At 40.2% G+C, this 69,967-nt stretch overlaps 4 protein-coding genes across 5 annotated transcripts in view; 2 read left to right on the plus strand and 2 right to left on the minus strand.

Annotated features, from left to right (window-relative positions):
- The window catches only part of ttc33 (tetratricopeptide repeat domain 33), a 10,444-nt gene extending 9,740 nt beyond the window's left edge, over window positions 1-704 (plus strand). For both annotated transcript variants that reach the window (XM_029444135.1, XM_029444134.1), the window contains exon 5: window positions 1-704. This exon is cut by the window's left edge and continues 278 nt beyond it. In XM_029444135.1, coding sequence (XP_029299995.1) covers window positions 1-88 — 88 coding nt within the window. In that variant the 3' untranslated portion in view covers window positions 89-704.
- A 2,869-nt stretch (window positions 705-3,573) lies between these two features.
- Window positions 3,574-7,655, minus strand: LOC115016415 (prostaglandin E2 receptor EP4 subtype-like). The gene is given in 3 exon segments (XM_029444133.1): window positions 3,574-4,983; window positions 4,985-5,089; window positions 6,547-7,655. Coding segments are annotated over 3 exon segments (1,350 nt in total). The 5' UTR covers window positions 7,327-7,655; the 3' UTR covers window positions 3,574-4,518.
- A 35,101-nt stretch (window positions 7,656-42,756) lies between these two features.
- On the plus strand, window positions 42,757-60,520 carry map1b (microtubule-associated protein 1B). The gene is made up of 7 exons (XM_029444306.1): window positions 42,757-43,086; window positions 45,057-45,158; window positions 51,023-51,105; window positions 51,926-52,066; window positions 52,308-57,438; window positions 57,551-57,789; window positions 58,213-60,520. The coding sequence occupies exons 1-7, from the start codon at window positions 42,903-42,905 to the stop codon at window positions 58,366-58,368; spliced, it is 6,036 nt and encodes a 2,011-aa protein (XP_029300166.1). The 5' UTR covers window positions 42,757-42,902; the 3' UTR covers window positions 58,369-60,520.
- A 6,105-nt stretch (window positions 60,521-66,625) lies between these two features.
- Window positions 66,626-69,967, minus strand: part of LOC115016722 (protein NLRC3-like) — an 11,127-nt gene continuing 7,785 nt past the window's right edge. The window contains 4 exon segments of the mRNA XM_029444721.1: window positions 66,626-67,306; window positions 68,994-69,167; window positions 69,687-69,787; window positions 69,789-69,861. Of these exon segments, the coding sequence (XP_029300581.1) occupies window positions 67,018-67,306; window positions 68,994-69,167; window positions 69,687-69,787; window positions 69,789-69,861 (637 nt within the window). The 3' untranslated portion in view covers window positions 66,626-67,017.

The raw sequence follows: 69,967 nt of genomic DNA on the forward strand, positions 1-69,967 counted from the left end.
TGAGGGAAACATAAAGAACGTCCTCACTGGAGAAGGGGGGTCAGAGGAACCGTTAAAGGACCAGTTTGTCAAAGCAAGAGGACTTTGATTTGCTTTCATCTTGATTTGATTGAAGAAATATATTATTTCTGAGCTGAGAGTGAAGCTGTAGCATAAAAATAACCTGTTGGGAAGCAAACGTGAGAACAACGTGTGGTGAAGGTTTATATACAGCAGAATAAAAGACGGTTTCAATCCCTTTTAATGTTAATTGTGATAAATGTGCATGTAAAGTCTGTCAAGTTTAGCATCTCTGTGTGTTTCCTCCGTTTCAGCTAATGTACTCTGGGGTTACATTACAATCTGACTCTGAAACGAGAGACTTCCCCTCGGTGCCCGGTTGCACAATTTCCAAGAAAAAGTACAAATAAAGAAGGAAAACAAAAAAGCTCCAATCACACGAAGTTTCCTGCAGGTGACGCAGTGAACAGCTGCTCACACATTAACCCAGAAACACAACCTTCTTCTTCAAAATCCTGAAAGAGTCGCTTTAACAGAATAAAATAATCTTTTGACACATTTACTGTCGACTCTGCGTCGACTCTGGATGTTGCTTCCTGTGAGGTTTTGTTGTTTCTGTGTGTGTTTGTTTCTGAAGAAGAGCGTGCATGCTCAGCAGTTTGTCACTGAGAGAATACACATGAATTAAAAAAGCTATAATAGTTTCTGCGTTTCCTGCGTCTTCTTTCTTTTGGGGGCTTTTTTGAGTCCACTTGTTATCTCGTACTTTTATCTGGAGATGAGTTGCAAAGATTTAAAAATAAAATGTAAACATGCAGAACAATGTTGGAGCACAAAAAGCCAAATGAAATCATTAAAACATTCTGCATTTAGCGTCTACACGGTGCACCCTCGAGGAGTATTCGTGTATTTTCTGAAAGTTCAGAGAACAAATCGGCTTCGAGCTTTCTATATAATATAAACCACAAGACTCGTCGTGTCGTCGCAGAGGAAAACACATACATGAGACACAACACAAGCAAACCACACGCTGCAGAGTGCTCTCTGTAATACTGCAGGATAACCACAACATCAGAACCCCTCACTTTACTGTAAGATGTGGAGTTTAATTAGGACCTCTTACCGGAAAAAGTAAGTAGATCGAGTAACTTGAATAATTATGATTCAGATTTTCTGTTGGGGAAAGAAACCCTTTGACATGCATCGATGTTAATTATGAATATTACACTTCCTGCCCTACAAAATACGACTTTATTACTGGAGGTTAAGGAAAGATTCTCCCTCAGTTTGCTTTGATATCTTTTAAATAAATAGTTTAAACAAATGTGACATTTTCCTTTAATGAAAATAAAGACATTAAGTATTTTAATTCTTTTTTTTTGTTACGGTTTCATTTGTATTTCATCATCGCAGAAACCGAAATCATTGATTTAAAGGTAAACTGCAGTAGCACCGGGACGTGTGTGGCTCTTTAAGACAAGTGTTCAAACATGCACTTCTCGTGCACTTGACTCCTCAGCTTTATAGGACAGCGTAAATATAGAAATAATTGAGTTTCTATAAAAGGGACTGCTGGGAGTCCCAAGATAATGCAGGTTTTGTGTGAATGGCATGCTTTTTAAAATGTATTCATAGTCAGAGTATTCTTGTCAGGCGAGCAGAAGACTTGTGATGTTCTGCACACAGACGAGGCTTCTGCTCACTCTTTACAACACAAAGTGTTCGGCTTTGATTTCTGTCTCTTTACAAATTGATCTAAATGAAATACAACCATAAAACAAAGAAATATAATTACGTAATTAGTCACGCCCTTACCTGTGGCACACCCAGATCATAGCTGATGCAGCAGATGTTTGTAGAAGTTGTATAATAAGATGGTGTGTGTACTCGGGACCTGCCAAGTGATTTCTGCTTAAATAAACATGTGTCTGAGTCAGTTGTAACATGAGGAAGACAAACATATATGACACGTTCAAGGACATCTGGAGGGACTTATTTAACTGAGATAATAATTGAGTTACTGAATGTTTGAATGTTATTGCTCAACCAGACCTCTTCCACGTACGAGTCGAAGACTGAGACAAAGAATCATGCAAAAGCTCCACTTTAAATCTCGTGTTTAGCAGAAATGTGCTCATTCAGCATGAATAAAGTGTTCGACTAAGGCCTAAACAACACAGTCTCCAGTCTCTGGTAATGCTAACCATCCATAATCGCCGAAACATAACCCTAAACATGCCTCAACCCTAAAATGACCCTCAGCTGATCTAATAGTACAAATTCTGTTAACATTTTTATATATATATATATATAATTTCCTGGAATTTCTTTCTTTCCAATTGTTTTCGCAGGCGGCGGGGCTTTAGCTGTCACATGGTTTATTAGTTGATGAGGTGGAGAAGCTGTTGCACAAAGTTTTCCGAGAAGAATCAGTTTCCCTGCTGTTAGAATCCTGTCACAACTGTTTGGTCAATCACTATTTCCTGCCTCCCGAGAGACTCCACAGCTCGAGCAGATTTCTCAGTCTGAGGTCACAGCTCTGTTTTACAGGATATTGTTCTCAGAGGGAGGTTTAACTGCTCTCATGAGGATCTGGACATCGGCCACGTTGGACCTGGAAATCTTCTGCGGGCGAAGAAGCCATCTGTCCGCAGGTGAGCTGTGCCATCTGAACTGCATTGGTTAGAAACGTGTGTTAGACATCAGCGCTGTAGATTAAACAGATGAAAGCTGACTTTTATTGTGTCAGACTGTGACATGCTGGCAGACCAACATGTTATTGTAGAGCAGGAGTGTCCCGCGGGATGACTTTGCAAAGTGTAAAGATGAGTTGTTTTGATCATAAAGTAAAATACTGTTCCAGATACCTGTGATGAAATGTGTTGTGCCTTTGTAGATACACTGTGATCTGTGAGTTGTAACACACATGTGTAAATGATAAACTGATAATATTGTTGAAATTGCTCCTTTTATTCTTAAGAAATGTCAGGTTGTTCATAATGTTTAGTAAAAAGATTAAGGAGGGAACATGTGGAGTTGTGGTTATTTACAGGTTATGATGCTGTGATGTTACTGCTCCGGTCCACTTGAGATCACATTGTGCTGCATGTGGCCCCTGAACTATCATGAGTTAGACTCCCCTGACGTAGAGCATTGATTTGAAGACATGCTTAAAGTTATGATCTGCATCTGCTTTTAGAAATAAGTTAGTGGTGTTTTCATGACAGGCTTCATGACCTCGTTCAGGTCAGATAGATTTAGTTTCTGTACAGATAGGGCTCACACTTCTTTTCATTTTAGATTCAAATGCAGATTTTAATTCTTAATTAATAAATATCAGAAAATAGTTAAATATGTCCAGCACATTGTTTTGTCGGACCAACAGTCTAAAACCACCCAAAAGTTCTATTTACAATATCAAAAAACAGCAAATCTTCACATTTAAGAAGCTGAAACTTCCTAAGAAATGTCTTAAATTGTTAATTAATTGTTCCGCCTTTACAGCACACGACATATTTACCATCCACACACTTCACCGTCGCACTGAATCAAACCAAAAGAGCGACACATTTATATGTGAGTGTAAACCAACTTTAATTTTCGGTACAACAAAGTCTTTTCACACGAGAGTCGACATTTAACACCGGCTGTTCCAACAACGACAACTTTAACATTGAGACATTTAGATCAATCGTTATAGCAACATTATAATTAATGCCACCAGGAAATCCATTGTAAGACCTTTAAAGTAATCGGACAGGAAACTTAATAATGTCTTCCATTTTCATTCCCCTTCTTAATTCCCTTGTAAAGTGAGATTAGATGAGAGGAGTTGCACATTACATTAAGGTTAAAACAGGATGAAGTTGGATTAATCCATTAAGTAATGGGCTGGAAACAGTAAATGAACACATTACTTGAGGTCTGCGAACATCCTGCAGTGTGTGTGTAGTGTGGAAAAGCCACAGTGTAGCTGCCTGTTGTTCTGAAATGTAGAGCACGGTGTGGTTCTGTCTGTGATGTCCGAGCCGCTCTGTCGAACTGTTCCCCCCCCAAATCGTTTGCAAATGTTCCTACGTACCCTCAAAACCGATACAAAAGGCTCAAAACCATCTGGACCTTCTCACAGAGAAGACGACAACGTACGATTTCATACTTAAAAATAAATTAACATCATGGAACACTTTTCACATTTGTAACATGCATTCTTTACAGTCGTCGTGCAGGTTGTCACCGCAGCCTAGCAGCGGGTTTACAATTCAAAAAGTGCAACAGAAGAGCTCCTCCACAGCGTTGTATTGTCTGGTTTCGTTGTGAATGTTCTGTTTTAGGTGTATTTTGGGATTGTTGTTATGACTGAAGAGTAATACATTGATAGTGTGAGTATTTAGGTCAGTAATACATCAGCTGTCCACGAGATAAAAGTAGTTCAGTCTCCATTATTATCATGTCTTTGCAGAGCTCTTAGTTCCCATCTTCTGTCCCCGAGACATTTCTACGACAGCAAGGCGCTAACTGTTATATGCATTTCTCCTGTATGTCCGCAGTCTCGTCTGTGAAGGTCACATGTAGAACCGGGTCCTTTGGGCGCATCGGGAGCTCTTTCAGTGGCCTGCCTGGCGCTGTGTTCTCTAAATCACTGTGTGGAAGCGGCCTCTGAGGCCCCTCGTCCTCCTGGGGCCCCTGTAACGTCTGTGCAGCTGGTGGACCGGAGCCAGACTGTGACCCGGCTTGAAAAGGCCTCCTGGTGTTTTCCTCGGACGGGTACAGGAAGGTCTGCGATGTGCTCACCATTTCCCGCAGCTCACGTGACACCATCGAGGGAGAATCTCGTGAGACGATGGAGGAGGAGAGGGGGTCGTCGGCACAGCGGAACTGCCCGTTCCCTCGTCTCTGCCGGCCCATTTTGCAGAACAGACACTTGATTTTCTCCATCAGCTTGAGGACCACAGTCTTCCTGAGCAGGATGTAGATCCAAGGGTCCTAAGATGGGGTTGACAGACGCCATGCGGATGGCCAGCAGGTCTTTATTCAACCCAAACGTCTCTTCTGTGTCGTTTCTGAACAGCTGATTCACAAAGATCCTCAACTAGGAGAGAAAAGAGGAACTTAATGTTTGTCACATAAAGGATTGTTGAATAATCTGCAAATACTTTCTCGATTACTTGTTTTGTCTAAAAAAAAGTCAGAAAATTGTGAAAAATGTCCCTCAAAGTCCAAAACCTCAGCTCATTATCATATACAGACAGAGAAGAGCAGGAAGTCTCCGTGTTTAAGAGGCAAAAAAAAAGCATTTTCTGCGATTAAACAATTATCAAAACAGTTGGCGATTACGTTTCTGTGGCTGGACTCATCGATTGCAGATGGAGAACAACAGAATCAACTGGAGCTTGTGTTTTTCACGAGCTCAAACTTGTCTACACTTAATTTACGAGAGTGAAGCCAATGTTTATTTTACATATTCCTCCATGGTCGGCACGGAGCAGGCAAATCTAAATACACACTTGAATGTAACTTCAACGGAACATCAGTGCAGAGACGGCAAGAGGCCAATAAAAACAGAGTTCTCATCATCTTTCATCATGAGAGAACATTTAGCCATTGGGCTTCCCCCGGGTCAAATCAACAGAGATCTTTTCACAAATACAGAATCACAAAATGTTCAACTTTTCCTCCTTAAAGGACATTTCTTTCCAAGTCTAAAATAAAACCCACATTAGAGCAGATTGTGCTGGCTGTAATCATTCCTGTTGTTCATACGGGGTCTTTAATCTATGCCTTTATAACTTCATCTCTATCTGAGGGGAAAACAGCAGGAGAAGTGGAAGATACTCAGGTTGCTAATATTAAAGCACTCTGAGCTGCATCTCTTATACGAAATGTTTATTATCTATTATAATGCAGACTGTGTATTCCCCCCCCCCCCCCTCCCCAGTAATGTTTACAGCAAGCAAAAACTGTCCATTACAACTGTGGGTCTGTCCTTTCTGACTTCACAGATGCAGAAATGTCTGCACGTCATTCTGCACGAGCAAACACCTGCACTGATCCTGTGCTCTCCTTCAGGCTGAACATTGACAAGAGAAAACTAATACTGAACCTTCGCAAGTTAACTTTAGTACTCAAGAAGTACAATTTAGACGCACTTGTACCTTACTTGAGTATTTCCATTTGATATGTGTATATTGTACTCTTACTCCACTGTATGCGTTTGAAATAATACACATATTTCTACCCAACCTCACCTTTTAAATGATGATGCATTTGTTCTCCTTGTGTTCAGGACTGTCTGCTTTATAATTAAGAGTATAATGGACGACTGAAACTTTGTAAATGCTGTGGGGGAGTGAACGATAGTCTTTCACCTGTGCCTCAGAGAGATGTGTCATCTAACCACTCATATCAAACTGGAAAGTTCAGGTAGCATATTGTTCAGTTTGTTTTTAATCATTTAATTCATTACTTGTGTTCTTATAAAGGAGCAGTTCTTTTTATTTTTATTTTATACACAGGGTGCAGGTCTGGTTGCACTTCACAGATACTCACCACTAAAGGTATGGAGCAGGTGAGAACCACAGCGGAGGTGGCTATAAGCAGGATCACCATCTGGATCTCTGCTCCGGCTAATCTTCCGAAGCTCCGTCTGCGCCTGAGCTCCGCGATGCGCCTCTGACCCGTGCCCAAAGACGTGCGGCGGATGAAGCGCTTGTGCATCAGGATCAGAGCCCCGCACACCATCACATTGAATATGACAGTGGCCAACACGATGACTGAATTCACACCTGCGTACATCAAGTTAAAAGTCGCCACGGTTGTTTGGTTGTTCTGCCAGTCGATGAAACACCAAGTGTCCGGCTTCTGGCGCTTCACCTGCCCGAACCCCAAGCTGGGCAGCGCGCAAAACACTATGTTGGAAATGTAAATGGCCAACAGAGTCAGCGCAGCGAGTTTTTGGTTGACGTATTCGTTGTAGAAATATGCATGGTTTATTGCCAAGAATCTCTCCACTGACATCGCAAACACAATGCAGAGCTGGGCCAAGAAGAAGAAGAGCAGGATGAAGCCGGAGTACTGGCACAGCGGCTCTCCGCCCGGCCATGCGCCCTTCATGTAGGTGGCGATGGTGACAGGACTGGCCAGCAAGGTGCCCAGGAGGTCTGTCACTGCCAGGCCACACACAAGTGTGTAAAAAGTTGTCTCCTTTTGTTCCTTCCGTGATATCCGCAGAACCACGATGGCGATGACATTCCCCACCACCCCGAAAATGAACATAATCGCCGGGATGGTGGGCGGTGGAAATCTCCGCTCTGCTACCGTGGAGTTCATACCTGCAGGGACTAATTTCACTGTTTCGCACTAAGCAAAGGTTTTCCTCTCACTTTTGAAGTAGTGATAGTGTCCATGAATGCGCATTCTCCAGATGTTCCAACTAGAAGCAAATCCATTGTGTCCAAATGTCCGTTTTACGCACAGCAGTATAACTCCATACTCCGCTAAGGTCGTGATGAAAACACGAGCAATCCAGAGCAGAAAGAAGTCTGCACTTCACCTTGTTGTCACTCTCAAAACTGACAGGGAAGTTTCCTCTTGGGGCACTGAAGGCAGCTCCTCCTCTGCGTTTCATTTAACCAGTGAGCTGTTTGAGACACAGCCCAGTCAAGCACCACGTGAACGTTTGTGGACGAGGTCACATTTCTAGTTTCACTTCTTCATTATAACTGAATTTAAACGATCACCACCCTCCTCGTGTGTCAGTTGACGTTAGCAAAGTCATAACAAGGGTTATGCATTGATTGTAAAATGTACTCCAGTAGTGGAATACCTCAAGTTTTGCACTTAAGTACAATTTAGAGGTGTTTGTACCTTACTTGAGTATTTCCAGTCGATGCTTTATAAAGAGTGAAATGTCGTACTTTTTACTTCACTTTACTAATTAAGATATTTCATACAACAACGTCACCTTTTGAATTATGACGCATTTGTTCCCTGCTATATTGTCCTCAGTTTGGTCTATAATTTATCCTTTAATGGACTCCTAGCGCCTCAGCTTCACTGTTCTCTAAAAGATGACATCCAGTTTCTTTCATTCATCTTAATTCTAGTGCAAAAACACGACTATTAGGATCAGAAACAGGTTGAAACCAACATGTCTGTGCAGAAAAACTCCCTTGTTTTAAGAACAATACCTACTGTGTGTACATTATTCATTTATTTTGTTTCCCACACTCGGTTCACAAAGTTCATCAACATGTGAACAGACACCTGCGTCATCAAAATGTTCTTTTTGACTTTCACCTCTTAACCAAACTTTCCAACCTTGGAAACTCTCCACTGACTCAGCTCGAGACTTTGCAAAGTTACTAAGCGAAAACCTAAATGAGTTTTAATCCACTTTAAAATCTTTCTGAAAAGGAAGTTTTCTGAAAAAGGTTTTCCTTTTAAGTAGCGCACAAACACAACTTTAAGACATGAGCATTGCACCAATGCTTTAGTTCACTGGAGCCAAAACTATTGGAGGCAATCGGATTGTGATCAACAAAAACAGCTGCAGCAGATAAATATCCAAAAGTTTGTTAGGACACTAGTCAGGAAGTTGATAGTGTAGTCACATCAAACCAAGTAACTAACAAACTAAGTCTGTTATTTGTGGCCTGTAAACAAAATGTTTTCGAGCAGGATGTTAGCGTTGTTACATTGTGGTGGAGTGATGTGTGGTGCGTGCTGAAACTATGTCACATACTCCACCACCGACTGAAACCGACTCTGAGGTGTCTCTTCGTCTGACCTCAGAGTGAATGTTTCAATCGATATAAAGAGGAAGGAAACAAATGTCTTTCATATCACTGAAAGCACAGAAACGTTCCCATCATCAATATGTACATTTGAGCATATTGCTACTTTTTCTCTTTTCTCTTGTCAATTGTCCACGTCAGTGCCTGTGTGTGCAGAAACAGCTGGTGGTGTGCACTTCAAGAGACATTTGGTTTAAATCAGGTGGCACTGAGCAATTTCTGAGTCTAATTATAGTTGTCATCCACTCAAACCATGTCTGTGCTACTACGTATGGTTTTCATAGACCTCTTTAAAGTGATACCTCTACTTTGTGTGTTGTGTTTCCATACCTGACTGTGACGTAAATCCTTCAACAAGCACTAACATCTAAAATGCATTAGCGGATGTAAGCACAGTTGTTTTGTGCTGCTTTCCACATTGCACAATGCTAATGTTACTGCTATTAGCGGAGATGTAGACGCACAGACGCAGCTCTGGTGCGAGGGTCTGGATACGCTTCAGTCATGTTACTGTGCATATATAAAGATAATACTGTCTGTTCAATGCAAAATGCAGAAAGTGAAATGTCATAATAAACACTTCTTGATGCACTTAAGTTATAACTGTGTCGGAGCCAAAATGTGTTTTAAAAGCATGTTGATTATTATTATTTGTTTAGATAGAAATAACATTTATTTTTACAATCAACACGTGAAATGACAAGGAAGTGCAAAACTGTGTTTTTAGTATCGAATTTCCTCTTTCTGTGTCCTCGGGTTGTGTTTCTGTGTAGAGCTGCAGAAAAGACATTTTAATAGAGTCCAACTGTTAACTTCAGCTGAATCTCAATCTGATTCTGTCCCCAATCACTTGACAGAAAGGGAACAATAAGGTCGGATCAAAGTTAGGGAAATCATCATTCAAATGATATGCACGTTAACAGAATGGATAGTGAAAGCTAAGTTGAAAAGCGTTCGCCTCATTCCCATGGAAGGTTTGGAATCATGCCTGTGTATGCCGGTTGTATTTGTTTCCCCTTTTCAGAGCAGCAGCTGCCTAACCCACAACATGGCTAACCAGGTATTCCAGTCTGGTTTACACATGATGTGGCTTTGGTCCAATGTTAGAGTGGGAACACAACATTTACCTGTGAGGCACAATGACTGGCAGCAGGTAGCAACAATCTGCAAACACCCAAGGGTGCAAAACGTTTACTGTATAAATCAACAGCAATGATCTAAGCTCAGGGACATGGTGCTGTGGCTCTTTCACAAATGAGTCAACTATTTAAGGTGGGGTAATCTTTGCATGCTGGAGGCAAACTTACAATGATGGATGATTGAAATAAGCCTTCAAATCTTTTCTTGTGCAACCACAAAACAATGCAGATGTGTTTACAGAACACCGCTCTGCACCTGCAGACTCAGAATCCCAACAACAGATTTCATCTATTCAAGTGACCTCTGAATAATGCAGAAATATTAACTAGAGAACTAATTATAGATCATTTATTTTCCCCTATGGGTCATTTGAAAATCTGTTCACTTTCCCCGCCTTTTCCAAACAAAATGGCCTCATTAAAACAAGGAGGGAGGTCAAGGTCACATGACCAGGTGTGCTTATATATTACTTTAGGGGTCGGGAACCTTTTTCCTATCAAGGGCCATTTCATGTTTTACAACATCCTTCGAGGGCCACACTAATTATTGAACTCATAACCTCTGCAAATGTTTTTAAGACGCAGCCCATTCATTTCACCTTTCTTTTATGCTGTGCAAAAAAACAGCTTTTGTATCCTGTATCTTTCTGTTTTATCAGAAATCCTTTATTAGTCCCACAACGGGGACATTTATCTCATCATATGAAGTAAAAAGGCAGTACACAATAATTAAATAGAATGAAACATAATATAAGTACCAAGTGGTTGATAGAAAATAAAGTAAGTATTGTACATGGCAGTGATAACTGCACAGCAGTGGTGCAACAGTCTGTTCTTGGTGTGGGGGTCTACCTCTCTATCTGTCCATGTGTGTATGTTCCCCTCTCCAGAGAGCTGCTTGTTGGGCCGAACTCCACCGAAGAGCGTTAACTTTATCCAAACACTCGTCCTCTCAGCTCGTGCAGTTTGACTTGTCTCATGGTTTAATGACGCTCAAGATTATTTTTCATCACCGCAAGCGCGTCCGCACAAACTCGGCACACTGGCCTTTTACTTCCACAAAGAAGTCATCGTTCGTCCATTTCTCCTGTAAAGTGCGACATTCCACATCTAGCTTTCTCTGTTTTACTCTCGCCACGCTGCGTTCACTGACGTCAACAGTCTCGTTTAATATTGAAGTTTGACATGACGTGACCACATGATGACACGTTCCGCTCGTGTTGTGTTCAAGGACCCTGACTTTGGCCAGGAAAAACAGTCAGTCAACAGTTTTATTCTATTGAGGTCTAGATTTTTTACATTTTCTTTATAGTGAATTTTTTTGCATGCATTTATGAATTACCTCGAGGGCCGGATCAAATGGTCTCGCGGGCCATATATGGCCCGGAGGCCGGAGGTTCCCCACCCCTGCTTTAGATCTTGGGCTTAGGGACGTTTTGGAAGCCCTTCCCTCCCTTCACAATAGAGGCTATGCCCTCACGTCACTTTCAAACCGGAACACGGCCCTCTCAGTCGGACTGAGTGACAAAAGGGCAAAACAACATCCTGCAACATGGCTGCCGATAGTAGAGGAAACTGCAATAAAACGAACAATATCTTGTTAAAATGAAGGCAGATGGACTAAAATTTCCCCAAAACCATTGACATGTGGCTACAAATCATAACCGTGTTGTTGCTCTCGCTACAGCAGTTTTATCTGCTTTGTTTCAACACAGTTCAGGCTCTACAAACATAAATGAAGGCTAAAAGTCAGCCATGCTCTGAAACCATCCTGCAGTGAGTAAGAGATCGTGTAAATAATCATTTGTTAAGCTACGAGTAGAGGATATGTCTGCTAGCCACGAGGCTTATTTATGCAAAATGCACAAGGCTTATGCTAATAACGTTAGCATGTTGTGGTGAAACCTTGACTAGCAAACAATGATTTTGTTTTTGAACCTTGTGAGTTATAAGGGGGTCGAATTGTTTTACTTCTGTTAAAGGTTGTTCAGCCATGTGTGTTAGTTGAATCAATTTAGGTAAACATAACTGTACTTAACGAGTAGATTTTTTTTCTGTAAATTGTTTTCCTGAACTGTCTTCCAATTTGTATTTTAAAAATAATATATATATATTTTGTCGTTTGATATGTAGTGCTGTCCGTGGTGCTGATCGTGCAAAACCACACAAACACATTTGATTCATAAGACAATATATATTTAAAAATGTTTAAAGCTAATGTCCCAGGAGGCCCCTGGATGTCGGTCAGAGGCCCGGGCTCGGGGCCCCAGTGAGTTAAGGTGAGTCAGTGCGTTAGGGCTCCATTGCACATGACTCACCTCTCTGGTCCGTTTCCAGTAACTGGACATCACCAGGATGCAGAGGGATTCCCAGTACAACACTGCTGATGCATTCCTATTTCATGATCCATTGAAACATAAACGAGGAGCCATATTTAATCCTGACAGCTGTCTTTAAATGATGTCGAGGTCTGAAGATAATTTGTTTTAATATTCCTATATTTTGTACTTGAAGCCGACATATTGTTATTGCTGAACTTAAACTTCCTTGTTTTTGTAGAGAAGAAATACTGATTCTACAAGAGGGATTCGGAAACTGAAAACTGTCCCAGCCTGGGAAAACAGAGACATTTTTTGAGATCCCCAGGGAGGTGTAAGCACCAAGTCTACCACTCCTCTTCACCACCCTCAACCCCCCCCCCCCCCCTCCCCATTTTAACTTAAGTTCACTTAGTGGAGTAGGGTCATGTGCGGGTCAGGTCCTCTGATAAAACCTCAGATTTTCTAGTGGTTCATTCTTCCCTGGGGAGCTAATGAAAACACCACAAAGAAATGTATTGCCTCCTGAAGTGCAATTATACCTCAACCCTGTGAGAGCACACTTCCCGACTAACATTTATTAACATGTTTTGGAATTAAGGAGAAATATCAATAATAACTTTAATAATAGTGAGAATGTGCCAGCGAGTGTCACATTCTCCTTTTCGCTCCCGACATGTGCAGATCTGTTTTTTGTCGTTTATCTTACTGTTGCGGTTTTTGAGTATGCATGTTCTGCTGTCACACGGTGTCGAGCGCCAACCGTTTGCGAGCCTTGTTAAGGCGTAAAGTTCCTCTTTGTTCTAAATAAGGGAAAAGATCACTGCAAGGCAAGTCCCGATGTGTCTGTGCTCTTATGTCAATTCTTGCATTCCTTCAGTCAAATTCAGTAATATTAATGATTCTAAAAAAAAACAAGAGTGCCATGAAGATAGAAGGATATAAATGGTTGTGTCTATGTTTGTGTGTTTGCTGCAGAAAAAGTCCTGCTAATCAAACATCTCATTAAACGTCCCATGTTGTTAGGGAGTCAGGTTACTCCCCCTTCTGTAAAACGGCAAGGATTAAAGGTGCAACTCTTGGAATGAGGATGTGCTCTTTAACCCCAATAAACGTTCCCAAAATGATATCAGCAGTGGGAACAGATGCTGTTAAAGAGATTAAAAGAGAATAATAGGATAATGTGGATAATGGCCAATTCGGTCAAAGACACTCATGTCAAGTAACTCATTTTTTACAGCAAAGAATACTTTTTAGATTTACATGTTTGCTGTGCTTCATTATGTGTAATTGAGGCCATCATTTTGCTAAATATTAGTTTTAATATTAGACACATTTCTGTCTCTGACACAAAGCTTTACTGTATATCATCCCTCTAACCTTCAAAATGCTTATTGATACCACAGTTGGGAAGTTTGATAATAACGTTTAATCATTTTGAAACAGAAGAATGTTATTTTACTCATAATTTACGAAAGGAGTTTTAGGCCACTAATGTAAAAAACAACATTTATTTAAAAAACAGTGATCACAAATGTACTAAATGTAAAATTGACAAGGTTTTTTTGAGAATTTTTAGCAATTGCAAGAATGAAATATTGCAAAACAAAGAGCACAAAGTAAAGCCGGATGACTTCTCTTTACTGTTTTCTGTAGGTTTTAGTCTCTGATGTGTAACAGGCAGCTGACAAACATATACTATAAAGCTACTCAATTACAGAAACAGGAATAAATGTAATTAGTTACTCCCGCCCCTGAACAGATGTAACGGTGTGACTCATCGCATAACAGCACCGACTCTGTTGATGGAACATACAGAATGTTCTGTACTATCTTGACAACACATGCTTAAAATGGAGACCAACGAGTTTTATCTTTGCCTGCTGCAGTATGGTTGTGTGGGTGTGTGTGGGTGTGTGTGTGTTCAAAGATAAGACCAGGCAGTCCTGCAAGAGGCAAGCCAAGATGTCACACATCTGCCTCGTCTCTTACTTTTCTGCAGCGAGGGAATCCTTCTTGACTTCCTGGATAAAAGGGAAATATGTGACAAGCTACAACCTTTTTTGTGCATGCACTTTTCAACTTCTGCATGCTTTGAGACATTGTTTTTCAATCTTCCCAAAAGTTTTCCCCTCTCAATCAGTGCATTCATAAAGAACCTCAGACACTTATGGCTATAATTATGCTCATCAACATCGACACTCAGGTGCGGTTTTAACATAAGCTTTAGAGGAACAAGTCTCAACAGTCGCAAACTATTTCCCTCCGGCGGCCAGAAGAGCAAACATCAAGTATTTCATGTCCCACAGCTTTCACAGTGATTCTGTCTGTGTGAGACTCAATGAGAGACAGAGACAGGGCGATGCATTATATAATTACCAAATTAAAATGCATGCCAAAACCTTTCATGCCCCTTTCATCCTACACAAACACAGTTAAGAGTTATACTCTGTACTTCACCTTAGTTGACCTGGAATTCAACAGGTTTCTGCAGACTCTAAATGTGTGAGCAGTTGACCTTGTCTGACCCGGCTGTTTACACTGCTGAAGCGTGGGTATCATTTTACATGCTTCTTATCTTAAAAGGGTTTTTCCCCCGAAACCACCAAACCAAAGATCCATGGGTGCGATTGCATTTTAAAAGTTATTTAAAAATATTGTTAAATACAACATTTTTAAACCTTTCTTTTGATTGAGTATGGTGTGACAGTGATTGGAACATCGAAATGATAAGTAATTAGTAAGAACATTACTTTACTAATAACTCAACAGCAATTACTTTCTTGTATTTCTTTTGCCCTACTGCATTTAAAAAGAAAATAAGACACTATAGTGTAACGAGCAGCCACCAGCAGCTAGCTAGCAGCAACTGTTAGCTTAGCCCTGCTGAACGCACGAAGCACTTCAGAGTCCCATCCTCAATTGTAAAAGCGAGCCAAGCTACTTGAGGATAGTTAGTAGACACAATAATAAATAAGGAAACTTTCCCTTTACCAGCAAGCGCATTTAAAAATGTTTGGTAGAGGCTAACCACCTCCCAACACCTTCAGCCCCTGAGTCAAGCTAACGCTAACGCGCCCCAAATGCATGATCGGGATACCTAACTGTCATATAATAACTGAATTTCAAGTTGTCTTGCCTAACACAACTGTAATGTGTCATGTCCAACACGGCTACTGGTTGTTCTTGTTGTCTTTGTTTACATGTTGTCATTGTGTGGCTAACGTGGCAGCCACACTTGGTTACATCCTGTACCCTCCTGGAGCTGAATGGTGCAGCACACCATGACAAAACAACATGACTCTGGTATGGAGACATATCTGGAAGCCCTACATTCAAATAGAAAATCTGGAGTATGTCAAAAAGTATTTTCAATCCCTCATTCCCTGTTGGCTGTATGCTTGGCCCTGTTCAGACCTGGCACATGAACAGCTCTCTGTACAGGCGTGAACTGACGTACTTAGAGCTTTACACTTAGGGTCAGATCACCCAAGTTAAAGCCAGATCTGAACACGGCCTTTGTTATTAGATATTGGGCATAATCATTACAACAGCAGACTGTAATGTATACTTTGGGGTTTATTCCTCCTCTAAACTGAGCAGAACTCTCTCTCTCTCTCTCTCTCTCTCTCTCTCTCTCTCTCTCTCTCTCTCTCTCTCTCTGTCTGTCTGTCTGTCTCTGTCTCTCTCTCTCTCTCTGTCTCTCTCTCTCTCTCTCTCTGTCTCTCTCTGTCTCTCACTCTCTCTCTCTCTCTCTCTCTCTCTCTCTCTCTCTCTGTCTGTCTGTCTGTCTCTGTCTCTCTCTCTCTCTCTGTTTCTCTCTCTCTCTCTCTCTGTCTCTCTCTGTCTCTCTCTCTCTCTCTCTCTCTCTCTCTCTCTCTCTCTCTCTCTCTCTCTCTCTCTCTCTCTCTGTCAATCAGTCACAAACTGCTGTGGTAAGGTTTCGTTATTGGCACCCTACAGGTTTCCAAACAAAATAAAATAGCTGCTGCTACCTACGAGCACACAAAGAGACCTTTGTCTAAATCACCTGGAAACACACCAACCAGAAAATGTTATCGGCAAACATCAATCAAGCCAGTCCAATGTATTTGGCTGTGTTTTGTTTCGAGGATTTTTGTCCACGCAATGCATCCTGGAACATGTAGGCTTTCTCAGTCAATATGGCACCCACTGAAGAATGTATTGTTTCAATCGACTACATTTACCATCAACACTATGTTCCCTTTAATCCCTTTAAATTCTTGTTTTGAAATATTGAAGTTAATTATTAATTGAATCAATTTACAAAAAAAAAAAAAAAGACAATAATTCAACATCATTACCATCTTCCTTTACAAACATTTACTATTTAACGCCAATATTGGTGTGTGTACATGTGTGTGTGGACAGGATATGTCTGCATACTGAGTTTTGCCCTGTCTGGTCATATAAAGTTGTGTTTATTGGTACAAAGAGGAAAGTTCTGGCACTTTCTACAACTTTCTGACCTTACATCCTGACATGCAGGTATGATTCCTGTCCATCTGGGACAAACTATGATGCTCTGGGAGAACATTCATCTTTGACACCCCATGAAATAAAAGGAAAAGGACATGTAAAAAGTAAAAACAGTATGTTATGCAGGCCGTGTGTGGGGGACCCTACCCTGTTATTGTCCTGCTGCATTGAATTACAGTTTGAAATCCACTAACTACCAGATCCCAAAGGAATAAATAACTATAACAATATTGCCTTAAATATTACAGCTTTAGCATTCTTTCAGTCGTGCAGCTAACCGGGGATAATCCATGTTGCGTTATACAGTTTTATTGCCCAGTCCATCAAACCTGAAGAAGTGCCAGGAAGGAGGAGATGGATCGAGAAGTTGCAGTGAAAATGCGGGAAGGCAAAAGACAAATCGCTCTCTGCTTGGATTTGTTTGAATTTAACTGAGCTTTGCAGGAAAAGACGGCAAAATAATTTACTTTGTGCCAAAAAACATTGCTCAAGCTGCGATTTATTTTGATAAGTCACGCACTCAAAGAACTGAAGCCAGTTTCCCTAAAAGGACTTAATCCTGTTCTGGTGCTTCATATTGGTTATGACATCCAGAATGTGCACAGGAAGATCTTTTAATAATGCTATGATTTAAATATCATACAGTTGTAAGAATCTCTTGTGTGTGAGGTGGGAAGTCATATATATTTTAATTAACCTCTCTTCTCATTCAAAGTTTGGGATTGTTGATTTAACATATTGATATTGCTGATATTTCCTGAGCTGTAACTTATATTTTGTGTTGGAAACAGGGAGGAGAAAAAAGGTTGCGAGCCACAAACTAGGTCAAAATCTTTAAACTCGCAGTGCTTTGCAAAATACCTTCATGCATATCTGTCAGTAATGTATGTTTCCATGCAGAAAACCAGCAAACATGATAGTGTCAGAACAAAACTGGTGATGCAAATCATATTGACCGACAAAGAGTGTTTTACAGAACGAATGGTGAGGGAAATATATGTTGCATATTAATCATAGATGCGTGTGTGTTTATTTTCATGTGTCCTTTTCAGAATGGGGGCCGTTGGGGCCTGCAGGCAGAGTGATGAAATATTTGCAGAGAAAAACAAAGCACTTCCTGTTTGAGGCGGGCAGCTCGCGCAGGCGGTTTCCTGAGTGTCAGAGCGGCTCGGCCACGTTAAGCTCGCAACAAAAAAAATGAACAGTTGACGGAGGGAGAGGCCGTGAGGCCGCGAGGCCGCTGCTAACAAAAACAAACGGTGGATTTGTGAAAAGAAAAGGAGAGTTTAGTTCTGCCTCAGTGAAAGTGTTGGGGTGTGACTGGCATCCATGTGTGTCCGGAGGCTGGCGTCCGGGCAGTGTGCCTTCATGCTCCATCAAGAAGCATCAAAACACAGCGCGCCCTTTTCTTGCTTATGGTTGCAACATTATCGTAGGCTACTCTTTGAATGACGACTAATTGATTCGTCCCACATGCTGATGTTGACTTGGCTTCCAAAAGAAGGAAATAATAAAGCATAACATATTTGCTATTTCAGCCCTTTGTGAAGTTAAATGTGTCACCAATCATGCTGTTTCTTTCTCTTGTGCACCTTTGCAACGCATACATTTCTACATAAAGGTACATTGACATTTGTAAATGTCAAACACAAGTGTAACTTATTACCTGCATTGTGCATCCTGTCAACTGGGAAAGCTATAGGTACGTCAGATGCATCGTTAATGGCTTTTCCTGCTATGACAAGTCACAATGTTCACAGTGAGAAAGTTCTGCGTTGGCTGGGAGAAAAAAAAGAAAAGGTCAAAAGTAATGACATTTCTGTCATGTTCACACAAGTGGGATTTAAGGAAGCAGGCAGATATGGATGTGAGCGATTAAAAAAAAAACTGATGTGGGTGGAATTTGGTTTTCAAGTATTTTGCAAAAGTTTCACATCCGTGTTTCATGAACTGTTCACCTTCTTTTTATTTTTTATATGCAAAGCCAAAAGGCATAATGCAAACAGTTGTTCGTTATCTGTAAATGTTTGGTTGCTTTTAGCTTTTTTTAAGATCACATCATGTCCTCATTTCCTTTCCTACAACTCCTTAATCAGAGCTGATGAGAAGCAGCCTTTAAATCCCTGTTAAGGCAGTAAGTATTATATACTTGCATGATTAAAAGGTCCTATGTGGGTGAAATTATCATATCCATCTCTTTTTTAAATATTTAACCCTAAAACTCAAAAGCATAAAAGCAACGTGCTTCATTTACTTTGGAATAATAAGTGTGGATTTAAGTGTTTTTATAGATTCTATCCTTTTTAAATCATAACTTCATCTCCCACGACTCGTCAATCCGCAGGTGAATCTAATCATCTGGCAACAATCCCGTTAAAACACGTTCTTTGTTCGGCCGCCTGCTGCTGTTTGTGTTTCCTGCTCTTGTCAGTTAACTTCCACTTCATTCAGTGTTGTGACTCCAAACTGAACATAGATTGATGATGATGATAAAGTTGATAACGAACTGGATGAACAACACAAGTGAAAGAAAATAGAGGAGCGTGAAGATCTGAAAAGCATGTTTGGTTCCAGTCCGTTCACAGCACCTGGTTAAGATTTAGATCTTATAATCTATAACGTAAGATAAAAAGAAAGATAACACGGTTTTAAGATATGCATACACTAATTATAACGTATTTTCAGACGGTTTTGTGTGTGAGTGAACTGTGTGTGTGTATTTTATTTACTTTAAAAAAAGGTTGAAACAAAGCTTTGTATTTGTACTTGCAGCCGTCAGATGTTACTTCGAGTGAGGGAATAAAAGAGACTCCAGAGAGCAGGCATAGCACTCAATGTAATCCTACATGTATCAGTATTTCTACATTCCTTTCACCAGCTCATCAATCGTGTGTCTGCACGCGTCAACGTGCACTGTTGTGACCTCAAAACACTCATTGTTAGATTCACATTACACTTTCTATATTGTTTCACTTGTGAGTGGAGTCATTACGTTTCAGGTAAAAAAAAGCTCCTCTGACAAAGAAGCTCTTGAAAGTATTATGCTCGACGATTTCCCTTTTTATAAATTCTTACCACAGTTCAAACTTTTCCCACGCCCCGAGTCCTACGAGAGACACTGATTTGTATTTCTGTTTGGAAATGAGGTACATTCCAGAGCACTGTGGCATATTTGTGTTGTGCTTGGGAATAACTCTTCACCACATTTCTTATAATAATTGATAGTAGAGTATAATGACATTAATTGTCCTAGAAATTCATGCACGTCACTAAGTTTGTGCAAAGATATTCCTACTTTTTTGCAGTATGTGACCACAAATTCCTTTCCGATTACTTAAAATTGTCGACCTCTGTGCCACGAGCTCAACTACTACTCCATGTTTCCGTTTCCTCATGAATCCGACTGCTTTTCTTGGCAGGACCCGCCCGACGTAGCTGGTTGAGGTTAGGCAGTGATTGAAGAGGACGTTGGTCACAGCACAGGAGCTGAACGCTTTGTTTCCTTCTTCAGCCGGACATACGCTGCCTTCAAATGGGCTCGTGTTCACGAGAGGAGTCCATAAAAAACGACACCCTAGTGTTATAGTCGTTGGTGGACGCCATTAATGTTCATTTTCTGGACATAATAAGTAAATAATATTGTGATTGTTTTCTTTGTAATTACATAATATGTAAGTCATTATGTCTTTGCATTTCCTGCATTACGTTACTGCTCGCTAACTTGCTACATTGTTAGCATCGTTGGCTTCTAGACGCCGACAGTAACGTTAATACGGCCTCTAGAACTAGAAAGAGGAACCGTATCCGTCTGAAGTCATTCTGTCTTTGTTACACTCGTGCACATAAAGCATATTGAATTTAATTAAGTCAACACTGATGTGCCAAAGTAAAGTAAAAATAAACTACAATGTTGGACGATATTGAGAAGACATAGAAATAGTTTCAGCACGTTACGTCCTGTAGAAAACAGAACTTTTGTTTTTAAATTATGTTTGTTGTGCAGCTTAAAGAAAAAAGATCTAATCTGTTAATTAGAGAAGTTTCGATTTGTGCTGTTACACACGAACACACGACCACACACTCCTGTCCCTTCAGTGTTTCCAGGAATGTTTGTTACCAAGAGTGCAACGGAAAGAATTTCTCCCAAAAAGGCTTTAAACAGATTAATTGATAAGTCTGACTTTATAAATGCTACAAACATGATAATACGATGATAGTTTGCTTATTATTTGTCTAAAAACAATGATATGATTTATGCCTTGGGCAGTGATGGACGCAGGCCTGAACATTTCAGTGTTTCAAAGTCATCACAGTGTTGGATCTTTTACACTTTAAGGCCACAGTGTGTTTTATTGACTATAACCCAACATATGTGGAATCTTTTTTATTTTCTAAGTGTTACTTTTATCCTTTGAAAACATGAAATAATGCAGTTTTAAAAGTCTTGTTAAAAGCACATTTTCTACATTGATAAAATGAAAATATAAAAATATTTAAATGAGTATTTACCATTTCATGTATTTTTGTGAAAAATTGTCACTTTTGAAATACATGACAACAAATATGGATCCAATCTGCTCTAATATGGACAATATATAAAGTGTTTCATACTCAAAAGAGAGATTTTGGATTAAATATCACTATAAACTGCAAACAGTCACATGAGCTAAATGCTAACGTCAACATGCTAACATACTCACAATGCTAGCATGCTAGCATGGTAGCATTGCTAATTACCACAAAGAAACAAAGTATAGCTGATGGGAATATCCTTCAATTTTGATTGCATTTGGTCATAAACTAAATATTAATTTAATGTAATTAGTGCAAGTTAGATGAAAACTGTCATGGCCATTCATAGTCACCCTTACAGATATCATCTTTATTATGGTGCAAGAGGAAAAGACGGGGAATCACCAAAGTGAGTAGGATTCATCCTATATGGACCATGAATGTCTGTTCACACATTTAAATGCAATCCATCCAATAGTTGTTCAGATATTTCCCAAGTAGTGCCATTGTCATTGCCATCCCTAGAGCTAGGTCAAAAAATAACGATCTTATTTAAAATGAAGTATTCAGTCGTCTGTAGATCACATGGTGGCCACAGCTGCTGAATATCACAATCCAACACAAGTAGTTACTAAGAGTGATATGATCACCAAGAGCCTTTTCATACTTCAGCCATATCAATGCAAAAAGTGTTGAAACGTCTGATATGAAGAAAAAAACAAAAACATTTCAACAGCTGCAACTTGTATTATCAAGTAGAATGAAACTACAGGGGAAAGATAGAGTTTGAGTTCAGGAAGAGGTAGAGAGAGATGGAGAGGATATGACGATACGTACAAGATGAAGAAATGTATGCATGAATCATTAGCTTGAGGTTCGACCAGAGTATTTAGCAGAAAACAACCTTTGGAAAGTACCCACTGTCTATCAGCAATCACGTTTCATCTGGAAACATTCTCATTTTCAGCAGCATACCTTTTCCAATACTGCCTTCCTGTAGAACTAATGAATACAAGTATGCTGATTGGAGGAGACTCTGGTTGTCTGGCAGGTTCTCAGCAGGGAAAAAAGTCAACGTTTTATTAGTTATGTCTTCTTTTATATATTGACGCGCCACAAATCCTTGAATGGTCTTTGGCGTGTTAACCAGTCGAGACACGAGAGGGAATGTGTGCCTTAGATTTATGTGACATAAACATGATGTGTAAGTAAGAAGTTCTTGAGATAAGTAATGGAATGTAGTGCAGAGATGAAATCACTTCTCGCAAAAGAAAAGCGCACAATTATTAACTAATTCACATGTGTTAAAACACTTCTTTCCCGTTTACGTTTATACGAACCACATCTTAGAGAAATTAAACGATATCATCTGTTGTTGCTGTTGTGGGCTCATCGGGTATCTGCTGATTGAAAATGCAGATTGTTTGTGAAATGGCGCACAAGTTGAAACACTTTTCAATTGCAACAATGTGGGTAAAATAGGAAGTGAACAAACTACGAGATCAATGCAGACGATCAAACCAGATATTTATGATCACATTCCCCTCAGGGAGATATTTTTGTGATTACTGATCCTAATAAAGAGAAGAATACAAAGTGGTATAACAAGTTAAAAGGTCAATTTTTAAGCTCCTTTGACAACATTTATAGAGACGCTGTGCTAAAATATTGTTATTTGGTTTGGAAGGATCCTAACTGACTAACTCTTAACCAGAAGTATTTAAGTGTTAGCGATGACAAGTGCGAAGGAAATCTGCTTTAATGCTTCCTTTCTTATCTCCTTTAGAACACAGGATCATCCTTTAAAGGAAAGGAGATAATGCCGACCCACAATTCCTTGCAGCAGCAACATTAACAGCATTATTCAGACATCAATAACTTCTGTCCTTGCTGTTTAATTGCTGATCAATTAAAAACATCCCGTTTCTTTTTAAGCATCCGTAGCGTAGTGTAAGTGTAAGTGCGGTCCGATGAATTTGTGAGTTCTATCTTTTCTTGCCCTCGTGGTGTTTTCCATCGAGGTCGAGGAAAAGTGGTGAGGAAAGACGTCATTATTTTTATTATTCCATCAAAGCCCAAATATCCACTAACTCTAGAGGCTCTGACCTTTGACTCCTTGTGGAGGGAAACACATGAGAACAAAGTTCTTTTGACAGAGTTGTGGGTGTGTATTTGAAATAGCATGAAGTGTGTCGTATGCGATTCCTCCGCACCGGCAGACTGCGACAACAAACAGCGGTTGATGTCTGGCTTTATATCTTGGTCTTCTTGCACGTGACTCCACAAATTTTTGTTTTCGAGATGCTGGTAGGCTAGCTGTTTCCACCCGTTTCCAGTCTTTATGCTAAGCTAAGCTCTCAGCTAACTCTCAGCAAGAACTCAAATAACACCAGATGCCATTTTATACCTTGTTAGTGATAGATTTTCATTATCTTAATAAAGTGTGACCAGCAGCACATGAAACAGACACTCTCAAATGATGATGAAAAGGGTCATCGTTGCAAAATCTCGCAGAAGATAGCGTCCGTCGTCTGAGCTACTTCTCCTTGTTTCCGTGGGAAAGGAGTCGGAGCTGCGCAGCACTTTGAATGACCCTGGCTGGACTCTGTCTGTGATGCAAGCTGTAGTGTCCCCTCCTGACCGGGCGACTCCAGGTCAAATAATTAGTGTGTGATCTGTTGAAAGTAATGTTTTCCCAGAGAAAGCCGGGACATGAAATGCTCAATCAAATTGCACGGATGTGAGCACGTTTTTTGAGGCATGTGTGACTTCTCTGCGTCCTAATTTGTGTTTTCATCGCTTCGTTTGCACCCCTGCCCAACCTTGTCTCAGAGGAGAAAGAACCTGTGTGGGATTGCTTCTTGGGACTGTTGAGTGAGCATTTTGTTCCATCTCTGTAGCTGTTAAGAGCTGTGAAAGGATCTCTGCCATGTGTAATGCCCCTGGAATGATGAGACAGCTGTATTATCGCACCGGCACGTCTTTTAAAAAACAACTCTTTAATTCCGTGCACCGCATGTTATGTCAATGCCAAGAAGTATTTTTTTAACATCATATCAGAATGTGTCTTATTTACTTAAAGCCTCAAGCTATTCTGTTTAATAAAGAAACACATGCAGCTTATTCCAGACAGCAGGGTTTCAAAATCTCAAAGGCATCAATGCACCATCATCAATGTGTTCGTCTCTGGATACTAAACAGCACATGTTGCTTTGATAGATTTACAAAACACACATGGGGAGGTAGTGTTTTTTAATAAAATAAAATATGCAGCAGCTCAGACAACATTGTTGTTGAAAGGAATGATAGACAAAGTAATGCCAAGGTCATTGTTCATTATGATACCCTTAGAAATGACTGATAATTATCTTTGTGCTCTAGGACACAGGGAGACAAGATGTGGCGTGAGATGAGATGTCCGTTGGGGTCAACTTGACCAACTGTGCGCAGAAGACACTTGCTCCCATGTGACGTAATATTTCAGTTTGATTTTCAAAAACATTCCCATGGATGCTTGTCCCTTTGACCGTATTAAACGCTGGCTTTACTTGCTTTTGTAAACAGTCTGCACACAAAAAAAGAAATGCTGCGGGCTTTGAAAGGAGATCAGTACAGTGACAAGCTGGCAAACCCCATTGGCAGGAGACAGTAACACTGACCAGGCCGGACCACTGCTGCCACTGCAGACCAGAGCACACACACACACACACACACACACACACACACACACACACAACAGGTCTGGTTCAGGTTGTGCAAAGACCGAAGGAAAGACGCGAGAGAATGCACAGACATACAGAGACCTTTTAACACAATGAGATCAAACATTCCTCTTCAAATTGTGGAGTATTGATTAAAAAAAGCTGTACGTGCATAACGCACTGTGAGTACAGTAGCTACCATTGCAACGTATCCTCTTCCTCTTCGCTTGATTTTCAATGTGGGAATAAGGAAGTGAAAACACAGATTGGCAGTAATGAAACCAACCTGCAATGCACAGCGTTGTGGACGAGTTGCTGGAGAGGATGAGGGGAACAAGTAGCAAACTATACACATTCTTTACATCCAATATTAATAATCTTTTAGGAAGAGGTAAAAATAAAAACCCTAAAGTACATTTTTGATTTAGAAGAACCTTTGAAACTAGAAAACATTTTGGGTATTCATTTATTAGGAAATACAAAAACGGCAGACTCTTTCATATATTGTGTGTGACGACCGGGAAGCAGTCAAATATACCAACACTAAATCTGTCAGCAACAGAACACAAACTTTACAATCAGAGATCTGCAATGGCTGCGACTGTGTACGCACATGCATCCACGCATTCATGCAGTCACACAACCTCACAAACACTCGACCTCCACGCCAAGTTCTCTTTCGGCGCAAAGGGTGGTGATAGCCTAGTGGTCTGGTGGTACGCCTTCCGTCGTGTGTTCAATGCCAGGGCTCCACCATTGTACTCCTGAGCAAGGTACTTAACCTTGAGTTTCTGCAGGGAGACTGTCCCTGTAGTCCCTGTAGTCGCTGTAATGTAAAAACTGTGGCGGCCAAAAGGGTGGGGACATTTTTGGGGACGGAGAAAACAATAGAGCTGCTGAAAAATGTAATAAGATTTTCCATTAAGATACACTCTGTAAAATAACACATTAGTTATTGAAGTTAACTTCAGTAACTGTATACAAAGTATACAACTGTGCAATGGACTGAAGAGAATCATTTTCTAAAAGATGATGAAAGAAACAAAACAATAAAGTATTTTTAAAAAGTAGTGCACATGACAGACTAGAGATGTGAACCTCGTGGACTTAAGTCTCCAGATTTGGGGGATTATTTATTTTTAAAGGATTGTGTTACTTTAAATACTTGTTTTTCCGTCCTGTTACTGTGATGTATGTGCAGTCATGTTCCTCGATGAACCTTTCAAGGGCAACGTTTCCAGTAAAGGCCATTTCCACAGAAACTCTGCAGCTATCATCAGCATCACGTCATTGCCGCGATGTGACGTTAGATCTGAGCCTCTGTGTGGTCACTGCACAAACAGCTAATCAAACAGACCTTTCTGCTCATGTCCGCATTAATCAGTGAGAGAAATAAGTTCTCAGTAACAATCAGCAACTGCACACGGAGAGTTGAGAATCTGTCTGTTACTGATCCACCTGTGGACTCGTGTGTACTCCAGTCTGTTTATGTTTTTCATGTGTAATTATGTGGCCTTGAAAACCAGGAATGAGATTAATGTAGTTCCACTTTAAACAGACTTCACATTTGCAAATTGCAAAGTGCATCCACAGGTCTGAGTACGCTTCTGTAAATACTGTTTGTCCTGACTCACAGCTGTGCACAAACATAATGCTGCTGTAACCCTGAGCTGTCAGGAAAACCCCAGGGAAGTTTCATGAAATTAATGAATGTGTGTCAATATTGTGGAGTAAAATGTATTAATTTTAGCATGTTAGCTTTGCATGAGAGTACACTCACATTCTCTAATGCTCTGCGCATTGAGACAACTCTTGAACATTCAATATATTAGCTTTTCTGATGAAGAAAAGGAGTTTGAAAGCATATTTAAGACTAGCCATATATAGTGCTATATTGGTCACTTTGGGCAGCAGAACTTTGAAATATTATCACCTTATAAAGTTGATATGTGGATGTGTGGAGAGGTGTTTCTAATATATAGTCAATCATTACTCACATGGACAAAATATTAAAAACTCCCCAACCTCTACAGTCCTCAGTCCTAAACACGCAGGGCAGCGCAAAGTGAAGGAGTGTGTGTGTGTGTGTGTGTGTGTGTGTGTGTGTGTGTGTGTGTGTGTGTGTGTGTGTGTGTGTGTGCGTGTGTGTGTGTGTGTAGTTTGGAGCTTTGGATGAACATCAGTCAACCTGTTGGTGGATATGGTACAGTTAAGGAGTCAGATAAGAAGTGACGGATGAAGAGAACAGCACAGTTCGGACATGTGCAGGTTTCCTGTGTACTGCACAGAACAACATGTTTTAACATTTCATTCTGAGGTTGAAACTCTGCAGCGCTGACAGGAAGCGCTGATAAAAAGGGAAGCCTTTGCTCTTCACTGAGAAAGGGAGGTCTGTATTCCTACATGTTTACTTAATGGGACATGTCTTTGTCTTTCCCCACAGTTTACTTACCACTGAGCAGAGTTGGCTCTATTAGCCTCTCCACCGCACTGTGAGATGTCGGGAAGGGTGCTGCCTGCCATGTGTGACATTGTGCTGCAGGTGCCAAGTATTACCACTCAAAGGTGTTGGTGGAGTTACTCTAACCCACCGTGAACTTAATGCCCCTGTTGAAATGGAAAACAGTTTTTGCACATGTGTATGTTGACGCACATAAATGCATTAATTCCCGAATACTTCTAACCAAGAACTTAAACATGAGAACTAAATGCATGACATGATTCTCTATGTTAAAGGAGAACTGATACCACTCTGTGTCTGTAGGGCCAGCTAGCTTAGCTTAGCATAAAGACTGGAAGCGGGTAAACAGTTAGCCTGGCGCTAACCAAGGCTAGAAACAATAAATCTGCATAAAAGCATCTTTAAAGTTCACTAATTAGCATGTTATATGAAAAGTCAAAGAGTAAAAACAACTTTTTCAGAAGGTTGTGTGCAACCAGTGGTGGAAGTATTCACATATTTTACTTAAATAAAAGTAGCAACACCATGTAAGTAAAGTAAAAGTACAACAGTGTTTGCAAAACGGCCTTTTCCAGAATAATGTTTATAATTGTATTATAATCATGTTGCACCAATAATACATCATAATGTATTAGTTGATTATATTTTGTATAAATAATCTCAATCTGCAAAGTAACTAATGTTGCAAAATAACTGTAGTGTAGTGCAGTGTAAAAAAATACAATATTTGCCTCTAAAATGTAGTGGAGAATAGTTTAATGTAGCATAAAATACTCAAATCAAGTGCAAGTACCTCAGAATTGCACTTAATCCCAGTACTTGAGGACATGCACATTACAGCTCTTATGTGTCTGCACATAACCTCTCCATACAACCTGTTGTTTTTACACTTACAGTATGTAGGGATTAAACAAATGAGGTATAATGTATTAATTAGCTTGAGCGGTGCTGCAGGCTGTTGCCTTATATTTAAAAGAAAGATATAAAGGTGGTATTGCTCTTATCATCTAACTCTACGGGCAAGAAAGTGAAACAAGCGTATGTACGCAAACTATTCCTTTAACTCTCAGACCCTTAACCTTAAAATCAAATCCCAGAATGTGCTAAATTGTGCTCTCTGTAAGTGTCAAACCAGATTCTCAGAAAGACAGATGTAGGTGTTCTTGCTGCACGTTACAGCACCACAGCTCCACTCACTGGTCGTATTTTAATTACAAATAATGGCCCAAACAGAAATTCACATAATAAGCAGGCCGACGTCCCTCAAATTGCTTCTGTGAACAAAGAGCTCACGATAAAAGCCTGGTGCCAAAAAAACAAGACCTCACAGATTGTACTCCTCGGTGCTTTCTGTGATTCATGGAGAGTTGATTTGCCAAAACCTTTACACTGTGTGTGAACTTCAGGTAATGACAAGTTTGAGCATTGAGCATCAGAGAGGAAGTGCATGTAACAGCGATGAGATCACAGATCAAACGGACAGATAGTGAGCTGATCTCTCGTGGGCGGTCAGGAAATATGTCTCATAAGGTTATTTAACAACGTTAATCAGAGTCTGAGCTCACAGGAAAGAGGTTGTAGTGGACATTCAGAGGTCACGATGTACCGATATGGACGTGTTTCATGTTTCATGTTCATGATACACATATGATAATATCATGTAAATAATCCAAGTTTAAAGAGACAAAAAGCACAATAAACAAAGTTAAAGATTAATTTGATTTATACCATTATTATTATTATTATTACAATATTGTTATCGTCGTGAATTCTTTTGGCCACGTTAATCGTGCATACTTGGTGATTACATACTTGGTCATTTATTCAAGTGTCAGTTCAGAATAAAAGTTGATTCAAGCGAATATTTTTAAGACATTTCAACAATAGCTGGAAATAAATAAATAAAAACACTCAAATAAAATGTGTACAAAATGTCATAAAATGTCATTTGCTGCCTCATTTTCCAAAAACCATGAAAACTACTCTCCAGTGGTAGAAAGTAACGAAGTACATTTACTCAAATACACATCTTAAATACAAATTTGAGGTACTTATATATAAAATATGACACATAGACAAACAGGAAAACATGTAGTTAAAACGGGCAGTGCAACATACACATGCATTTATTAGCAATAATAATCTAATAGTATAAAATATATTTTTTTTAATTCAATGCAGGATAAATAACTTGAAATAGAGTAAATGTTTAACTTACTTCCTCCACAACTGCTTGTTTTAAATCTACTACAAGAATGAACACCAAATATCCAAAATGCAAGATGTTAGATTGTTTATTGTCATTATTTTGTGTTAAAGACAACAATATATAATTTACTCAGGGACTAAAGTGCCAGCAAAATTATAATTTCTATAATATCGTACAATATCAAGGCAGCATTACAGTAAAGCAAATGCTTAACAATAACTGAGGCCAATGAGTTCATAAGAACATTTAAATTGATGACTGTCATTCTTGCCCCGTCACTGTGTCACCACGAGGGGGAGCTGTCAGTCTAATTATGGCAAAGCGTGTCCTGCACTCTCATCTGCAAGAAACTGAGCAGCTGCATCAACTAAAAACTCTCCTGCACATTGAAAACAGAGGACATTATGAAACATTACTCCCTATGTTTCTGCTGTGTCATCCTAGAATTTCACAGGAATGTTCCACCACTCTGCACCACAATGCATTTTCTGTTGACATCTGGCTCTGTTCCTTAAATCAGAGCTAATGCCTCTTGGGATCATTACCAAAAAGCCTTTTCACTTAGCTATAGCTAATAATACTTTTCCTTTCCCTGTAGATCACTTAGTAAAGTGAAGTTAGAGTGTCATGGAGGAAGTGACCCATGTCTCTCCTCCCGTGTGTGCAAGCCGAAAGAATATATCAAGCGTTATCCAGAACTAACAAAGAAAACAGAGAAGATGCTCGTATCAGAATGACAATGCAGTGAATCTTAATCAGGCTGACAGAGAGATGTCTGTAGAGTGGGAACAATCTGTTCTTTTCACAACCTCCGTGTCTGAGAAGTGAAGGCAACGCGGAAGAGCCTTAAACCTGCATTCTTTGTAATTGCCAGCAGGGGGCGACTCCACTGGTTACAAAAATAAATTAGATTGTATAATAATAATAATAATAATAATAATAATAATAATAATAATAATAATAATAATAATAATAATAATAATAATAATAAATTGAATTGATATAATAATAATAATAATAATAATAATAATAATAATAATAATAATAATAATAAGCTTTATGTGTATAGCACCTTTCATACAAGAATTGCAGCCCAAAGTGCTTCACAGCAAAAACATAACAATTAGTACAAGGACAGGATAAGAGCATTTACAGTACAATAATCACAGTGTAGATGTAAATGAGTCTGAAGTACCAAAAATAGCTGAATTAAAATAGCAGATAAAATAGCAGCCTTTACACATTTTTTGACATTTTCATAATCCCTTTGTCTGTACTTTAATCTATATTTGTCTTTGCAAATAATCCACATACTTTCTTCCTGTCCCTGTTCTCTGCTTTCTTCTCCCATAACATAAACTGTCTTTTATGTTCTTCAATTGTTTTCAACGCTTCAGATTTAATCTTTCTCTTTGACATTACTTTTTCCTCTTGCTCTCTCAACCTTACTTTTAACTTTCTTACTTCCTCAACACTAAATGATCCTCCTTCAGGAAACCCAAGCTTTAAAATGTATGAAATCATTTAAATTAGTTTAAAGTGGCTAAGATAAAAAAATATAAAATATCACTATTAAAAGGCTAAAGTAAAGAGATATAAAATATCACCATAAAAAGGCTAATGTAAAGAGATATGTTTTTAGTTTACTTTTGAGGATATTGAGCGAGCTTGCCTCCCTAATGTCTGCAGGTAAAGTGTTCCATAGCTTTGGTGCATAATTGCAAAAGGCTGCATCCCCAATGTTCTTTTGGATGTTTCTGGGAACATTTAATAAACCAGTAGTGGATGATCGTAATGTTCTTGGGGGCACATAGTTTATTAGAGAGTTGGCAGTGTAACTTGGTGCGGTTCCGTTTAGGGCTTTGTATACAAGAAGGAGGACCTTAATATCAATTCTAAAAGTTACTGGAAGCCAGTGTAGAGCGGCTAACACTGGACTGATGTGGTCTCTCCTCTTGGTTCTAGTCAGCAGCCTCGCTGCAGCGTTTTGGATGAGCTGAAGTCTCTCCGTTGGTTTTTTTGGAAGGCCGGTAAAGAGTGCGTTACAGTAATCGAGTCGGCTTGAGATAAAAGCATGGATTAGTTTTTCAGCATCCTTTTGATTTATAAATTGTCTGATTTTTAGCTATATTTCTAAGGTGGAAGAATTATGTTTTTGTCACCTTGTTTATGTGGGATTTAAAGCTTAGATCTGAGTCTATGATAACACCAAGACTTGCGACTTCAGGTTTAATCAAAGGAGTAAGTTTCCCCATGTTATTCAGCATCATCTCTCTTTTTGTTACAGGACCTACTAGTAGGATTTCAGTTTTGCTCTCATTTAATTTTAAGAAATGATTGCTCATCCATTTATTTATTGCTGACAGACAGGTGGTGATGGAGTTAATAGCTGTAGCATCATTTGGTTCAGCAAAGATGCACAGTTGTGTGTCATCCGCGTAGCTATGGAAGCACATATTGTGTTCTCTGATGATGTCCCCCAGTGGTAGCATGTATAGGGAGAACAGTAATGGACCGAGGCAGCTCCCTTGTGGAACTCCAAAGTGGGCATCATGCTTCTCTGACACATGATCTCCAAGCCTGACAAAATACTTTTTCCCTTTGATATATGTTCTGAACCAGTTTAATACAGTCAGAGGGATCAACCAGTTTTTCTAGACGATTAATTAGGATGTCATGGTCAATCGTGTCAAATGCTGCACTCAGGTCTAGCAGGATAAGAATTGAGACCTTGTTTGTATCAGAGTTTAGTCTGAGGTCACTAATTATTTTAGTCAGAGCAGTTTCGGTGCTGTGGCATGCTCTGAAGCCTGATTGAAATTCCTCCAGTTTTCTTTAAGAAAGGAATTTATTTGGACCGAGACTATTTTTTCTAGTATTTTGCTGATGAATGGAAGGTTAGATATTGGCCTATAGTTGGTCAGCGTATTACTGTCTAGGTTAGGTTTCTTTAGCAAGGATTTTATAACGACTGTTTTGAAGACGTCTGGGAAGATGCCCGTTAGAAGAGACGTGCTTATAATATGTAGGACGTGACTTGAAATGCTGTCGAATATCCGCTTAAAGAATGCTGTAGGCACAAGAGGTGGAGGAGTTACATTCCATCACAGTTTTATGAAGCTCAGTTAATGTGATGCAGGTGAATGTTCCCATGGTTACATCACAATGTTTGCAGATGTTCTCTGTGTCTGCATCATAAGTGATGCTGGCTCTGATTGAAGTTATTTTATTATTGAGGAATAATGCAAGTTCTTCAGACTTTTCAAGACCTCAAAGCCGCTTTACAATAGTAGGGGAAGTGGGGGAGGGGGGCTAGCAAATGATAGTTGAGAAGAGGTGCGTCTTGAGGCGGGACTGAAATATGGAGAGGGACTGAGAGTCACGGATGTCTTGGGAGAGGGAGTTCCAGAGCATGGGTGCTGCCCTGGAGAAGGCTCTGTCTCCAAAGCTGCGCAGCTTGGATTTGGGGGTGGAAAGGAGACCAGCTGAGGTGGATCTGAGGGACCGCAGGGGTTGGAAGGGGGAGATGAGGTCAGTGAGATAGGAGGGGGCTAGGTGGTGGAGGGCTTTGTAAGTGAGGACCAGGAGTTTGTAGTTGATTCAGAGGGAGACAGGTAGCCAGTGGAGTTCTTTGAGGATTGGGGTGATGTGGTGCCAAGATTTGGTGTGTGTGAGGAGTCGGGCGGTGGAGTTCAGGACCAGTTGGAGTCTGTTGATGGAGCTTGTGGTGATGCCATATAGAAGGGAGTTACAGTAGTCAAGGCGGGAGGAAATGAAGGCGTGAATCAGTCTTTCAGCTGCTGGACGCAGAGACGGTCTGATTTTTGCAATATTGCGGAGGTGGAAAAAGGACATTTTGACAATATGGCGGATATGGGGCTCAAGGGAGAGGGTGGGGTCGAAGATCGCGTCAAGGTTGTGTGACTGAGGAGAGGGGGAAACAGTGGTGCCATCAATGGTGAGTGTCAGGTTAGAGGTTTTGCTGAGTGTGGATTTGGAGCCGATGAGGAGGAGTTCAGTTTTGTTGTTGTTAAGTTTGAGGAAGTTGTGTTGCATCCAGTTTTTTATTTCTGTGAGACATGATTCGATGTGGGAGAGGGGTGGGTTATGGGGGGATTTGGTGCTGAGGTAGATCTGAGTGTCGACGGCATAGCAGTGGAAGTCCAGGTTGAAGTGGCGGAGTATCTGACCGAGGGGGAGGATGTAGATTGTGAAGAGGAGGGGGCCGAGTACTGAACCTTGGGGGATGTCTTGGGTGACTGGCGCTGTGGTTGTGATGGGAAATGAAGTGGGATCTGTCGGACAGGTAGGACTGGAGCCACCTGAGTGCAGTACCCTCGATACCGATGTCCTTGAGTCTGGAGAGCAGGATGTTATGGCTCACGGTATCAAAGGCTGCACTCAGGTCAAGGAGGATTAGGATGTTGAGGGAACCGCTATCAGCAGAGGTGAGGAGGTCGTTAAGGACTTTGAGTAGTGCCGTTTCTGTGCTGTGGAGGGGGCGAAAACCAGACTGGAGGGGTTCAAAAAGGTGATTGGCATGGAGGTGGGAATGGAGTTGTTTGGCAACAATGCGTTCCAATGTATAGAAGTCTATTAGGAAATGAGTCTACTTAATTTATTACCTTAGTAAACATTTTCCTAATGATTTTATAGTCTCAATCACTAGTTTCAAGTCAAGTCATTTTGTAAATTATTGTCCCGTTTAGAGTAGTAGCTTATAGACGATAAAGCAGGGTACGCTTTAGGGCACGGTTACCTTTTGATTGACAGTTCGACACCGCGCTGTTGTCCATCGGTCGCTTAAAAATGTCTTGTTTAGCGTTCAGTTGTACTTACCTCCATCATCTCGTGTCACTTCTGGTTGCAAAAAACAAGATGGCGACAAACAAAATACCAAACTCAAGGCTTCAAGTCACGCGTGAAGTCACAGTGACTACATCCACTTCTTATAGACTCAGCATTATACTTGTATATCTATAGTATTGACTTAAAAGCTTTAAGTCAGCTTCCTTTTCTGCAAGTGGTATAATTAACACAAGACCAAAGGTCTACGGCCATGCTAGCAGCCCTGTGAGGCTAGCATGCTTTGAGCTAAATGCTAATCTCAGCATGCTAACTAGCTCACATTGACAATGCTAAGATGCTGATGATGTTTAGCACAAATAATGTTTTTAGTTAAGCATGCTAACATGTGCTTGTTAGCGCTAAACACAAAGTACAACTAAGGCTGATGGGAATGTCATTCGTTTTGCAGGTATTTGGCAAATTCAATTTCTGACCTTGATGAACTTGTCAACCTCCTGGTGTTAGGTCCTATTGAAGGAAAAGCCAGGGGATCACGAAAGTAATTATACATCGTCTGGATCCCATGACTGATGCCAGAACATATTGACGTGCTGGTGGTGTTAAGAGGACACAGTCTGGGGATCATCAAAGTCATAGGATTCCTCCTCTGGGATATACTGTAGGCCTATATGTGCTCTGTATTTCATGGCAATCCATCCAATAGTTGTTGAGACCAAACAGTCTAGACCAAAGTAGTGGGCTGACGAGCTTAGCCTCCCTAAAGCTACTGGCATGGTTAATAACGTTCAGTTAGCGCGCTGGTTAGCGGTGCACAGCAGTCATCTGAAACAGACACAACAGGGTTCAGCGGGTTCAGATACACACACAGACCACAGCTGTGAGCTTGCTTGTCTTTGTGAGCTATATCCTGAAAAACTAGGTCAGAAACTATAATTTTCTGCTCTCTGCTTCTTAACAAATGTGATGGTAAATCCCAGCCATCATAGTAGGAATACTGCATGTACAGTATACTGTACCGTGTCATGACAGAGCGTGTAAAACTCTCAGTGGGCTCATGTAAACTGATTGATTGAACTTTCTGCCCCTCCGTTTCTGTCTCTATCGGTCAATTGTATGTTCAGACACCCACACAGTCTCTCACACACACATACACGCACACACAATGGGTTGACACATTGGTGTTGTCAGCTCAGCAGGGTGTTGGTTAGCCCAGAGAAATACCACAGAGACAGCCAGAGCAGAGCGACTCCTCAGTGATGGAGTCTGTGCACCTGAACTTTCCTCTCCAGGATTATATTGTGTCCTATATTGTAATGTATTTTATGTATTTTTAATTGTAATTGTAATAATAATAATAATAATAATAATAATAATAATAATAATAATAATAATAATAAAATAAGCTTTATTTGTATAGCACCTTTCATACAAGAATTGCAGCCCAAAGTGCATCACAGCAAAAACATAAAAATGTGTACAAATACTATAAAGCATTTACAGTACAATAATCACAGTGTTGATGTAAATGTGAAATAGCACTAAAAATAGCATTAAAAATAGTATAAAATAGCAGAATAAAAATAGTAAATAGCATTAAAAATAGCATTAAAAATAGTATTAAATAACAGAATAAAAATAGTAAAAGTGGAAAAGGCTAATAGTTAAGAGATAAAATAGCAGCTTTAATAAAAGCATTTAAATGAGTTTAAAGTGGCATAAGTAGCAGCATTAAAGATTGTATAAAATATCACCATTAAAAGGCCAAAGTAAAGAGACAGTGTTCTACTGTAGAAAAACACGTTTTTGATGTTCACAGAATGTTGCAGTACCAGTGTGTATTTTCTGATTATAATGGACAACCCTGCACATCACAGCATCTCTAATCTCTCAAGATACACTTTCCTTTCTTGCTATCTCTTGCACACACACGTAGTTATTCACTGCTGTATCTTTTACGTTTTGTAAGTTTTGTAAGCAGTTATAATTCAAGCAAAGGGCAGACTGGTGTAGCTGTAAAGAGAGGAACATGGATATGATTCAATGGATATGAGTCAATTTCAAAAGCAAGAGCAGTCCCACACTGTAATACTTCATCACAAGTAAAGGGCCTGCATTCTTCTTAATTATGTAAAAATACAGAAGTATTTTCTAAAAGAATTCGAGAATAAAAGTGCATTGACATTAAAGCTTCATTTGAATGTTAAAGTGGGTCGAGGTGGTGTCGTTAAATTTAACTACTTAACACAATTCTATACAATGTTTAGGGTAGTTTAATCAAAATCAATGTATCATATTTTATATTTAATTTAAGGTGATCGTGTGCTTTGTATGTGAAATCTTAATCTGCAATGTAACAAATAGCTAAGAGTAGAAAGTAATATTTCAAATCAAATTGTATTATTTATTTATTTCTACAAACCCTAAAGGATATGTTCCTATTGTAAAATAAATGCACTTGGTTGTTAGAGTATGAACAATGGCTTAAGAAAATGTCATCTTGCCTTAAAATGGAAAAGATAAATAGTTAAGGGTGAAGGACACTTTCTAAAAAAAGGTTTGCGGATAATGTGATTGAAATACTGGCTAATGAGTGGAATGATACAGAAAAACTAGTCCATGCATTTGTTACTTCATGGCTGGATTACTGCAACTCATTGTTATCAGGTTGTCCCAAAAAGTCGCTTAAGACTCTTCAGTTGATCCAAAATGCAGCGGCACGTGTATTGACTAGAACAAGGAAACGGGATCATATTACTCCTGTATTAGCTGCTCTGCACTAAAATACAGAATATAATTCAAAATCCTTCTCCTGACTTACAAATCAATTAATGGTCAGGCTCCAGCATATCTTAAAGATCTCATAGTACCTTATAAACCAACTAGAGCATTGCGCTCCCAGACTGCAGGGTTACTTGTGGTTCCTAGAGTCTCTAAGAGTACAATGGGAGCCAGAGCCTTCAGCCATCAAGCTCCTCTCCAGTGGAACCAGCTTCCAGTTTGTGTTCGGGAGGCAGACACACTCTCCACATTTAAGAGCAGGCTAAAGACTTTCCTTTTTGATAAAGCTTATAGGGCTGGCTCAGGTTTGCCCTGGATCAGCCCCTAGTTATGCTGCTATAGGCTTAGACTGCCGGGGGACACCTCCCTGCTCTCTTCCTTCTCTTCCTCTCTCCACCCCTCCCTCTCTTCTTCTCCCTCTCTATCTGTATGTATGTATGTAAATGTATGTTACTAACTCATCATCCGGGGCATCATCCCCGGAGTTTCTGTGTCTCATGTGGCAGGTTGCCACTGATAAAGTTTACGTCAGGATCAGGAATCGTGGCTGCGCCTGCTGCCCTGGTCCTGCTGGACACCGGGAAGCCTTTTTGACATTTTCCTGGATTCATCCATACTTTCTCTTTTTCAACACATCATTTCTGTCAAATGTTGTATTTGTACTATGTTGTTTATCCTGTACACACGACATCTATTGCACGTCTGTCCGTCCTGGGAGAGGGATCCCTCCTCAGTCTCTCCCTGAGGTTTCTTCCATGTTTCCCCCTTTAATTGTGGGGTTTCTTTTAGGAAGTGTTTCCTTGTGATATGCAAGTGTCTAAGGACAGAGGGTGTCGTAACCTGTACAGTCTGTAAAGCTGTTTTGTTTTAGATATTTATTTTTATTTATTTAAAAATTGTTTGTAGTTTTGTCATTTGTATTTGTTGCGTTAATATTTCATGTAATACTTTTTATTCTACATTTCTCGCTGAGATAGGAGAGTAGCAACAAAGCATAACGTATATATATATTTTTACAATACTCGATGCTTTCCACCATTGGTCAATTGATCCACTTCACATTTTCTTCATTGAACAACAAATAATTTAGGTTTAGAAGGTTTAACAATTCAAACACTCATGTGATAACTGTAATATAAAGATACAGATCAACCTTGTTCAAGATAAACACATGGCGCTGGTCGGCTGTGCCACTGCTTGGCCTTTAGCGCTGTAGAAGTTGGCACTTGCATGACTTACAAGGACACCTAAATGACATGTTTCTAGTTACACCTGTGATTTTCCTGCTAAAGGTGTGTAGTGATTTATATCAGTTAAAGTGTAGGACTAAAATAAATGTATTTAATGTTGTAATTAATGTAAATGTTAATAACTGATGTGCACATGAACATTATGTGCCAACTCTGCACAGGAGGAGCCGGCGAGATGCAGCCAGTGAAAAGATGTTTTATCCACAAACCCTCTCTCACCATGGCAATAAGGTCTTAACTGTGGCCCCATGCCAAGTGAGGGCAGATGGCTGTCTCCATGCCAACAAATAATGAAAATAAACCAGTACAGCAAGTGCAGGCTCAGTTTGATGCAATAATTGTAACAAGAACTTTATTTTAGTTTAAAAAAGAAAGTGCATAAAGGCACAATGAGTGAGATTTTTAAGCTACGGTTTGTAAAGACAACATTCGAAGATGGTTCCTCCTCCCCGGCTCCACCAGGGTTACGGTGCTCGCCAGCCACAGATTCTCTCTCGTTTTGGAATGAGCCTTGTCCTCTCGCTATACTTGCGTTTCTTTGCCATTTTTGTAGCTTTCTCTTGGATGCGTGCTTACGATCTAGCTGGTCGCTACGTTTTATAGGAGTTGACGCCCAGAAACATCCCAAACACTGCAAAATAAGAAGATCCAGGCGGATCTGCCACACACTTCTAGTGTATGTACTTCTTGTATGAATCTTTACATATTTAATTTAAGAAAACACTGCTCATAGTGTCTTTACCAGTAAAAGAAACAGTAAGTACAAAATATGCTGAAATAATCAGAATATTTTAAAGTTGGAACATTGAAAAAACAGTAAAATAAATCAGGTTAAAAACAGTACAATTTAAGAAGATGCTAGCCCACCCAACAAAATACCCTGAATACTTGTTTGTCAAACGTGAGGTTGCAGTAAGCTATAACCCTGTGAGCAGACACTATTAAAATAGATTTACTGACACATGTACAGAACAATTTTCGGAGTATTGAAAATTAAAGAGGACCTCAACTTGACCCTTGGGGGACACCACGGATGAGGGAGGCAGATGTGGAACAGATCCTCCCATTTCTAACACAACGGTAGGAATTTTCCAAACTGTCAATCAAATGTGTAAGGACCCACATGCAGCACACAGGAAACCAGGAATAGTAGACACAAAGGTTTATTCACCAGAACCAGCAGGTACAGGAAATCACAAGACACAGGCAGAGATAATCTCACACAGAAGAGGATCTCACTCAGACACAGGTAACTCGAAGTCGGAGATGTGGAAGCCAAGCTCGAGGTCGGGGACAGAAGGCTGGTGAGTATTCTGGGGATATGACGCGGCGGGTAAGTCGGAGATAGGCAGGGTCGGTAACAGGAAATCAGTCCTGGGGTAATCGCTGGAGAGTCTGGCATAACGTAGAACAATCTGGCACTGAGCGAGTGACTGGGAGAGGCTTGATTGTAAATTGGCAGCAGCCTGAGCCCAAGGTGAGGTGATGAGGTGGGAGTGGCTGGCTGGTGAGGTGAGGAGGAGGCCGGGTGTGGAAAAGAACGGGGCTGAGGTGAGAATTAATGGAGCAGACTGTGACATAATTGAGTGGTGGACAGTATCAAAACTAAGCAGAGTTTAAAGAAAGCAGTCGCTTTAGTCACTTTGATGAGGTGACGATTTCAGCGCTATGAGAGGAACCGAAATCCGCTCTGAGCTTTAGACAAAGGATAGAAAAGCATGAGCTCTGAAGTCGTATCCACACTATATTTGTACTTTTCTGAAGTAACTCAATCAGACCTAAAAACGTTGCCACCAAAGTGGGATTTGGCAGCATTTGCCAGCTGAAAGAGGTGTGGCGAGCTGCACTAAAGCAACATGAGTGAACAAAGAGAGCTTGAACAGAGGAGGGGCCCTGTTCATAAATACTGCAAAATGATTTGATGTAAAATGGACATCAGTACCTGGCAAATAATCAACAATGTGAAGGATGAATACAGTATATACAGTGTATAGGGGGATGAAAATGATTGTATAATTCATCCTATTGTTTTATAACCCACAAAGGTCAAATCACCTTTCAATAAGTGTTCAGATCATTATGTGCAAACTAATACTGTTACCTGTAGGTGTATACTTATATTTCTTTATTATTTTTCCATTGTGTGTTGTCTTTTGTTCCTTCACTGAATATATCTCTCACCCAGTGCATTATACAGTGCATCTCACTTCTTTGTTGTTTTTACAAGTGACCTGGGGCATCGCAGGATTTGAGGTTTTGTAAGACCCACAAGGGTTCAGGGTTTTTGAATTATTAAAATCCTTACATTTTCATTTTTTTAACTGTCTGTCTGCACACACACACACACACACACACACACACACACACACACACACACACACACACACACACACACACACACACACACACACACACACACACACACACATGTGTATGCATGCAAGCTTATCTGTCAATCCTCCTGAAAACTATACACAGATACATACACATGCTCATCCCATCCTTGTCTGTGTCTGGGAGACTTTTGGTGGCAGCCTGTTGTATTTTTAATGCCTTCCTTCTTTCCCAGCTGTGTATGATGAATGTTTGATTGCCCCTCCCATGGCTTTAGGAGAATATGACCAAGCCCAGCCCAGCAGGCCACAAAGGCTCTGAAATATTCACATCCAGGAGCTGCTGAGTGGACTCCTGTTCCTGATAGCCTTGTTAAAGTCGATAATGCACCTGCAGTGGCCCCATCCATGAGACCGAATCACATCAATGAGGCTGGCCAGGGGGACATCCAGCATAAAAGTCTGTGTGTGTGTGTGTGTGTGTGTGTGTGTGTGTGTGTGTGTGTGTGTGTGTGTGTGTGTGTGTGTGCGTGTGTGTGTGTGCGTGTGTCTGTGCGCGCATCCTTTTATGCATCCTGTGCCATCAAATGTGTGACGTTTGTTCTTCCAACAGTCGGCTACAGTTCTGAAGTCTTTCACAAAGAGCCACATTTTAGCTGCTACTTTAGATCACCCTCCGAAGAGGAGGAGGAGGAGGAGGAGGAGGAAGCATCTTTCATGTTTACATCGAGAAATAAAATGGCCTTATTATTCACTGCCAACTGCATTTATCATCTACACATAACAATCATACGCGCTGTTACCTTTCTGATAAAATATGACAGACTGGAATCCTTTGATCCGTTCATTTGTAGTTGTTCCTCTTTAACCCTCCTCTGATTTGATATTTCTTTCATACACTTGTTTTTGTTAGATGGAAGCTTTCCACAATCAAAGAGCTTTTTGTTTGTTTGCTTTGTTTTTCAAGTGCATCTCTTGAAACTCCCTGTTAGACTGCGAGGAAACAACCTGAGTGAGATCAAAGATACTGCGATCAGACATTTGTGTCAATTGTCTTTACATATAAAGAGTACTTGTAGCCTTAGAAGCGTTACGCATATGGGGTGAATAAAGACAGAAACAGCATGTTTCGACTATGCTTGGTTCATTTCTAATATTTTTAATACATTTGATTTGCTGTGGTGATATTGGAAGAACAACAATGTATTGTGTGTTCTGTATTTTTAAAGAAAAAATGCTAAATATTATGATGAAAACATGTCTGGTGGAACTTTATAAATAAATATAAATATATATTCATTCATTCATTCATTAATTAGTGGTGATGTTTTGTAGCCCCTATCCTGAATGTAAATTACTCTGAATAAGTACTCTAAATTATTCTTAAACTACAATTAAATTACATAAAATAAAGCTTTATTTATAGGCCTCGAGTTTAAGGGGTTGGTGCTGACCATTTCCTGTCATCTCTCGTTATTCTGCTGTAAACTGTGTGTGAAATAATTACTTTATTTTAATTGCACAGTGGCACACAACTGTGGCAGTAGAGCATCACGCAGAATAAGAATAAACCTCTTATCCAACCTTTGTGTTCACCTTATAAAAACAAAGCAATCATCACGCAGAGAATAAACCTCTGGGATCATATTTACAGCAGCATCACCTCTGTGCTCAGACAACTGAGCTGAAATCCTTTTTTTTTTTAAATACCAAACAAACACCATTGTAATAGAAAATACTAAATGGGACACTAGTACAATTTAGTTTTGAGTAACAAGTAGGAGTCCAGCACTGATGAAAATGTACAATACAAAGCTTCACATCTCAGTGACTTCCGGAGGCGTCTGATTCGTTGCGGATGACATCAGCTGAGGAGTGAGTGTGCGAAAAAAAAAAAAAACCCGGCGCCCTCTTCTCTCCCTGGTTACTGAATATGACACAATGTCTGCTGGTATAAAAAGCTAGGGCCACTCCTATCAAGGCTCCACTTGTATGTCTGGAGTCCACTCCGACGCTCTGTAGCGAATTAAGGGAGGAGGCTGCCGTTTGGATCCTGCCCGCGTATACTGGAGATACAGAGACAGACAGACAGAGGAGAGGATGGCTACCCTGGTAGTATCTGCAGAAATGGAGACTTTAGGCGGCCAAAGCAAAACCGGGACGTCTCCGGCATCCGCGAGCCCCTCGCACCACTTCAACGACAGCAAATTTTACCTCCTGGTGGTTATCGGGGAGATCATAACGGATGATCACCTAAAGTGTGCCATTGCGGACATAGAGAAAGGTAAGAGGGAGCTTTCTGAGGCCACAGAGAGCTGAACTTACCATCGTAATAACAACTTGAACAGACATGTAATAGCTTAGAAGTTCGTCTTATAGCTGTAAAGTCATGTAGGCTGCTGATGCACCTGTTTGGATTTTACGCAATACATTACGCCTGATCGAATTACGCATAATAATGTGTCATACACAACCTAATATTTATTGTGTAACTATTTGAAATAGAAGTGATGTTTATTGTTATACTAGGGGATAATGAGCCCCTCCCAGTTTCATCACGATAACCTGAAGCCAAATCTTCACATCTTTTAACCCACAGGTACCACCCACTGTGTTTATGAGCACTTTAGTTCCGTGTGATTATCATATTAATGTAAGTAGGCCCAACTGTTGTCATCCACACACGTGGGCCAGGTCCTCTAATGAATCTGCCAGCAATGATTCAGCATTAAATCTGGACTATGCGTCAAATAATGCAGCATATCGCATTTCTTTGGCTCCAGAGTGCAGTTGCGTTTTTTTCTTCTCCCGCAGCATCTTGCCAGGGCTGTAAGCAGGTGCGTCAGGCTTTTGTTTCAGGATCGTGGAGTGTCCCACGCATCGGTGTACAGTCAGGAAGAGACAACGGTGCTTTTTTTTTTAGCAGCAGCTTTTGTCTCTCGTGTTGTTGTGGAAGAAAGCTTCGCTAAAAAGCTGAATGAATTGTGTTTTGAGACTGACATGACTTCCTGGTTTTGATAACGGAATAGATTAATTCCCTCTTACATCCTGTGTGGGAACATCTCTCCATCATCATCATCCTCATCATCATCCCGCATCCAGCTCTCTCATCCCTCACCGGCTGGTGGGCGTGGCTCGGTCCGCACTGCGGTCCCTACGGAAAGCCACAAGGAAGGATTTTCAAACTGAGCAGGGCGTTTTATAAATACCACAGCTGCTGGAGGGGTCTGTCTCCCTGGCCCGAGTGCACTGTCTGTGAGAGAGAGAGGAGAAGGAAAGAGGGGGATATGGTGCAGTTACTGTAGGCCTGCTGTGTGTGTGTAAAACCCAGTGAAGAAGTGTTTACTTTTAGGCTATCACCTGATTTCAGGATCACACATTAACTAGTTTAACCTGTCGGAGTCACTGTTTATTTTGATATTATTATGCTAATTTAATAGATTATTATGTTGAGACCAAAAGTTTACTATTGACCTTGAAAGAAAAACAAACACACACAAGGTCTTTGAGTAGCTGTTCTGGACCTTTTGATTGTTTGGCAATTTTTCCCTTCGAGCCCTTTAAAGGCTTTTCTTTTGTTCTTAAAAATATATATTTTATTTCATTTATACATTCTTATAATCTATTTTGTATAAACATGTGACACACACTATCATCTTCATCACTGTTTCTTATTAATTAATGTCTCATATTTTTTGCCACACCCTCTGTTTTCAGTTCAGGCCTTCTGCTGTAAAAAGTAATATTGTGAATTAAATAAACTTATTTGTCCACCTTTTGTGTGCAGTATATCTCACATATAAACACTTTAAAGTCCCTTTGTGTTTATTCCCAGTTCATATCATCACGTAACCTCACAGAGGCCTTCATCAGGCCGTTACTCTGCATGATTATGAAGAGAGGATGATACCATCGTGACTCAGCAGCTCAGCGGACGCTCCCAGCTTCAGGCCCATGGCCACACAGAAACAGGGCTATAGATATTTCCTATTATAGATTTAATTTTCATGCCAAATCGTCTGTTCATTCTAATATTTTTAAATGAACTGGAGGCAAAGGATCAATAGATACAGTAGCATAGATGTGTGGGTGAGGGTGAGACTTTGCACATTTGTTGGACCTGTTGCCAAGTGTCTGCTGTGTGCATTCTTTTTCAGACAGTGAAGCTAAATGTTATTTCCTCTCTGGCGTCTTTTCTTCTCCTCGCTCTTTTTTTATTTTCTTGTTGATTTTCTTTGTTTGTTTATCTTGCAGGGATCCGCTCATGGGACACCAACCTCATCGACTGCAACCTGGACCAGGAACTCAAGCTGTTTGTCTCCAGACACTCGGCTCGTTTCTCGGCAGACGTCAGAGGTAAACTGGGAATGAAAGACATTTTCACTGATAGTTTCACACGAGCAGCCTGATTATGTTAATAGACAAATAAAGCTAAAAGCAGTAAAAGTACTCCGATGTAGAGTATGTTATATATACTGTAGAATATTTACCAGCAATGCATTAACACGTGAGCAGCATTGTTGTTGTTGTTTGACAACGTGGCTTTAAAACCTTCAAATTTATAAAGACTTTTCCGTCTAAAATGGAATCCTATAAAAACATAAACTAAGATTTGCTCACTGTAGTCCTAAGAATCTTAATATTTCAACCTGCTTTTAATTTAAATGCCCCATAAATGAGCTTCTGTATCTTAAAATGAGACGAAATGTGTCTGGTTTTTGTTCTTTATACTAGAAAATGTTGAAATTAGTTCAAATATTCCTCGATCTATTTCACTTATTGTCATAAAATACATTTTAAATTCCAGATTTAAATGATTTAATAAGGAGATATTTTTCACTGAACACTGAATATTGTTTTAAAAGCTGCATTTGCTTTGCATGAAAGATAATCTGCAGAAAATGCAAAGTAACGAATATCTACAGCTGTCAGAAAAAAAGCTACAATGTATAAAATGCATAAAATGGAAAGTACAATTACCTCAAAACTGTTTAATTAAGTAAATATACTCGGTTACAGTTGAATGCTGCACTGTTCAGCAGCGTACACTATCACATCCTGCGCTACAACGTCAGAGGGTTTTTTGACTTGCTCCTGGATACGCCCTCTCAGCGTTTTGTTGGATTGTGTATTTGCAAGGTGAGGGCTCGGCTCATAAAGATGGAAGGGATCCAGTGTGGCAGGACATGTGGTCTGTCAGTGGGCAGTATGGCCTTGACGGTCAGCAGCAGTTAAAGCCTCTGCTTGGCATTGCTCCATATTGGATACGACCAGCAGGGCTTCATACTTCACAATAGATTGATCCAACTACTGCTGCTGCTGACTAATCAGGATTTATTTTAATACTGTAATATCAGAATTGGGCCACAGAGGAAGTACAATATGCTGAGAGGGAGGTGAAACATGTAGATTTATATGTGATAGAATTCAAAGCGACTCCAACCCCCCCCCCCCCCCCAATCCCTTTCATCAATCCTTTTTTTATTTAAACAGTTTCCCATCCTCCATTCTCCTCCTCCATGTGTGCTGTTGCCTTGCAACCCAGTACTAGATGCACAGTTGACTCGGGAGTAATTAGCAGTGCAGAATCCCCAGTGGAAAGTGTCTGTCCATGAAAACAAAAAAGGGAGGGGTACAGAGAGGGTGAGGGGAAGAGAAAGAAGATGAGAGAAAGCAAACAAGGGCGCAAAGGAGGGAGGGGGGTGAGGTAGGAAAGACACAAACATAGAGTAGGTTCTGGAGGAGAGAATAGGGTGAAGATAGATGCTAAACAGAGACAGAAATGCAGCTCTGATCAGTGAATTAATGAAGCGAGGAGAGGTAGCTGCTGCATAAGCAGTAAAACTGGAATAATATTGTTCTCTTATATTCTACGCCTCAGGCTTTTTACCAAGTGTATGTCTCGAGGGGAGGATTTCCATTGTCTTTTGAACTTTTAATACACAAACTGCTGTATGAAGGACTTCCTAGAAGCACTTTCAAGGCTTTTATGATTATTAAGGGCGGTTTCCCTGCATAAAGTAAAAAAAAATGCATTCATAGAAGTGTACTTTGAATCTAAACTTGTGAATTACCCAAATAAGCAGCTATACTTCAACCTTTTGGTATATATTTATTCACTTTTCTCTCCGAGAGTAAGATGAAACTCAACACTCTCAAATACGTTTGCTTAATATGAAGCAGCAACCAGCAGCTCCTTAGCTTAGCTTAGCATTAAAGTAACAAAATTCGCCAAAGCTCACTAATCAAAACCTTAAATCTAGCTAGCTGTTTCTCCCTGTCTCCAGTCGTTATGCTAAGCTAAGCTAACCTGCTGTTAGCTGTAGCCTTATATTTACTGGAAAGATATAAGAGTATGGTATCAATCTTCTCATCTAACTCTTGCCAAGAAAACTATCAGGTGGATTTTTCAAAATGTCAACCCCAGTCAAACAAAAAGAGCATTTTTCAGGATAAAGATGGTTTATTAGGATGCTGAGCTGCTGACTTCATACAAGGTATCATTTCATATTAGGTGTAGAAAAGAGCAATCAGTTAAGTAGTTAGTTTTATATGTTTACCTTCAGCTTGTAGTGAATTCATTGTTTAGGGCTCAGTGCTTACAGAAAAACATAAACCAGTAGGTGGTATCGGACGGAGGAGGACGGATGCAATTATCTGTCTGCTTGACAAATGATACAACATCCATCACACTGCGTTAGAGAACAGGAAGTCTGGACCCCACAGTGAGGAGGAGGAGAAGGGAGGGGAAAAGGGGAAAAGACAGGAGACCCCCGGTGGCTGCCTGATTGATATATGATTCTTCCAGTTCTGTATAGATTTCCCAGCATTTCAATGCAGACAGCCTAAGAAGGCTTTCTCTAAACCACAAATCCACTCAAGAACCTCCTTGTGAGATTGTCGAAAACAACATTGCAGCTTATGATCAATAGTAATTAAGAATTGTGTTGACTTTTACGAATGAATTTGTCAGAGATAAAGACCCTACTGACTTTGTACTCTCGATGTCTATTAAACCGTTGATCCTGACTGTTCTGCAGCAGTACATCAGAACATTCAAGCCGCACTACTCTTCAAAGCCGGAAGAATTGGGAAATAAACAAGTGGTGGGAAGCTATGATGATGTCTTTCTCCTAACAGGTTGTCTTATGTTTTGACAAGCTAATCCTTAGATTACGGCCGTAAAGAAGTTTACCGTTATTTAGAGGCATCAATACTACGACGCAGGTGATTGACTGCTCTACGACTCAGCCGACTTCAGTAGCAGTTCATTAGACATATTACGTATACCAGTTCCCTTTTTAATTCAGTTGTGTGGTGACACAGGAACAAGTGACATTCAACACTGTGCTTGGGGGGGCCTCATGCTGCTGAAAGTCAATTATTCTGGAAAAGGAAATGACAGGAAATAGAAATGTGCTGACACACACATGGCATCCACCTGAGGAGATACATTTATAATCCTTACACAAGAGGTCTTGCATGAAGTCCTGGATGTAGTTGTTCCAATGATCTATTTTTGGTGTGGTGCCATCCACATTGATGTTCCTGTGTCTGGTTCAGTCTGTGGCAGGCAGGCAGGCTATACCATTCTTGCACTTTCTATTCAGCCAGAAGGAGAATGCTTAGTGATGCCTTTCACATTACCTCGCCTCCTGCTGAGACGCACTGGGCATTAAGGATTTTTATATCGATCAAGGTAATTGTCAGGTTCAAGCAAGCCTCAGTGCACAAGCTGTCATTTTTTGACGAGTTGGCTTAGATGCACGGCAATTTGGCAGCGTGGTGGTGGCGATGGTGGTGATAGTGGCTCCGCTAGTCCTTAACATGTACAGACCATTTCTGCTTCATCACATGAAACCAGGAACCGGGGCGTAACCCACAGAGAGACAAACAAAGAAAAAGACTTTTACATTAGCACTGGCTTGTGTATAGTAGCATGACAGGATGAACGATAGACTTCCATGATTGATTGCTCTCTCATTTCACAGACAAATGTTTCCTCAGTCACTTGTTCTTACGGAGCGCTCGTCAGAACAAAGCTGAGCGAAGCTACTTTCTCCCAGAGGCCACTGGGATTTTGATGATAGTGGTATAAGACTGATACTAATCTCTGCTTCAAAGTGCTAATAAAATGCACATGCAGAGGATATAAAATCAAGACCTTTTGGTCTTATGACTTAAAACTGAAAAATAGCAAAAATCAGATCTGAAATAAAACCATTAAAGTAATAGTAATACGTATGTGTTTTGTTTTTACCGGTAACACAAGGTGCGCTTCATTCTAGAACAAGAATAAGAGCCATGATAGCTGCTGTGTGAGGGTGTATTCGGCACAGCAGTACTTTGAGCTAAGTGCTAATACGATTATACAACATGCTCTTAATGACAATGCTAACATTCTGCTGTTTAGCAGGTGTAATGTTTACCATATTAATCTACCATATTTACACTAAACACAGCTGAAGCTGATAGGAATGCGTTTTTCTGCAGGTATTTGGTGTTTAGGAGAGGAAATGTCAGGGGATCACCAAAGAAAGAGGGCTTCATCCTCTGGGATCAATATTATTTGTATCAAATTTGACGGTAATCCATTCAACAGATGTCGAGAATGTCAACGTCATGGTGTCAGGTCAGAAAGGTCAAGAGATCACTAAAGGAAGACGGCTTCATCCACTGGGTATCATAAATGTCTGCACAGAATTGAATAGCAATCCATTCAACAGGCCGACAGTTTGCTTTGGTAATTAGTGAAAGTAGACCATTAATAACCATCATTTGACTCAGATGTATATTTTCTATTTAGGAAAACATGTAGTCTCAGGCAAAATTGCCTTTAATCATGTAGCTTTTTATCTAATCCTATCCTATTCTTGAAGCAATAATTTGGCTTTTCACTCTTAAGATAATAAACAATCAACCACCATTACCTTTACATTGTGTTGGCTTGTTAATTTCAGTGAATTAATCTTCATTTTATTAATATTAATACAATTAGATCAAACAATGAGACATTTTAATGCAAAACTTGCATAAAAGAATTGCAAAAAAACCACTCCCCCCACAGAAAAAGGTGGTTTTCGTTTCTTTGTCATTGAAGCATCTGCTATGAAATTGATTTTATATAAAAGCTCAAATTCAAAGTCACACTAGGAATATTATTCCCTCCAGACAAATAATGTCGAGTGCAATATCGGAACTGCTAAAGGGTTGACAAGTGGGTGAAAAGTCATTATTTCTACCATCACTGAACTCCCTAGAATATTAGAAGCTGAATGTCACGTACTGTGTAGCAGCCAGTTCACTATTAACAGCAGTGATTGAAAGAGTTTTCCCATAAGCAGTGACAGTCCTCTGGGAGCAGGGTTAATGGCTATGTGCTCCATAATGAGAATCTGCTATATGAAATATATATGGAGGAGTCGGCCCAGCAGCCAGATAGCTGCTTCAGAATCACGTCTCCGGAGACACACACATCTTCTGAATTTAAAGCTTATATTCACCTCACTGCCGTCTAGACCCTGGAGCTTATTCTTGTTTGTCTTATTACCAGAATGTTCTGAAATTGATCTAAATTCACTAAATAAAACCAGTTTTAGGCAAATGTATTGATTCATGTATACAAAAATAAATGAGTAAACAAGGGGAAGAAATAACGACAGATTGAGTGAGTGAAGAGTGTGTGTTGGGGTAAATAATGAGGCTAGACCGCCTCGTCTGCTGGACTAGAGGATAACCCCCTAATACACACAGAGACACACACAGTGGGATCAAAGTCATTATCATAATCAATCATCCAAAACCCAGGATGATTGATTATGAGCCTGTCACTCTCCATTTATTCATCTTCTGTGTAACAGCTCTGTCTCTGAGGGGAAATGTTATGGCAAGATTAAATCCTATTTAGTTCCCATATTATACATAGAGAGCAAACTATGATGGGGTCTTTTGCAAATAATCAATGTGTCCTGTCTGAATTGTTTGTCAGGAGTCAAGTATAGATCTGAAACGATTAATTGTTTAATTGATTAATTGATTTGTCGATCATCAGAAAATGAATCTGCAACAATCAATTAATCATTTGAGTAATTTATCTCAGCAAAACCTTCCAGTTTGAAATGTGAATGTTTTTCTTTTCTTATGTGATAATAAATTGAGTATCTTCGGTTTTAGTATATATCTATTTTCGTTTCTAACTATTTTTATATTTTGTTTTACAGGTCAGAGAATTCTTCACCACAAAAGTAATGTCCTGGAGACAGTGGTGCTAATCAACCCTTCAGATGAAGCAGTCAGTACCGAGGTAAAATGATCTATAATTGTTGTTGACAATCTAATATATTATTATAACCTCTTCCTTATTATGTATTACTTTGTATTTTATCAAGGAGGGATGATTCACAAACTAAATAAATAAATGCACATTTACAAAGCTATTACAGTTTGAGAAGGATTATTATGCAGCCTTGACTATCCACCATGTTTGGCTAATTATCCACCCTCATGCTGTTGGATGGAATAAAAAAAGATAGAAGCAATTAAGAGCTCAAGGGACTGAGACTAATGCTTCGCTTAGTGCTAGGACAACAAATGTAGACCTTTACCTTTTGTTACTGCAGCAAAGCTTTTCCTTCATTTTGATAGGAAAAAGACATAGCAGGGTCAGGAGTACAGATGACAAAAGATTTTTCTTTTGTGTCACTGCTCCTTTTCAGCGTTGCCTCCACCTCCCCCAGCCATGTCTGCAGTCAAACTGTGCATTAATAATATCTCACAGCACAGCAGGATTGACCTGAACAGCCGCCCAGAACAGCTGATGTTGCTGAAGTAGGAAAAAAATAAAAGACCAACAGAAATACAGGGAGAGGCAGGAGACAGAGGGATGAAAGGAAACTTAGCAGAGTGAATAAGTCAGCTAATTAGCTAATGGAGTTGAGTGACGTGAAACTGGGGATATTTCAAATGCACTAAATCATTAAGCTGATTGCTGCAGCAGCAAGGCGTTGTACTCCCTGTCTCTGGAGCCAGGAACATTATCGTTGTATAGTATTCTAAATAAATACGTTACTTATTTCTTTTTTTTACTCAATGTTTCTTTAACGTATTGTCCATTTACTCTCCAGGTTCGTTTGATGATCTCAGACACTGCCAGACACAAGCTTCTGGTTCTCTCAGGGCAGTGCTCTGAAAACAGTGGGGAGCTGATTCTTCAGTCTGGATCTTTCTCTTTCTTCAAATTCATAGACATATTCACCGACCAAGAGGTGAGCCAACATGATGATTATTTTCTTTATTATAAGCACCTGTGACACTGTAATATAATTGTTTTCCACATGTTGCCAAGTCTTACATTAGCAGAAGATTTCCATTGTCTTTTATATAATGAGAAAAAAGTACAACTCACATACACACACATACTGAAACTGTGATTGCAAAGCACTATTCATTTCATTACAGAATCTGAGATATTAAAAATAAAAGTCACTTAATTTTTCTCATGCACAGATTGGTGAATTGCTCAGCACCATTCACCCGGCAAACAAAGCCAACCTCACACTCTCCTGCCCTCCACATGGGGAGTGGAAAAACACCAACTTGGACAAACACAACCTGCAAGACTTCATTAACATGAAACTAAACTCCACTCTCATACTCCCTGAAATGGAAGGACTCTCAGAGTTCACAGAGTATTTATCTGAATCCGTAGAGATCCCATCTCCTTTTGAAATGTTAGAACCACCAACCTCAGGTGGATTCCTGAAACTTTCCAAACCATGCTGCTACATTTTCCCAGCTGGAAGCGGTGACTCTGCTCTCTTTGCCGTCAACGGCTTCAACATGCTCATTAACGGTGGCTCGGACAGGAAATCGTGCTTCTGGAAGCTAGTGAGACATCTGGACCGGGTGGACTCCATCCTCATGACCCACATTGGTGACGACAACCTGCCAGGCATCAATAGCATGCTGCAGAGGAAGGTTGCAGAGCTTGAAGAGGAGCAGTCACAGGGTTCGACAGCTAACAGCGACTGGGTGAAGAACATGATTTCTCCAGATATTGGTATTGTGTTTGTGAATCTACCTGAAAACCTGGACAACCCTGAACCTAATTACAGAGTTCGGAGGAATTTTGAGGAGGCAGCGTTTACTCAGCAGTTTCTCACCAAGCTAAATTTGAGGTTAGAGCCTTTGCAGAGGCCTGTTGGAAACACTATAGAACCACTCATACTTTTTCAGAAAATGGGGGTTGGGAAGCTTGAGATGTATGTGCTTAATCCATCAAAGAACAGCAAAGAGATGCAACACTTCATGAAGCAGTGGAAAGGTAGTGAAAAAGACACAGCCTCCATTCTGCTGCCAAATGGAAAAGAATCTGAGTTCCCCATCTCAGATTTGACTTCTATCTCTTCGCTGATTGTGTGGCACCCTGCAAATCCCTCAGATAAGGTTGTCCGCGTTCTCTTTCCTGGAAATACCACCCAGCATCACATCTTTGAAGGTTTAGAAAAACTGAAGCACTTGGACTTCCTGAAGCAGCCAGTTGTCACTCAGAAAGCGATTTCTTCTAATATGCCGTCAACACCAACACTAAAGCAAGCTAAGATGAAACACAGAACAGACAGCAAAGAGAGCCTAAGATCTACCCCGAGGCCATCACCAAGCAAAAGCATCCGGAAGGAGTCAAAGGAGGAAGCACCAGAAAAGGCAAAGACAGATGCAGAATCATCTCATGAAAAAACACAAAAGACTGAGAAAAAAGACAAAGTCCCGCTGAAAAAGGAAAAGGTAAAGGCACCCGAGAAAGAAGCAAAAGCAAAGGCAGAGCAAATAGCCCAAAATGAAACTCCAGAGAGAAAAAAGTCTGACATAAAACCCAAAGTTGAAAAGATTGTTAAAAAGGAGACCAAAGTGTCTGTGGAAAAGAAAAAGGAGGTAAAGAAAGAAGTAGCAAAAAAAGATGATACACCTAAACACGATGTTAAAAAGGAGGAAAAAGTAAAGAAAGAGGAGGCAAAGAAAGTCATCAAAAAGGACATCAGAAGAGACTCACCTATGAAGGAGAAAAAGGAAGAAAAGAAAGAGCAAAGGAAAGATGTCAAAAGGCCCTTTAAAGACATAAAAAAGACATCCGCTGCGGGTGAAGAAAAGAGTCTAGCACCTAAACCAAAGCCTCTGAAAAAAGACAATGCTTCAAAGAAAGACGCAGGAATCCCGTCAAAGCTAAAAGAGAAAGGAAAGCCAAAGGTGACAAAGAAGGAGACAAAGGTGGATAGTGGCAAACTTGCAGCGAGTGCAGTTGCTGTTGCAGAGGAACTAGAAGCAGTAAGATCTCTGATGTCCACACCAGAGGACCTCACTAAGGACTTTGAGGAGCTTAGAGCTGAAGAGCTGGTGGAGGATGATGCAACTGTGCAACAAATTAAAGAAGAAGAGGCTGTGATTATCCACCATGAAGAAATAATACAAACCAAAGACTCACCTGAAGCATTAGAGTCTTTGGATGAGGGTATAACCACAACGGAGGCTGATGGAGACAATGGTGAGACTCCAGAAGAACTAGTTCTTAAGGGAAAACTCAATGGCAGTGTAATTGAGAAGTTTGAAGATGAAGGCACTGTAATGGAGGAGACGTCAGAGGGAGCGGATTATGAAGAGAACAGAGAGATAGAAGAAGTTTATGAACCACAGAGAGTGGAACCAGATAAAGATAAGCTTAGTCCCAGTGAAGATGAAGACCATGATAGAAATGATGACGTCAAACTAGAGGATAGTGTTGAAGACAATGAGGATGTAACTAATAAAAATGTAGAAGGTCAGCACATAAGTGAGAGAGAGACAGAGAAACTGATTCTTTCAGCCTCACCCAAAGTGTCCTCACCTGTTTCTCCGGCTGCATCTATCCATGACGAAATGTTTCCAGTTGGCTTTGAGAGCTCAACAGCCTCGGATGACGAGAACAGAGATGAACCCCCTGAGGATTACACCGTCACCTCTGGCCACACTCAGTCCACCATTGAGATCTCCAGTGTGCCTACTCCCATGGATGAGATGTTGACTCCTAGGGATCTTATGAGTGATGAAAACATCAATGATGAGTCTCCTTCACAGGATTCTGGCAGGTTTGGGACCTCAGCATCTGGAGAGTTTGATAAGAAGAAGCCGTCTCCACTTCAGGATATGCCAGGGTCAGATCACTCTCAGAGTGAAGCCACAGAAGGCCAGGACTACAACCACTCCGCTTCCACGATATCTCCCCCTTCATTGCTAGAAGAGGATAAATTTGGTAAAGGGTTTCTCTCCGCAGTGAAAGCTGAAGGGTTTGCAACAGCTCAAGAATCATGTGACACAAACTCGACTAGACTCAGTTCAACTTCCACAACATCACCTCTTGTGCGTTCTCCTTCAGTGGACCGCAAGGACATGTTTGATTCTCCATCATTATTTGCTTCTCCAATAGAACTGTCTACCACAATGGCAGGGTACGCCAGAGCAACAGCTGATCCCTCCATTAGCCCAGATGACAAGACCTTGGAAGGAACTAACTCGCCTCAATCATCTGGTCACACACCTTACTATCAGTCACCAGTAGATGAAAAGGCAGGAGCTCTCCCACCTGTGTCAGAAGATGAAGCACAGGGTCCAGTAATTGTGGAGGTCACAAGTGATAAAGAGGAGTTGCCCAATAGAGGTACCCCAGAGCCCGGTGAGCGAGAAAGTTCCTCCCCTGTAGAGAGGGTAATGTCCTCTCCAAAAAGCCCACCTCCAACCGAACCTGATTCCCCAACAAAGACAGAAATGATACTCTTTGATATAGATCAGAAGAAAACTGGAGATTCCATCTTGTCCTCAGCACCAATGACTAAACAGGAATCAGACACTAATCCTTTCACAGCTTTCAAAGACGAGAGTAAAATGTCCATTTCAGAAGGAACCACATCAGACAAGTCCGAAACTCCTTTGGAGGAGGTGGTAGCAGAAGATACATTTTCACATTTAGCTTCAGCATCCACCGCCTCACTGGCAACCAGCTCCTTGCCAGAACCCACCACTGACTCTCATGCTGAAGTAGGCTCTCCTCACTCAACAGAAGTAGATGACTCTTTCTCTGTCTCCGTGGTTCAGACCCCAACCACCTTCCATGAAATTGAGGGATCTCCATCCAAGGAAGATAGCCCAAGACCCATGTCTATCTCACCTGACATTTCACCAAAGACTAAAAGCAGAACACAGGATGCAAAATCCCCAGAGCACTCTACCATGTCAATAGAGTTTGGCCAGGAGTCCCCTGACCACTCCTTAGCCCTGGACTTTAGTAAGCAATCTCCAGAACATCCATCTGTGGGAGGCACCTCACGTGCTACAGAGAATGGCCCAACTGAGGTTGACTACAGCCCATCAGAAGGAACAGATGGAAGACCATCTGAAGACCGTAGTTCTACAATGGAGAAGCCTTTTCTTTTTGAAGAGAGCAATTCAGTCCTTGCCACTTCTTCAACCCCGTCAGATGCATCTCAGTCTACTCCCTCTGTTACAACCCCATGTCAGATGACAGAGATGCTACATGCTGTGGCTGAACAGACAGATAAGTCTCCAATCACCACAAAGGCATCCTCTCTCACCCACTCTCCCCATTCCAATGAGCCATCCCCAGTGCTAGGAAGTCCCCCGGCTAAAGATAGCACAAGCCCATTTTCACCATTTGTTGAGAGCATTACTAATACATTTGACACACAGCAAAAATACGACAAGTCACCCTCACCTCCAAAAGCTGCTTCCCCCTCACCGTCTTCGGCGGCAAAGGAGACTAATCCTTTTAAATGTGAGGATTCTACACTTGAGGCAAAATCCCCTGTGAGCCCCAAAGTCCCCTTTCCATCATATCTACCTCTCTCTTCTGATCCGTGTATTTACAATTATGCCTGTGGCTCCAGGGGCCCAGACTCCACTAAGAAGAGCCCTTCAGCTCAATCTCAGACAGATGTCGACCTCTGCCTTGTCACTTCATGTGAGTATCGTCACCCCAAGACAGAACTGTCCCCATCATTCATCAACCCTAACCCTCTGGAATACTTCATTGCTGAAGAGAACGCCATGAATGAGGAGAAGCTTCTGGCCAAGGCAGGAGGAGGGCCCCCACCTCCAGGAGGTAAGCTTTCTGCCAAGCAGTGTGAGGAGACCCCACCCACATCCATCAGTGAATCTGCCCCCTCCCAGACAGATTCAGATGTTCCACCAGGGACAGAGGAGTGCCCCTCCATTACAGCAGATGCTAACATTGACTCTGAAGACGACTCCGAGACTCTGCCTACTGACAGAACGCTGACCTACAGGCATGCCGATCCTCCTCCGGTGGCACTCAGGGACTCTGCTCCATCTACAGGCCATCATGATGTCTGCATGGTGGACCCAGAGGCCCTCAAGGCTGAAGAAAACCTCCACAATGCTAATACAGATGGAGGAGAAAAGCCCAAGAAGAAAAAGCTCTTAAAAAAGTCTTCCTCACCAGCCAGAAAGAGTACTCTAACAAAAGTGAAGGACGTGAAGACTTCCTCTCCAAAGAAGAGTGTCGGAGAAGGGAAAGATGCCAAAAATGCAACCAATACCTCTGCATCCAGAGGTGTAAAAAGTGCAACATCAGGTCAGCACTATTTACTCATTATCATCATTTATTACTTTACTACTTCACATAATTTGCTCATATTTGTTTTGAGAACTTATCAAAGACAAGGGCATATTTTTGCCTCTTTCAGGTACTGCCAGCGGAAAGGGATCAAGTGGGGCATCTCTGCCCAACTGTCCTCCCATGTACATGGATTTGGTTTACATCCCTAATCACTGCAATGCCAAGAATGTGGATGCGGAGTTCTTTAAGAGGGTGCGCTCCTCTTACTATGTGGTCAGTGGCAATGATCCGACAGCTCAGGAGCCCAGTAGGGCTGTCCTTGATGCTCTGCTGGAGGGAAAGTCCCAGTGGGGAAACAATTTGCAAGTAAGTATTAATATAGTTTATGTAATAATGTAAAACAATTTTGAGCTTCAATTTGAAATATTTTGAAGTCCTTTTCAGTAATGCCACCGCCCCAATTCCAGGGTGCCGAAAGGGTTTGAATAAATAAAAACAACATTCAATATATTGTCATGAACAAAATTTGCAATGTTTTATAATTTAACTTTGGTCATTAATCTTTGGTCCTCTGTTCATCATGTTTGAATTTAGATGCAGAATGTAGTTTATAGCAGCAGTAAATTAAAACAAATAAATCGCAATAAACCTTAAATGTTATTATACATTCTTACTGCAAACATCGTAAGGGAAGAAGAGACAGAAAGACAAAGAAAATGTTTCGTTGTATGGATGATTTGAATTCTCTGAATGCTTGAGTGTAGAAACTTCCCTCCTCTCTCGTGTCAGGTCACTCTGATTCCAACCCACGACACTGATGTGATGAGGGAGTGGTACCAGGAGACCCACGACAAGCAGCAGGAGCTCAACATCATGGTCCTGGCCAGCAGCAGCACTGTCGTCATGCAGGATGAGTCCTTCCCGGCGTGTAAGATAGAGATGTAGGCCTGTTCAGCAAGAGATCAGGAGGTCCAGAGACAATGAGAGGGATCATTATTTGAGGAAGAAAACAAATCCATGTAGCATAAAACTTACACTTATACACTTATATGATAAAATGCTACTTCTTGCGTACTAAACCCTGAGAAAATAAATATGTACAATGAGGACTAACACTAATACAAATTAGCTTTGAGGGGCTCCATGCAAAGGACACTGTTTTCTATATAAAGTAAAACATCCTTGACATCCTCAAGGAGTTATCTGATTTTTAGGTGTAATTCGATTGTGCTGGGAGGAAATTAGAAACCAAAAAGCAAACATGATTGTCCAATTGTGCTAACTCTGGTACAGATCAAGTAATCATGTTGTTGTCAATGTATTAAGTTTCTTCTGCATCCCCAGATCAAAATACATGAGCTTTTAATCAATTTAACTGCGATCAAGGAACACAACATCCCTGCATATGATATAATCTTGAATAATGGCTGTTATCCACACCAAAGGATAAAACAACATGTTTTCTGTTATTGCCTTAGGGAGTCTAAATGAATGTATAAGAACTGATGCAACTAGCAGAAGAGCGGGCAGGTAACTCTACACACCAGAGGTAATCCCAAAAAGGACCATTAAATGGTTATATAGTTGAATGATGGTAGATATTAACTAACTTGAAAGGATACCAACACTGATTAGCATTAATATGATGTCTGACTTCATATTCAACACGGGCCAGACAAAGTGCCCATGCCATTGTGAAACCTTATGTTTTTAAGTCGGCTGGGTTTTATTTGATTTAAAATGCATGTTTTAAATCTATTTTATGTTGCTGTATTAATTTATTATGTTTAATTTATTGTGCTTGATTGTCCAGTTAGTCTTTTTACACTGCACAACAGGAAGTTGCTTCAGAATGCTCTCCCTTGCCTTTGGTCACATGTAAAATCTTATAATTTTGTCATAATGCTTTTTAGAGGATCGCCTTTTATTTCAGATTGTCTGTTTCATTTACATATTTTAAGTTATTTCACAAAGAGAAAATAAGTTATTTCTTATACCCGTTTTTATGTAATCTTTGCGCTATGGGGGAGCAAGCCTTTGTCCATTGTAAAGCTGATGAGACAGGATATTTTCATAGATCTTAAATGTCTTGTTTTTCTAAAGCATTGTATTATAATTATAAATAGCTTTGTGGCTGATGGAGTGGAAGACATGCATGATGCGTTAGGATTTATTCTCTTTTTTTAATTTTGCTCAGACTTGCATTCGGAACAACAGGGCTAGGCTAAATAAATAAATGTAAGGAGCATTTTATCGTTTTTGCAAGTTGTGCCATGACATTGTATACTACAGTAACTAAAATGGCAAACAAATGTGCACATATAGAACTTGATTTTAGGTTCAGAACAATGGATTTTCAGGTTGAAGGTTGAAAAATTCTTATGACAAAATAGTTCATCCTCTTTAGCCGGGATGAAAAGGGAACAGCTTCCAGTAGAGGCGTGAGGGGCAGCACACAGAGGCGAGAGTGAGTGACTTGTGTGTTTTAGATGAAAGTATGTAAAACAAAGACACTTTAAACACATACATGACAAACCAAACTAACAGTACAGACTCCACAGATCAACTTTGACAGGCCACCTGGAGAAACATCTCACATTCACAACTCGATGATTTCAGGCTTTGGGCTGTTCTATCGACTCACCGAGCTCACCAGATATTTCTGAAATATCTTCACGATACCACCATAGATCAGTTTTCCTGCAGGGGAACCTTAAACCAACACTATGACCGACAACAAACTGGACTGACATTTCTCTTTTCTCTGTCTTCTTTCTCTCTACACTTCCTCTCTTTCTCTCTCTATCTATGTATCTCTGCCTTTTTCTCCTCATCTTTCTCTCGGGAGAACTTTAGTAATGTTTGTCTGCAGCTGTGTGGTATATTTGTCTTGTGATCTTGCATCCTCTCTGCCCTTTTCCCAAACTCATATGTAACTTATAGTAATTAGTTTCAAGTGAAAGTATTCCTTGGTGCTTTCTGATGTTTGTGTGCAATATTTCCTCTACCCATATGGCGAATCTGATGTAAGAGGAACCACTACTAAAGAACAAACATTCAAAAACAACCATAATAAAATCTGTTGTGAAAATATGGATTTATTTGTCTTTTCTAATCTATTTAGAGAGCAAAAGAAAAGCTTTTTACAAATAGCTTCTTCCACTGAGCCTAGCTCGTTGCACAGAATTGTAAACGGTACTAAATTCAAAGATATCAAAAATCCAAATCTCTCTTAGAAGGGAGTAATGCCTTTATACAAATAATTCCCGATTTTTACGTGCTTAAAGAAGTTCCACCTTGGCCACACTGGCAGCTGTGTGAGCCTGCACAGTGGTGCTAATATAAGCATGCTAACATGCTCAAAATAACAATTCTACCATGCTAATGTTTAGCAGGTATAATCTCTACACCATAGGTCTTCAACAGGGGGTCTGCGACCCCCAGGGGGTCCGCAGGAGGTACTGCAGGGGGGTCTTAAAATTGTTTGTAGATAAAGCAAATATAAAAAATAAAATAAAAATCATAAGAAATATAGATTTTTGGGGGTTTTGTTCATTTGAATACCGCTGCAGTAGGGGGTCCCTGCTCCATGCTACACCAGTTTGGGGGTCCTTGGCCTGAAAAACGTTGAAGACCCCTGTTCTACACCATATTCTCTATCTTAGTTTAGCGTATTAGCATACTAACATTTGCTAAATAGGACTAAACACAAAGTACAGCTGAGGTTGATATGCTATTAGTTTTACATGTACTGTATTTGGTCATAAACCAAAGCATTTGACAAATTAAAAGAAATGCACCTGATGTTGGCAGTAGATTTAGGTCAGGAGATATTCTAAATTATAATTTTACGCCAACAGTTCAAAACCTCAAGTGCCACCCTGCAGCTCAGTCGGCTTAATCCTCTTCGTGCATGTTTTGCAAAATGTCAAAGCAATCCATCCACTTATTGAGATATTTCAGTCTTGACCAAAGTGATGGACCGACTGATCACATTTCAAACTCCAAACTCCTCCGTTATGATGCTAGATAACAGAACATCGGCTGCAAAGTTAAAGTCAAATGCACACAGGAGATTGGCTATAAGGGACAATGTGGCCCAGAAGGGAAGTCGTTTCTTCTGTCATCCTTGGTGACAAGTGTCCCTGACAGCCAGACAGGACAGATGAGCATTTCTGTTCCCTCAGAGAGATGCAGATGTAGACAGACACTTAGATGTAGCAAAGTCAGTCAGTCCACCACTTTCGTCCAGACTGAAATATCTCAACTTGGATTGTTATAAAATAAAGACATTGAGCCACTGACTTAATTTATAGCGCCACCACCACCAACATGTTTGGCTTTTAGTGACATGGCTTGGCAACTAGTGGATTGATTGCCATACAATGTGGTGCAGACTATAGCAAGGATGCAGTTATCCTAGCTATATAGGAACAGTGGGCAGCCACAGCTCTGCACCTGTGGAACAACTCAATAATAGGAATATTACAACATTCTTAAAATGCTTATACTTTTTCGTGGGTACCAGGAGAACATATGCAATGGGTAAATGTAAACTGGCTGCAATCAGCACTAGCTCAGGACCATGCTGAGCCCCAGCTAATGCTACTAACGCAAAGGGCAGTGAAGAAATATATAATAAAACATTTACAGATCTGAATATTATATAAGTCTATGTAGAACATGAAAAAACATGAGAAAAATAAAATACATTTAAAGCATACTGAGGGACCTTTTAGATCAGACGCCACAGGGACACAAGTAACAGACGAACATGACTGAAGCAGAGCGCGATGAGAGGACGTTTCTCCACAACAGTGTTGCACCACAAGTCCACATGTCTGATGTCTGAGCCAGTCTCTCAGTTTCAGCTGCACACCAGTGGAAAGCTTTTAGATTTCTTCCATATAGTATTACATTATCATACACAAGTTATGGAAATCTGAGCGCGTCCCTTCTATTTATCCAAACCCAACACACAGCCACAGGCTTTATGGTTTAGTACAAAATCAGTCACGGAGTGAAAAGGCATGCATATAAATGTAGGCTACGTCGTAAGTCTTGCTTTATGGAAGCTAACCTATTTAATTGTCTTTCAAGGACAGTGGCTCTCAGTCTGACACAGTAATCAGTACCAGCTGTTTTTCTTTTTTTTCTGTGCCAAAACTGTTTCAATGGGGACATTTATTAATGATGATGGGACACCCCGGGCACTTTCCAAAACCAAAGGGAAGTGCACGCAGGGATAAATCGAAGGCGATGTAAGAGCTGCTATCTGTCAGCAGAACCTGGCTGTTCAGGAAATTAAAGTCTGTGTGCTAAAATAAACCTCCCCTACAAACAGTGCTATATCTCCCTGTTGATTATTGCATTATTAGAGCAACTCAACATTAGCTGCCAATACACTAAACCCTCAACCTGTAGCTTTAGGTGAACGTTTGGTAAACCTGTTTTTAAATTCATGCAACCACATACATATGCAGAGAGAGAGAGAGAGAGAGAGAGAGAGAGAGAGAGAGAGAGAGAGAGAGAGAGAGAGAGAGAGAGAAACCCACAGAGACACATACACCTTGCAGGATACCATAAATTATCCAAGGCCCCGTTTCTGATTGGCTGAGCAAGCAATCTCAGCTGGATGGGCTGAGATCTTGTTGCCAAGGCAACAGTGGGGAACTCCCTGTCCCAGCCCTATTTTCTCCTTGCGAGAGTCGATATCTCAGGAGCTACTTCAAGAAACACCTTAATCATCTTAATGAATCTTCCCCAAACTCACTTCTCCAAATGGCTGCCGGTTAAGCAAATATGTTTCCACTGAAGTCTTAATAAATAACATTGTATTATATAGTGAAATGTGCACATGCATAGTGCACTTTGGAATGATAAACAACTTAACGAGGCTTTACTTCTATCAAAAATGTCAAATTTATTCTGTGTACTTACAAGGAACCAAGATTATTCTAGAAAGTGTTTCAATAAAGAGTTAAATGTATGACAGCAGAACTCCTTCATAAGGACATACAGTAAGTCCTTGCTTATGTAATGCTGTGTAGGTCACTGGGTACACTAGTGGCAGGGTTTGGTGCTCACCGAGGCCTCCTGTACTAAAGTGGGAGTGAAGGTAAATGCAATTTTCTTCAAATTAGATGATCGTTATAATTCTAATTTACAGTTTTCCACCATTACTGAACTTTAGGACCAAAAGTAATCATTGTGGAAAACAAGTTTAAAGGGTCATTTGGTTTGAAATATTCTCAACATGCCAAACCACAGCTGTTGTATTTGTAATCAGATCTATTTAAAAAACATTAGTTGTTAAGCATCATGAGATACTCCTGAGAGAGATGTGTCTTAAAGAGTAACATGCTTCTTAAAATATGTTTCGGATGTGACATTTGTAATTTGTCTTTTAAATTATTCCAATTCTACAACAATGCAGTTCAGAACAAACTCTGAAGTTTTAGCATTAATAATGAGAAGTGTGAAATAGCAGTGTGGAATGAATACAACACTATATCACCAAACTAATTATATATATTGTTTCTAAATATAGGCAATGACAACATGATGCCCAAAAGTCCCACATTTCCTGACAGCTGTAAACTCATCACACATGTTTAAAGTGAAGTGCAACAGCGCCTCCTGTAGGTTAAAGGAGGAACTCCTCTTTGGTAATAAAGTGCTTATCCCATGTATAACTTTAAACATTTAAAAGCACAGAAATGAACAGATCTTCTGTAAAAGAGTAGAAATAAATGAGGAGAACATGAATGATGTTTTTAATCCTTCAATTCTAACAGAAAAACCTTCAAATACACACATGATGAGACATGTACTCAACATAAACAGAGAAACAAGAAGAAGAATACAAATAAATGCATAACAACAATAAGAAATATGAAATAGAGCTGGAATAAATCAACTTCAGTAATATGTCATTATAATGAGAAACACTTACGTTCTTCTTCTTTAAAGAGTTCACCATGAAGTTAGAAAGTTATTAGTTTTAGTCTTTAAAAGTTATAGTTTAAGTCTAATATATTCTTTAACTTCACAAACATCGAGTGAAACTTCTATTATAATATAATATATTATAATATAATTGTATCTAAGACTTCAGAGATGTGTTGGATATGTACAGTGTTGACAATCTGGCGACTTTATAAATCTTTTGGCGATTGTTATTGTCAAAAGCGACTCGTGACAAATGTAGTGAGGTTTTATTTTGAGAAGCGATGGCCTGTTTCAATGGAACAAATACAAAACAAGAATCAACAGAAGAAAGTTCATTTGTAGTTCTAAACACATTCAGGGTGTTTTTTACACACTTTCTGTCTCAACGTTATTCCTCCTGCAGCGTCCATTACAACTACATGCACATGGTCAATTATGCAAATGAGGCGATGACGTAATTTAGTGACTTCTAGGACAGCCAATAGATACTCTCCTTACTGAGGAGTTGGCAACACTGTAGCTGAGCTAACGTGAGGAGTTTGGTACTATAGCGAGTTTATTCAGATGTAGGATGAACGAAGGTGACCAGGTCAAGAAGAAGAACGTGAAGGACAAGTGTGTGTGCCTTATCTGCGGGACCAGTGTGTCCGCTGGCTAAAGAAGCAACGTGGTAACTTTGCTTCCTGCTGCACGCGACGGACTGAAAAGGTGAACCAGCTACAAGCAACACTTAAAACAGCTGTTTATTCACCCAACCAGAACAAGAGTGATGAACATTTAAATGAGTCTGTTAGAGGGAACCTAAGTGTGCACACTCCAGCATACACCTCTGTGGTGGAGTCCATGCAGTGCAGTCATCTCACTAACTTACTAAAGAGTGAACGCACTTATTGTACATGTGCCAGAAGATGCTTGTATTGATGAAGGTGATGTATTTACTGTGTGGCCATAATAAGAATAATATGTGAACAAAGTGTCGTTTTCTTGGACCTTGATGTGAAGTTAAGATTGTTGATGAGCTTTGGGTATTTTAATTTCACACGTGTACACAAAGTACTTTAATTCACCTGATGAGTGCTCTGTGAGTAAATGTAAGCGATGTGATGCAAGTCGCTCTCAGATGAAGAAGAGTTGGAGACCCCTGGTACAGAGCAACAGGCCCTGTACCCCCAGATGGTTGGGTGCCATAAAGTATACGAGCCCAATAACCTGCGACTGAGCCCTGGTCCTCTGCCCCCCACTGAGAGAGAGAGACTTGAAACACCTCCTGATAACACTCGCTGTGCCCGGCTGGGACGCGTGGGAAACTCCTGAGACAAACACATCTACAATGTGTGCATATAAAAACACAAGGAAAGCACATTATGAAGTTACAAACCATAACAAAGGAACATCTTAACACAATGTTCTCATAATGCATAAAACTTACAAACTAAATGATAAAAGATACAAATAAAATCCCTTCTATTCCTTTTCTCTTGATGACATCATCAGGAGTCGTCTCCTCTGAGAACTAAATGTTCTCTTCAAATCACAAAGTACTTCCACTAATACGCAGTTTAATGTAGAAATGAAGAATAATGTTTAAGATGAGACGATGAATATCAAAAACAAGAAGTCTGATGAAGTTTAAACAAGTACAAGTGTATATCAGAACTCCAGCAAGAGAACTTATGAAAGGTGAACAGGTTGATGCACTTTGTTCAAGCTTACAAGTTCATTACACCACAAGGCATTTAGCAATATTATCAAATCTCTAGATATGAACTGCTCCATCTTCCACTCGTCTCTCCAGCAGGAGGACCAGTTGATCTGAGCTAATACAAGCTGAGCCTGCAGGTCGGTCCCAGGCAAACAATTACCAATAACTACATTTGATTCTGTGGTGAAGCTCCATAAATATACTTCACACTGTGCAGCTGCTCCTCTTTCACCTTGCTGTCTTCCTCGGGCAGGTTTGTTCACACATCCAGTTTGATGGAGTCCTCTGAAGGACAACAAGAGAAAGAACTCAATGAACACTTGAATGAAGCTGAGAAACATTAGCAGACAACATTCTGGAATATTTTATAAATAGAATATATATTTTATATATCAAACAGAAACACAATTGAAAGTAGTTTGTGTACGATGAGGGCATCTCATTTTAAGATCAGATGTTCATGTAATATCTGGATGAATGGAGGATATGCTGCAATACTCACATGTTGTGTGTTTCTCAGCTGTGATCAACTAGTCATTGATCCTGTAGGAACACAATCCCAAAAGTTACGTCTCAGGTTTAAATAACAGTTTGTTGTTAGAGTCAGCCCGCTTCAGAGTCCTGACACGAGCCGTCTGATGGAACGCTTTACATGGCATCATATCTTCTGTGCAAACACTACAACTGACTGCAGACAGCTCTGAGCCTGCATTACAGGAAGTAACTCGTCTTTAGTCTGGATCCAAAAACCAAACACACTACCTGTCTCACTCTTCTGTGAAATCACAAGTTCCAAAGTTACAACTTGTAACATGTTGCTTGGCTTTGCATTGTCAGCTTGTGTTTTATTGTTAGTGGAAGAATGAAAGAAAAGAAACACCAGATGAAAGAACAGGAGAACCTGCAGGCAATGAGTGAAATCACTGATTAGTTCTGCTAAGCTAGGCTACAAGTGGAAGGTAGAACTGGGGGATTCCCCAACGTGAGTAACACATTAACCCCCCTGTTAGTACAATACTGCTGAACCAGCAGAGACTGAGTCGGACCCTGACTGACCCGAGAGTCTCCAGTCTGCAGTCTGGACTCTCCAGAAGGTCACGCAGCAGCTTCACTGTTGAATCCTGCAGGTTGTTGTTCCTCAGGTCCAGCTCTCTCAGATGGGAGGGGTTGGACTTCAGAGCTGAGACCAGAGGAGCCCAGCTGATCTCTGACAGACTGCAGCCCCTCAATCTGAATAAAGAATACATGATGTAACTTTAGAAAACAATGTTGCAGCTTGAAATAATTCAAGGTTTAATAATCTGTTCAGAGTTGAAGAAGTTTAGAAAGTGGAAACTCCAAACATGATTAAACTGTGAGATACAAACAGTGAAAAAGAGCTCTCATTAATTGTCAAGTCAAACTGGAGCTTTCCAGAGAGTAATAGGAGAAACCGGATGCAACCAATCAGCCTGAGTGTTTCCCATCTACAAGAGCGCCACTTGCCGTTATGGCGCAGAGCAGAGAGAGGATGTTGTTTTCTTGACGATGTTGAAATCCGGAGCGAGATTGTGCAGGGCTGAAATATCTATCGAGACCGAAGAGGCGGCCGGTAAGACGCTGAACGTTTAGCTTGAGAGACCTGCTGGAGACTGCCGCTACTAGTTTGATTGACGCTGGATTATGACATGATCGGTGCTTGTGTGTGTGGCTCGGTGAACTGATGTTGTACATGTTTGCCAAACGGCTTGTTTACTTTCTCATATATTGTTTGTGATTTAAAAATGATTGCATAATTGTATTTAATAAAAAATGACGAAGTACTTAAAGTTAAAATGCCGTTAGAAGTACATATTTACTTGGTAAAATGAAATGCATTACGTGTTAAAATTATGGCAGCAACTGTGCATTCGTTATTTTCATTTAGTGAGAGTGCATTTATAATTTAATTTAAGGTTCTAATGCTTGATGAAATGGAAATATTTGGAAATTATAAATGTGTAGATTTTTCCATTTACATTTATTTGAGTTGGCATTTTAATTTTTATTAATTCTCTTTTTGTTTGTTTTCTATTCAAAAGGTTTTTCACCTAAATACCTGAGCATCAAGTGCTAATTGTCTTGTCTGACTATTTGCTGTACTTGGATAAAATAAAAGGAGGAAAAAAAAAGAAAAACAGCAGTTTGGTCTTTGAGTGAAATCCAGTTAAAACAATTCCATCCCTTTGAAGTAGGGAAGATGCACATTTAGAAAATAACTTGATGTTAATATTAATGACAACGTGCTTCTACTTGAATAAAAAGCAGTGACATCACATCCTAAACTCTGCCAGCTCCACCAGTGGATCCAACTATACAAACTCATCATGTGCAGACACACACAAAGAAAAACCACAGAAGTTGATTCAACTCAAGATCCCAAAGTTTCCAGAGAAGCAAATGTGTCAGAATGAAGTCTGAAGAAATGTGAACAAAAGACATCTAGAACATTTATTTTAGGAACAGTGGAGTCAGAAACTCAAAGCATCTTCAGTTTAAACTGTTCAGTATCATCAGCATATAGCTTCATAACGATGTTGGAAAAAGCAAATAGTGAATATGTTTGTTAGTGTTTGAGAGTTGAAAGAGATATTTATTCATTGTATTTATGTATTATTTATTATCATGAGTTAAAAACATGGAGCATATAACATGAAATTCAGCAGTTTAAGAGCTTCAGACTGAATTCTGCAGTGTAGGATTGTTCTTGTTAGATTTAAATCTATAGCTCAACATTGATCCTCCAGTCAATGAACTAAACCACTGAAGAAGAAAACAGACTTTAGCATCAGGACACTCAGTGTGGATCAGTATAATATCAGCTTTATGTCTGCAGCTTAGTGTCAACACAACTTTCACATATTAACCTCAGAACAGAAGTAACAGATGCTGAACTGACCTGAGAGTCTCCAGTCTGCAGTTTGGACTCTTCAGAAATTTAGACAGCAGCTTCACTGTTGAATCCTGCAGGGTGATGTTACTCAGCTCCAGCTCTCTCATATGGGAGGGGTTGGACTTCAGAGCTAAGACCAGAGGATCCCAGCTGATCTCTGGCAGACTGCAGCCCTCCAATCTGAATAAAGAAAACATGATGTAGATACAAATCCATTTATAATCCAATCAGATGTGTTCAGGTTTAAATGTGTCGCTCAACATTACTACGTCCTAATCCATGAATTCGAGTGACGCTGTCATTCTGTTATTGTGCTCATCATAACATCAGCTTCTACTTTATTATCTGTGGAAACACATTGAAATGAATGGAAACAAAGAATTCTTTGTGCTTGAGAAAGTAAACTTCATCAGTGTACACTAATATTAGTTCAGATGACCTTCTGTATACAGATGTGAGCGTTTACCACACGTGAACATAAATGTACTTTAATAACTAACAGTGGACATTTGCTACAGCTGCTTTAACAAACACTCGTCTTCTGTGACTGCACACTCAATTTAGTGCAAGAAAAATCAAAATATGAACAAAAGGAAAGTTACGACTTTATGATGTAAATTATTTATGAACATAAATTATGTTCAATAATTCATTAAACATGTTGGATCTACAGTAGTACCAGAGAGTCAGTGAACTGACCTGAGAGTCTCCAGTCTGCAGTCTGGACTCTCCAGAAGGTCACACAGCAGCTTCACTAATGAATCCTGTAGCTCGTTGTAACCCAAGTCCAGCTCTCTCAGGATGGGAGGGGTTGGACTTCAGAGCTGAGACCAGAGGATCCCAGCTGATCTCTGACCAACAGGAAACCATCAATCTGAATAAAGAAAACATGATGTAACTTTAGAAAACAATGTTGCTGCTTGAGTTAGTTCAAGGTGTAACATTGAATGTGTAAAGGTGTGTATTTTTGAAAAGCCTGA

The sequence above is a fragment of the Cottoperca gobio genome, chromosome 12, assembly GCF_900634415.1.
Source record: "Cottoperca gobio chromosome 12, fCotGob3.1, whole genome shotgun sequence".
NCBI lineage: Eukaryota > Metazoa > Chordata > Actinopteri > Perciformes > Bovichtidae > Cottoperca > Cottoperca gobio.

Coding starts and splice junctions, on each gene's coding strand:
- map1b (XM_029444306.1), top strand. CDS start 42,903: ATGGCTACCCTGGTAGTATCTGCAGAAATGGAGACTTTAGGCGGCCAA. Junction 43,087..45,056: donor CATTGCGGACATAGAGAAAG/GTAAGAGGGAGC, acceptor TTTATCTTGCAG/GGATCCGCTCATGGGACACC. Junction 57,790..58,212: donor AGTGGGGAAACAATTTGCAA/GTAAGTATTAAT, acceptor CTCTCGTGTCAG/GTCACTCTGATTCCAACCCA.